Genomic DNA, 72089 nt, shown 5'->3' on the forward strand with positions numbered 1-72089 from the left:
TTAAGAATTTAACGTTCATTAATGCTTTTGATAATATTAGTTTCGCCTAAGGAATTAGGGTGCTATATTAGATAAACGAGATCGATGAGCCAAGGAATTGGACTCGGTCTATTTTGTTAAATTATCGTAATTATAAGAATTTTATTGTTGAGGGCTAGGACCTAGAGTACCAGACAGGGACAAAGAGAAGATTCAAAATAATTCCTAATCGCCGTTCTCTATTAACAAGTTCACGTTCCGATATCTTGCACTTTTAATTATTGTCATTGTTACTACTTCAATCTGAAAATCCCCCCCTTTCGCATACTTTCTATTAATCCTAAATTAATTTAATTGTTTTGTCGAGATCGAAACAATCCCTGTGGATATGAATCTTATAAATTTTATTACTTGACGACAATTTAGTTCACTTGCTAAATTATTCATCACTTTCCTTTCATCAACTTCTGCCTCACTAGTTCCACAAACCTTTAGATGTTTATATCCATTTTCCATGTAAGGTAAAGGTAATGAATACATACAACTTAAACATCAAAAACTAACTAGTGGTTTTAACTTTTAAGGATGAAAGACAAACTTTGAAAACAGTAACACTGTAAGAGAATAGTTAGGTTGGTTCAAGCCAAACACATGCCTTTTTTGTAGCGCCCTTCTATGTTTTCAAATTCATCATGAATCATGATCATTTTCACCATAAAAGGAGCCCAAACACAATAACTGGTTTGTTGAGAATAATGCAAAGAAAAACAAGAGCATGAGAGTAACGGTTGCGGTTGCGGTAACGATTGTGGTTGTTGCAAATGCGGTCATTGTGGTTGCTGCAACGCGTAATGCGGCGTGAAATCATTTTGAAATTTCACAAACTATATAAAATGAAACTACTATGTAACTACGCTATTTATCCACCATTTCATAGTCATAGCTTATTTCATAAACACTAATTTGAATGTGCTTAAAATACACGGTCGAGAAATCGTTAAAAGTAAGATTTTTCATTAGATTTGACACAAATTAGGATTTGAAGTTCATAAATTTTATTTTTTGGTGAGAAAATTTGAACGAACATCATCGAAAACATCTGATACGGCTTCTAATGCGATTATGATGCGGTTACGATGTGGTCGTACACGTGAATTAAAATCACACCCCAATTATTGTGCGATGCAGCTGCAATTGCGTATGCGGACCGCAATTTAAAACATTCTCCATGTAAAAAATATATTTTTCTTCTCTATATAAACACATAAATATATCACAACAAATTCCGCAATACAAAAACACAAAAAACCATATCATGATTAACATAGGATAGGGTAGAGAATCGATCACCGTTCCTTCAGTAAAAACTTGTTGAGTATGGTTCATATACGCCGGTGATATGGATGACAGGAGGTCTACTACAGGTTATGTGTTTACTCTTGCAGGAGGACCTATTTGTTGGAAATCGTCAGTTCAATCTATAGTGGCTATGTCAACAACTGAAGCAGAGTACATGGCAGTAGCTGAAGCTGCCAAAGAGGCCTTATGGCTTACAGGATTAGTGAAGGAATTGGGTGTTGAGCAAGGTGGAGTTCAACTGCATTGTGATAGTCAGAGTGCCATTTACTTGGCCAAGAATCAAGTGTATCATGCCAGAACTAAGCATATTGATGTGAGGTTTCACAAGATCAGAGAGCTACTTACAACTGGACAGATATTACTTGAGAAGGTTCATACTTCAGAGAATGCAGCTGACATGTTGACCAAGCCAGTCACCAGTGACAAGTTCAAGCATTGCTTGGACTTGTTACATGTTTCTCAGTGTTAAGAAGGAAACGACCCCCCCTAGCGCTAAGGATGCGGATGTCATACAGAGGTTCTTCATATGGGTTTGATATTCACCAAGGTGGAGATTGTTGAGTATGGTTCATATATGCATCAGGAAGAGGCTGGGGGCGGCCCGGAGCTGAGCTAGCGGAGCGAAGCGAAGCTCCGGCCGCCCCCTGCCCATATGGGCTTTGACCAGATGTTTTGGGGGGCGCTAGGGGGGTGCGGGGGGCGATAGCCCCCCGCGGTATGGTACAAGGGTATTTTCGACATTCTCTTATTATTATATATACCGCTTGTAACACTGAAACCCTAATTCATTCCTTCATCTAATAGAAACGAGCTGTAGCGAATTCTGCAGCCGGAGACGTACCTAAGGGGAACTCCGTTATCAAACTTCTTGTGTTCTTATTGTTTGCAATTTCGTTATTATTACCTTCTGTTACTATTAGTGCACAACAAAACTGCAAGATCAATCATCTAGACTTGACCTTATATCATCCCCTAAACCAGCACCAACGCTTACAGCACAAACCTACACTTAAAAAATAGTGGAAAACATACAATCAAACTCCAAGTAACTTACAGTAAAAAAAAAAAACTCCAAGTAACTTAAGATTGAGAATAAAATCAAGTTCCAATTTCCATGTAGCTTGGAAATACATACATAGGGAAAACATGGCAAATTATCCGCTCAACATTCCTAATCCAAATCGCATTTCAACTCTTACAAATAAAAATGAACAAATTTAAACTCAAATCATACTAACGTCCATTGACAAACCCATAGGGTGCAATTTGCAACAAGCATGTGTAAGAACCCCTATTTTTGTTGGTTTGTGGGGACTTTTTATCCGCTACAAACCCCTATTTTCTTGTAGTGTCTAAGAGAAGTATTAGAATCTGTGAGGCCTATACTCAACCATAAAAGCTAACTTGAGAGTTGAGGTTTGCACTACCCTTATAAAGGCTATCTATGTCATATCTCTAATCAATGTGGGACTTCTAACACACCCTCTCACGTCCAGAACTGAAAAAACTGGAGCGTGGAATCAACAACAACGAGGTGGCCCAAATATGGGAGGTCTCCACGACAAACAACAAATGGATCTAGGATAAGATCTGATACTATATTAGAATTTGTGAGGCATATACTCAACCACAAAAGCTAGCTTAGTGTTGAAATTTGCACTAGCCTTATAAAAGTTATCTATGTCATATCTCTCACAAAATCAACGACCGAAATCGACTACTGCATGTAGCTGCTACAAAGAAAGAATTGTTTTAGAGTCGGATCCACAAATAGTTACGTTACCAAGACTCCAAGTGAAGTACAAACAGTGAGCAATCACTGTAACTCTATATTAGTGTACACCAATAATATAAAACTCAACTCTTTGTACTTTTAAATGACGGTACATGAAATCTAAGAAAATTGTTTGGAACTATAGGTATCACAACTTTTGTTTTGTCAAGTAATGATTAGAATTTAACCTTTTTAAAATGAAAAAATAATGTATCTCGACTCTACATGCAAATATTTTTGCCTATTAAGTTACACTCACGAAAACTAAGTAGGATGACTTTACTCTTTAAAAATTTACAATATAATTTTTCAATGCGATGAATTTTACACTAAGACAGTGCATCAAGCTTATATAATACGGCAAAGTCTATGGTGCACAAGTGTCTCAAGTTGTGCACCATGCACAAGTCTTGAAAATACTAATGACGAATACGAATTTTACAAAATTCACCGTTGGATAGAAAATTTATATCGTATAGATCATCCATAATTTTTTTTAAAAAAATTGAAAATCATTTGATATGTTATTGAGACACGTCAAAATTAACGGTTTATGGATTTTTATTCAATACCGTTAATTTTGATGGGTCTAACATATCAAATGATTTTCAAAAAAATTAAAAAATTTATGGATGATCTAAACGATATAAATTTTCTATCCAACAGTGAATTTTGTAAAAATATCGAAGACTTGTGCACCATACACCATTTAATCAAGTGGCTCATGTTAGACAAAGCCATATAATACTATATAGTATATAAAAATAGTCATGACTTAGTTTTTTATACCGTCACTTTGTTTAAATTTTTTTAGGGCATACCCTCATGTTATGTATTCTTTGTTGATAATAAATTACTACCCAGAGATCTTTGCAGTTTGATCTTGGTTCGTTGTCTCTGGCTTCACAATTAACACGGATAATCGGATTCTAGTGACCTACTAGTATGCCCCTTATGTACTACTGACAAGTTACATGTTCATAAAATTTCGGTGATTAGCTAGCTAGCTTAGATCAAATAAATAATTATTGAAGAATATAATCATATCAAATTGTCCTATCATAAGGGGCATGTGGAACCTTTTAACACCACTCGGCGTTTGCATGTGGAAATAACATGTATTATGTTTAACTAGGTAGGAGTAGAGGTGGGAACAGGCCAGACCGGCTTATATGGCCTTAAGGCCTAGCCTACATACAGGGACGGATCCAGAAGCTTATCATACCGGGGGCCGAAAAATAGAAAAATAATAAAATTAACGAATTTATTTATATAAATTATTTTTATTTACATCTTCGATGTGATTTTTTTGTTACCATAGTATAAGTATGAATTTTCCACCGCCATTTAACGGCGATTAATCTCTGTCAGAAAATATTTGAAGTATACAAAGTTAATTTTTTCCTCTCGGCCGAATTTTTTAATTTATAATATACTAATACCAAATATTTGTAGTATTAGAGTTGAGATTCAATTGAATATATATAACATATATATGTATGTAAGAAAGGATGAGGGGGGGGCCTTGGCCACTGCTTGCCACCCCCCAGATCCGTCCCTGCCTACATAGGCTCAGGCCAGGCCAGCCTATTTCTTTAAATAGAGCAGGCCAATGCTTTTTTATAAGCCTATTTAGCTAAAAAGGTCAGGCCGCAGGCCATTAAAAAAGTCTTTAAGGCCTACTAGGCCGGCCTATTTAAGTTAACATGAATAATATTTTTATTACGATTATTATTTATATATTAAAATTTATACTTTGATTAAATTATAAATCTATTAACTTTTTAAGTAATTTAAGTTTATTAATCTACATTAGTTTTTAACATATATAAATGTATTATTATAAACTAGAATTGAAATATGATGACATATATAGTCAAATTCTCTAAAATATCAAATGGAACATTATTTTATTAGTTCATAAGTATATTTCAAAATAAACATAATTATTTATTTAAATATGTTCATATGAAATAGGCTTTTAAACAGGCTAACAGGCCACATCAGACTTTCAAAAGGCCAGGCTCAGGCCTAGAATTTAAGCCTATGATAGGCCACAGGCCAGGCTCAGACCTTCGATTTTTTGACAGGCCAGGCTCAGGCTTGGCAAAACCTAGCTCGGCCTAGCCTATTCCCACCTCTAGGTAGGAGGCACATCATATTCTTGACTAACAATTATCATCATAACTCATAAGAGTAATGAACTGGATCAGGTTTTATGCTTGGTGTGATTGTGTTTTGTTTCGTTGTCAATAATTAGATGAATTATGAAACATTATTGTAGATGCGGTGGGGTGGTGAACCTTACCAGCCACATAGTTTAGAACACGTCATTTATAATTTGGTGTAATAATGTAGTATAATAAAAACATGTGATAGATGAATATTTGGTATATATAAAAATAAATAAAAATGCCACGGCAATGTGTGTTGGCGTTGGCAATTTGCATTATTAATTTAATTTAATTATTATTATGAATGATTATGAATATGAATGTGACAGGTGGTGAAATGAGAGGAGTGTCTGAGTCAGCATGTTACATACATTTGTCATCAAATAGTTGGACAAAAGTACAATCAAACGGAAATTGATTGCATAGTAAATGGAAGGATGTCTGAATTAGACCCTCGTGCGTATATGGACCATTGCTATTTGCTAATTATATTTAGCAACAATAATGTACATTTAGTAAATAAAAAATAAAAAATAATGTACATTATTATTAGGGAATTAGGGAAAATTGTAGCTCATCTTGAGCTAGTGTTTGATCTTCTACAAAATTGAATAAGACAACTTCAGCCATACTTTATTTAATCTTAAAACTATTCATAGTACTGAACAAACTGGAGATAATGGGGTCAGACAAAAACTGAAATTTTTGTCTCTCATTGGACCACGAGATAGATTTTTTATCCTCCGTACAAATTGTCTAAATCTTTTGTCCAACAAATATCGTAGGACACAAAATTTGTTCAATACCTTAAATGTTTTTGTCGTGTGTTGTTCTGTCTTATAATATTGTGTACTATTCTGTTCAATACTTATATTTTGCAGATCAAACATACCCATTATGAATGTTTAAAAATTTAGTAACAAAACCAGTGATAATTTTGTAGACTCCACATAAGAAACTTTTGAAACTCCTATGATAGATATTTTTGGAGCTTGTATGTCTAAATTATATTATGAGTATAGTTTTGGGTTTTCCTTGAGGTTATGCCCTCTTTTGTCCACAAGAAAGAAAAGAAAAAACAAAACTCTTCAACACTAGAACAACCCTATAGGTGGATGTGTTTGGTTGGAGGAGTATTTTCGAATATTAACTATTCAATTATTAAGAGAGTAAGGGTGGCAAACTTCCTCCAAAAGGTTATTTGTATGTAGATCCCTTTCAAAATGAAAGGACTTGGAGGGAAGAATATTTTTTCACTTTAAACTTAAATAACTTCTTATTTAATTTCAACTTAAATATTACAATTGTAAAAAAAAAAGTAATCTTACATTTTTTATCGACTAAAACATAACGATATTCATTCATTCAAATTTGTAAAGTACATCAATCGAAATCATTATATATTCAAGTTCGCTATAAACTAAAAAGGATGAATCTGCGAACAAGCTCACATCATCCGAGTTAATAGCATAGAACGACCTAATTACACAGCCTACAATTGATATGACAGAATTCAAATATCCGAAATAGTCATGCTCCGGATCTGCAACGTTGAAGACGCTAAAGTCATTGAATCACATACCGTAATGCAAGAAAATACTCTAGAGAAATTAGGGTTTGGGAGTGGGGCAGCTTACATTGTTAAATTCCGCCACGTACCCTAATGCAATATCATTGCCAAAACTGAGTTATTACGGGCCATATTTTTCTCTTTTTTAACTACATAAATACCATACCTAGATAAATTAGGAAATAATGTATTTTCTTGTAAGAATTAGGAAACAATCTCAATATTGGAAATATTTGCAATTGAATTTGTTGTATTTAATTAAGTGAATGTATTTACGATTTGTATTCATTGCATATAAATTAAATTCATAAAATAAATAAGGTAAAAGTTAAAGAATTCACCGTCTTTTGTTCTACCTAAAAAAAAAATTCTTTTTAATGAACATCAATTAAGCTTAGTTTTTATTCTTTTCTAAATATTTTTAAGGTGAATTCTTCTGTACAATTCTTTAATTATGAATTGTTTACTTTTGTATAAAAATTAATTATTTACTAAAATAATTAACATAATTAGGAGTTATAATAAATGGAATAAATATATTTAGTATATGATAAATATTTACCATATTTAAATTAACTTTTTACTTTTAAAATTCTGAAATTGCAGTTATTTATTTCTGCCCCGATCTAGGGATTAGACAATGTTTTGTGATCCTGTCAGTAAAAAAAAATAGTTTGTGATCCCTGATTACTCATTTAACGGTGGATATTGTCAATTAAAAAAAATGACAATGATTATGAGAACTGATGATTGATGAAAGAGAGTTTGGACAGCAAAAACAAATACTAATAACCAGAGTCAAAAATGATTGCATTAGAAAATTGTAGTTCATTAGAAAATTGTAGAGAAAGAAAAATTATTATCAATAATGGAAAAAGTAATCTCGTAAATAACATAAAGAGAACAAGTGCTGTCAATAAAAAAAAATAAAAAAGAGCCATATTTTAATCAATAGCATGAGTGAGAATGTATAAAAAAAGGATAATGTTAATATATGTTAAGGAAGTAGCAAATGTAAGACACTGGATTTGGTCTAGTGGTGAGGAGTTTGGATAGTATATTATAGGTTCTGGGTTCGATTCTCAGCTCATTGTAAACAAAAAAAATAAAAATTAGAACTTGTAAAAAAAAAAAATAGTACTGTATTTTAAAGACGACGAACATCACGTTAGCTTTAAACTACCATAGCTGGTGGTCTAGTCCATTGTTGTGTTTGGGCCTTGTATGATTTTACTTTGATTGTATCTCTCTGACTCTCTTGTATTCTTGTATTTTTATAGTCTACCTTGGTACGCCTTGTGCTGGGGAGGCTGTTAGTGTTAATATATATCATTTTGGCTTCTTCAAAAAAAAAAATAGTACTGTATTAAAGAGTCTGTATTTATACTAAGAGCTATACTAAATGTTACGATGGATTTTGCCTACGAAATGCAAGAATAATTACGCGTAAATGTTCCATAAAGCCTTCGTTCGGTATGTGTGGAGCGGAAATCATTCTTGCCTTCCTTGTATTTGTTCGTAATGTTAAGCATACTAACTCAAATTTTGAGGCCCTGCCAAGGACTTTGGTTCACCGGCGCGTAAGATCACCCCAATTAATAATCGTGACACTAATGATCAATGTTACAACTTTCTCCTATAAAATTTTGAACTTCTTCCCATGAACTTATTAAGTCAAGTTCTTACTACTCGGGCCACCAAATAAAATGGTCGAGTTGATATAAAATTGACTCATATATCTCATAAAAGCGCGAGTTCAATTTTCGTGCGAACTCATACTCACACAAGCACCACATTAGTAAATAATCTGAAAATACCTCTATTAATCGAAACTCAATCATCCCAAATCTCAATCATGACGAGCTCTCCAGATTTAACGCACGTAAAAATTTAAATACCAAAAAAAATAAATTAAACTGTAGGGTCACCAACTATACAATTATTTGATGTAATGTCTCACAATCTAAATCCTTAGTGGGTCCCATCCATCCCTACCGAGTGGTTCTTCCTCATGCTTCATGTGAAGACGTCCTTGTTTGTTCAATCGATCTATCCAGACTAAGTCATATTCTTAATTTTATTTCCTCACATATATATATAAATACATTGCCAATGTGTCAAAACACCTTACATTTCATTTTTCATTAAACTTTATTACATACACTTTCTCTCTAATTCAACCAATCTAAATTCTCTTTCTCCATATTCTTCTTTGCCTTCTTCTTTTCCTTCAAACATGAGAAACGATTCTCCTTATACACCTCTTCTCAATAATGGGTCCCACCACAATAACCGTAATAAACAGATTCATCTCATCGTTTTTGGATTCTTCTTATTAGCTTCGTTAATCACGTTTAGTGGCTACATAGCCTCTAACAACAACGTAGTATCTGTTGTTCCTCATGCTGACGTGTCATTTTCCGATGAAGTTACGAAACCAAACACGGTTGTTTCTCGAGGTGTTTCCGCTGGTGTGTCGGAGAAGTCAAATATGTTTCTCTCCGCTGCTGGTGGTAATAAGGTTGTTGGAGAATCTGAATCTTTTCCTTGGAATAATACTATGTTGTCGTGGCAAAGAACAGCTTTTCATTTTCAGCCTGAAAAGAATTGGATGAATGGTAATTTTTGATTTTTTATTTTCATTAATTTTCTTAATTAATTTACAATATTTTATTTCCATAACTCTCTGATTCTTCGGGGAAGAACGGTCGGGTGTATTTATATTTGGCAAAACATTATTTGTCTGAGAAATCGAAGTCAGATTTTTAGTTAGGACACTTATTAATCACTTAAAGTCGAATTAATTGTCTGAAGATCACGCGGGAATAATTGATTGATTTAATTTTTGATTTCTGAATAATGTAATGTTTCTACCGATTGAACTATGGTTATCTGACAAGTTGGTTGTTTGTTATTCTAATCTAAAAAGTACAACGCACACGTCCATGAGATTTAATTTTTAATTAAATTAAAAAGTTGGAGTACTTTCTTATTCATATAAATTATATATGTGCTTTTCCAAGCATCGTGGATTGAGAAGTTACATGCTGTGAAAAGGAACAAAAAGGAAAATAGTGAAAAGAGATGAACATGACATTTGTATAATTCACATTGTTTAGAGAAAAGTGATTATTGTTAATTTGGTTTTATTATATTTTATTTATATAGAGTTAGAAAATTCTTGCTGGATTTCGTATAAAAAATAAATGTCTTGCTGGAATGATTATTCTTTGTTGGATTCCGTAGAAAAAAAAATGTCTAGCTGGAAAGATTTCTTTGAATTGAAAATCTGAAATAATATAAAATTTTGTGACTGCTATTGAATTTTCATGACAAGTAGTGGTGTACAAAATGAACACCATTTATCTTTTATCTCAAGCTAATTGTTATTTTCGTTTTTTTTTTTTGTTGGGTGATGGTGGCTTGGACTGATGGTGGAATCTGGTTTTGCTACTTTGCTCTGTTTTAGATCCTAACGGTAAGGGACACTTTTGCTTTTTCTCCTTTAATTTAGCCTAACTGGCTTTAATTCGTTGCTGATTTTTTGTTTAACAGTAATTTGCCTATTTGTGGATTCAATTTTTTTCTTCATAAATTGAATTCACCTATGTAATAAGTAATATTACTCCGGGCCGTTCTTTGATAAAAAAAAAAAAAACTCATGTTTTTTTGACGTATGAGAATTTTTTTACTAAAGAACGATTCGAAATAATATTACTTGTTACATATATAAATTCAATTTAAGAAGAAAAAAAATTGAATCCACAAAATAAGCTACTCTTATGTTTGCTTATGTGCAACAATCCACACCCTTGAATGGTTATTTTTAATTTTTAAGATTTTTCCATTTTAAATTTTAACTAGTCTAAATTCCTCATGACTTTCTAGTCTTTGTTCATGTTATATAAAAAAAATTGTTCAAGAGTCTTGCATATAAAAATAGAGGAATATATGTCAAAACTAACCCTCAAAACAGATTCAACTGATGGTGAAAGCAAAAAAAACAAAATATCAACGATGAATTAATTTAAAAGGTAAATAATTTTGATCTTTAGAAATTTACTAATATCTAATTTTTTTCTAATAAAAATTATTGAAAAAAAAAATTACAAAAAAAATAACACATCTTATGTACCTCATAAATTCTCAAACAAAAATTAATTATATAGGGTAATAAAATTTCGTACTTTTATGATAAAATAATTAGAGATAGTAGCATTTGTTGTGCCAAAAGTAGAAAGAAAATAAATAATGCATTCAAATGGTAGGACCCAAATACAGCTGAAGGGGGGGTATACAAATGGGGTCTTTGATTTTGACACCATGAATTGCGTATTTCGTTTTTAGCAATAAAACACCTTAAATTATGTCAGCCCCACAAAACTAATGAGCACAAGCATAAATCCAACAATTTTGGATTAAAGATATTGGATCAGAATCAATATTTATTTTCACGTGCTTTAATATATTTTTTACACTTATTTTATCCTTTTTATTTTTTGTCTTTATTATCACATCACTGTCTAATTTTCTTAGCATCTTTTTATCACTTGCGAAAAAATTTCTTTTTTATCACACTCCACAATCTTTGTCCAAACAGAACAGTCCAGTTTCATTTTGGTCAAATTGCACACCATCAGATTTTGGAATACATGAAATGAAGTAAAAAAAAAAAAAAAAGTGTTGAGAATAGAACAAAAAATAAGACTAAATTGACTTGTAATACCATGAGAAAGATTAAAAGAGAGAACAAGCTAAAAAGTGAGATGATAAGAAGTACATGTTTAGTATCACGGTGAATATGGTAGAATCACGGTGATCCAATATGATTTTGCATAACTTAGTGTAACTTTTGGAAAATTATGATGGATCTTCGTGATTCTGACATATCCACTATGATATTATAGGCGAAATATATATTTATTATCTATTGTTTCAAGAGAATTGGATTCTTCAGCATTGACACGTTCTCGTGAATCTCAATAGTTGAATGAAGATTAAATCATTCAAATTTTGAATTGTATTTTGAAGTTAATTTAGTTAAGTTAAAATATGAGTAGTATAATCTTCATTCATCAATTGAGATCACTTATCAATAAATTTAAGACTATTATCAAATTGATGATGTCTCATTTAGTGTCTAATATTTAGCAACATAAAGAGTAATCTAGCAATCAACGATTTATTGACATATATGGGAAACTTTATGCATTTCAGGTCCTATGTACTACAAGGGATGGTACCATTTTTTCTACCAATACAATCCAAACGGCGCAGTTTGGGGCGACATAGTTTGGGGGCACGCTGTATCAAGGGACATGATCCATTGGCTTCACCTTCCGCTAGCAATGGTGGCGGATCAATGGTATGATAGTAACGGTGTTTGGACAGGCTCTGCTACCCTCTTACCTGACGGTCAAGTCATCATGTTATATACTGGTTCGACCAACGAATCAGTGCAAGTTCAAAACCTTGCATACCCTGCTGATCTCAATGACCCTCTTCTCGTTGATTGGATCAAATACCCTTCCAATCCGGTTCTCGTCCCTCCACCAGGCATTCTTCCAAAGGACTTTCGTGACCCAACAACTGCGTGGCTCACCTCCGAAGGAAAATGGCGCATCACCATAGGCTCCAAGCTTAACAAAACTGGCATTGCTTTGGTTTATGATACGGTCGATTTCAAAACCTATGAGCGTAAAGAGAATTTGCTTAATGCTGTTCCTGGCACCGGTATGTGGGAGTGTGTGGACTTCTTCCCCGTTTCTAAGAAATCTGAAAATGGTTTGGATACTTCCTTTAAAGGGGATGATGTTAAGCATGTGATGAAGGTGAGTTTGGATGATGATAGACATGATTATTATGCATTAGGGACTTATGATGAGAAGAAGGTTCAGTTTATAGCTGATGATCTTAAAAATGATGTTGGTATTGGATTGAGGTATGATTATGGTATATTCTATGCTTCCAAGACATTTTATGATCAGAAAAAGGATAGGAGAGTGTTGTGGGGTTGGATTGGAGAATCTGATAGCGAATACGCTGATGTCGCCAAAGGTTGGGCTTCAGTTCAGGTATAAGTATAACCAATCTATCAATATGCCATCATCTCATTATAATTTAGTTTCGCGCCTAAAATATTTTATAGTGCGCGTGTTTTAACATGCGCACTAATATTTCACAAATTACATCTATTAGTTATTTGATGCCTAATTCTATAAGCTGATAATGATATTGTTAAATTTTAAATTGTATAGAGCATTCCAAGAATCGTGAAGCTTGATAAGAAGACTGGTAGCAACTTACTTCAATGGCCTGTTGCAGAAGTCGAAAGTTTGAGATTAAAAAGCGACGAATTTAAAAACTTGAAGGTCAAGCCCGGAGCAGTAGTGTCACTAGATATTGAAACTGCCACACAGGTTTGTATTCATTTTGCGAATATTTTTTTGTCGTAATTCTCTAGGAAAAGGGCTCATAATAATTTGAAATTCAACAACCACGAAGTAAATAAAATCTGGCCAAAAATTGTTTTTGCCAGAGATCGTCTTTAACTGAAACTCATAAACCACTTAAGTTAAATCATTTGGTTATTCATATTATCAACCTAGGTAGACATGTCTAAATTGAAACTTCAATTACAAGACATTTGACAATTTATACATTATTGAAACAGTTGGACATTATAGCTGAGTTTGAGATAGACAAGGAAGCTCTAGAGAAAACAGGTGAATCCAATGTAGAGTATGAGTGCAGCACTAGTGGAGGAGCTTCTAAACGTGGTGCCTTAGGACCTTTTGGTCTTTATGTTTTGGCAGATGGTGATCTTTCTGAGTACACTCCTGTGTACTTTTATGTTGTTAAAGGAAGCAATGGAAAACTTAAGACTTCTATCTGCTCTGATCAATCAAGGTATTTTTTCAATCAAATACATTTGAGTTTTTGTGCTTATACTTCATCCGGAGAGACAGATCACCTTTTTAGATTCATTGATAATTATTGTATCTGTATACATTAATTATTCAATGAATCTAAAAAAGTGATCTGTCTCTTATAAAAAAGACCAGAGGGAAGCCAATTCTTGGTCAGAGTTTTACTTACCTCGTAGTTGAGCTCTGGATTACCGGGGGTCTTGGTCTTCCCTTGAGAACCAGAGAGTTAATACAAAAATAAAAAATAAAAAAAATCAAAGAAAGTATTTAAGATCATGATAATGATATATTTTGATTGTTATAAACTCAAGATTGATTTAGTCAACCTAATTTTGCAGATCTTCTCTTGCAAATGATGTTCATAAACAAATCTATGGAAGTGTAGTTCCAGTACTTGAAGGAGAAAAATTGTCCTTAAGAATACTTGTAAGTTAAGCCTTGTTCAAATGAGTACATATATATCTTATGCACATTATCCACATTAGTTAATTGACTTAATTAAATTTATGTGCAATATGTATTTTTGTTACCATAATTTAGGTGGACCATTCTATAGTTGAAAGCTTTGCTCAAGGTGGAAGGACATGTATAACATCAAGAGTTTATCCAACAAGAGCAATTTATGGAGCTGCTAAATTGTTCATATTCAACAATGCTATTGAGACTAATGTCACTGCCTCTCTCAAAGTTTGGCAGATGAATTCTGCATTTATAAGACCATACCATCCTGACCAAAAGAGATGAACAAATTAAAATTGGAGACACAAAATCACAAGGATAAATTAAGGGGGAGATATTTTTGGTTGGCAAGTTGTGCTCAACAACTGTAGTGATCCAAACATCAACCCATATTCAATGTTGTGGGCTTTTTGTACAATGGTTGTTCCCCAATTTTTGTCCAATTATTTTTTAGAATATTTTCATTGTAATTTTGATCTCCCTGCATGTGATTATATTTGCAAGAGATTGATCTGTTTATTGAAGAAATATGATGTTAATGTTCTGCATTTCTTGAGTAAAAATAAGTTTTTTTTTTTGTAGTTATATTAATTTTCTTATATATATATTTAAAAATTTAGGTTATTTAAAATCAAATAAAAGATAAAGACGTGTAGGTGGTTTATTTTAATTTTTTTTACGCAAACAAACTCTAGACATTTCATTTATAATAATAATGGTAATACAACTTGGAATAACATCGAAAGTAGTGCGAGAAACACGGGAAAGAGATGCTCGTGCGAGAGCAGGAGCACTTTCGTTTGCTTGATGCCTAATAAAAGCAACTATAAAATCACTATGATTTGCTACAATCATCAATAAGTGAACCATACTCTGAATTATTTTGTTTTTTATTGTGTAGATCCAGGGCCGGTTCCGACAATTCGGATGCCCGTGTCGAAAAATAAAAATGAATTCCTAATAAATAAAAACGCAAAAAATTTACAATGAATAACTATCTATTTAATTTATAAATAACATCAATAACATAAAAAATAGTCAATAATCTTTATAACAAACCTAAAATAGTCATTCATCAATTTAATTTGGATCTTTTTATTTTTCTTTTAATTTTTTGTGATTGTTTAGATTGGACTATACCTCTACTTAAAATATAAACTTTGAGGATGTTTTCTCTCCCCACCCCCGTGATTCTTTTATACCCCCCAATATTCCGATTTTGCCCTTGCAAAAAACTTCGGTTCGCAGAAACCGAATTTTTTCTAGTACAAATTCATAATAAATTTCGGTTTTCAAGGCAAAAAAAACTTCGATTTCTATAAACCGAAGTTTTTTGCAAGGGTAAAATTGGAAATTCAGGGGTATAAAAGAATCACGGGGGGTGGGGAGAGAAAACATCAACTTTGAGGCCCTAATTTTTGGAGGCCCAAGGCCATAGCCCTCTTTGCCCACCCTCAAAATCGGCATAGTGTACATCATCAACTACCATCTCACAATCCATCTCAAATATCACTTTGTAAATCCTAGTATTTCCATCCACATCATTGTAATTTGTTGAAGTCCTCATGCTTCTCCTTCAACATGAGTCATCATAGCACCCATATACCTTGTTGTTTGCTACCACAAATTGTCCTTTTTCATCTCTAATGCAAGCTCCCATGCCAACTTGGTTAACTTGGTTACTAATGGTGAACAAGGCTGCATCTATGTTGCACTTCAGGTACCCTGTTTGTGGTGGTTTCCATCTGCTTTGATGTTCTTGTTGTTGCGGGTTCATGGCAGGTTGAGCATGCCCATGAGTACGGGCACGCTGCCATGCGTGGAGCTTGTTGTAGGCGCGGCACACCACCTTGTCGACATTCTCATATTGGTTGTCCCATAGCATTGTATTGCGTTTCTTCCACATGCTCCAAGATACCAACGCAAAGAGAAACTGTCAACTTGTCACATAAATGCTTCAAGTTTTCCCCAAGTTTTTACTTTTCTCCAACAAGCAACACTATCTGCACAATTTAAGAAAACATGCCAATTATACTCGGTGTAAGTTTGACAGATTACACAATTTTCATTAAAGTTCCACTCCCTTTCTAGCAATGCATTGCCTATTTGGAAGGCAGTCTCTCTCAAGCCTCCACATAAAATGTTTTACCTTAGGAGGGATTGGTAGAGTCCACGACTTATTCCACTCTCCTTGAACTTGCCATTCTTCTCTATTTATCAACACATCAACACAAACATGATAAGCACTCTTAACGGAGATACTCTTAACTCGTCATTCTATATTTTAAAATATTTTGAAAATTTTTTTAAAAAAAAAAACAAGATAATAAATGATCATATAATACTTTTCAATCACATTTGATTAATATTTTAAAAAGAAAAATAAATCTCCTCCTCCATCAAAAAACCCCCACCATACCCTATGAGAAACTCTAATTTTTCAAGTTCCATTTGGAAAAGCATTGATAAAAATTGGTTTTTTCTAATTAACCCTCAGATAAATTGAGGGTAGGTAACCTATGCTGACATGACACCAATTAAATTAAGTCATATGTGTTAAAGTCAAACATAAATAATTTTTTACCAAAAATTAATTTTGACTATTTTAGGTTACTACTTTTCATTAATTATATTTTAGGTTAAACATATTTTTATCATTTACTAAAAAACACTTTTCACAAATCATATTCATCTTTTCTTACGGATTCATCTTTTATTTCTTCGTAAGATCAAATTTTTTCGCCGTCACTGCTTCACTTGTGATCCTTGAAGATCGCCGCTTCCTTAGGCTTCGGGAATCACTTCTTCATCATCATCGGCCTCTTCACAATTGTCTTCAAGAATTGATTCATAACATTGATTTTATTTTTTATTTTCTTGTATGTTTTAATCACTATTTGTCGATTTAACAATTCAAATAGCAATTACAAATCTCTCAAGGAATTAAATCCACAGAGAGTGATTAAAACATACAAGAGAATAAAAAATAAAATCAATGTTACCTAGATGAACCAATTCTGGAACAAACGTGAAGCGGCGACAGTCACAAGTGAAGCAGCGACGGCGACAAGCGAACCGAAAAAATTTGATACTTTGTAATAGTTATTAATTAATACTTTGTAATTTGTTACTAATATTTTCTTATCACTATGTGTAAAAATTATTGTTTTTGTAAAAAAAAATTAAAAAAATATATTTAATTTTGATTATTTCGAAAACAGTAATATTTTTTTAAAAAAAGATTTTTTTTTTCAAAAAAACAGTATATTTATATTCTTTTTTTTAAAACCGAAATTTTTTAAAAATTCTTTTTAAAAAAGAAAAATCTTAACAGTTTGTGTATTTCTAAAAAAGTAATGTAATTTTCATATCTCTATCCAAAAAGTGGTAAGTGTTTGTGTTTTACTTTTACAAAGTTAAAATTTTTGCTTTGTTATTTAAATGTATATGTTCTAATATTTGTTGTTTACCATTTTTATTAAAAAAAATAATTTAATTATTTAAAAATCAATATTAATAATATTGATTTTTAAATAATTAAATTATTTTTTTTAAAGCGTCGTACATTACCGACGGCTGCAGTCCGCCAGGAATTCACCCTCGAATTCCGTTATTGGCGGCTGCAGGCCGTCACAAATGCTTGTCCTTTTTGAAATTGACCATTGTGTTTTATTGGCGGCTCCAGGCCGTCAGTAACGTTAGTGACGGTCCTGGGCCGCCAGTATTCGTTACCGTCGAGGTATTTGCAGAGGGCCCTTGGCCGTCAGTAATGCATGCAATTTTGACGAAAATTGTGCATTATTGAGGGCTTTTGGCCGCCAGTAAATCCTTGTTTTCTTGTAGTGGGAGAAAGAAAAGATGAATAAGATTTGTGAAAAGTATTTTTTAGTAAATGATAAAAATATGTGTAACATAAAATCTAATTAATGAAAAGTTGTAACCTAAAATATAATTATTTGAATCAAAATTACTTTTTGGTAAAAAATTATTTATGTTTGACTTTGACACATATATGACTGAATTTAATCGGTGTCATAGCAAAGGACATATACTGTCGATTTATTAGCTAGGATAGAGAATTAGTGAACATAAAAATTATGTCCACACGCTATCTTTTCAGTACACTCCAATTATGGCCACAACGCTTAATTTGTGGAGGAAAAAAATATTTGTAACCAAATAATTATCCTATAGCATGTGCATGAAATGATAATTTATTAATTATGCATTGTTCATGTAGCTGGTTTTTATCATAGAGGTCCAAAGTCTTTTGTCTGACCTACAAACCAAAGTATAAAAATACCAGTTGCACGAATTCTTGAATACTACTTGTATCTGATTATTTCGTCACGAAATATTTTGCTTTTGCTACTAAGAAAACATGTATCACCATCTAGAGAAGAGAAAAGAAGCTTTGTTGTGAGTTAGTTGACATATCGATTTATTCTAAAATTAGTTGAGAAAATTACTACTCACATGGGGGAGGTGCATGATTGTTTTTGGAAAATAATTAATTAATTTTTTTGAGCTAATTCATGTTTTGATGTGGGCCGGGTGGTGGGCCAAAAAATGTCTAACACTGTGACACGTTGCAAGAGAAAAAGACATGACCATTTCAGGAGAATAATGGTGTTGGTTGCATGAGGGTCCTAGACACTAAAATAGTAAAATGTACCTTAGTTTCTTTTCACTTATTAGCTAGCTAATGACAATTTAAAAGCTACGTAGCTAAAAATATATAGACAAATTAATCTTTAAATTTTAAGAATCAGTGAAAATAGGCATTGATAATTTGCTGTCTTAAAAAAAAAAGGCATTGATAATTTGCAAATTGACAAATATATTTATGTACTTGTAATTAATTTATGTTGCTGCAGAGATTCTAGGAGTGTATATTTAGCTTAGTTAGAGATAATTCTAGGTCTAAGTCTTAGAGTATGTGGAAATATAGGTTTAAGAAGAATGGTCTGAGGCGAGGTACCTTCGCCACGACGTGGAGATGACCGTTCCTTCTTCTTGGAAACATATATCTCGTATGGGCTATAATTTTAGTCATCAACCCCATGTAGTTTGGCGAGTCCATCCTTATACCTTTCATATCCACTAACTGATCATCATGAGAGGCATGCTTGATGCTTGAGATGAATTTGCAGATCAACAATGAATGCAATTTATTTGTCATAAATAAGAGCATATCAAATGGTTTTTTCTATGAAACCTACTTCGAGTTTCATACTTTACTAATAAGTTGTTCATCATTCTATATGTTACATCATGCTATTTTTGCAATTTATACATATTTTGCTTCAACGATAAAAAAAAAGTTACAGTATATTAACGATGATAGAATACTTTATTGCAACTACAAATTAATGATAATATCATACCTTATTTAAAGTACTTTATGGCAGAACCAGAATGATAAAATCTGGAATGATAATGTTAGAACTCCAAGTCAAGTTGGACGAGCTGCTTTTGATCATTGGAGTGAGTGGATTGCTATTCATAAGATGCGAAGTACCGATGATCATTATGTTCCGCTTTTAAGCACAGCCCGATGGGAAAAGCCTCATATAGATTGGTTAACATGCAATGTAGATGCCGCTTTCTTTGTTGACTTGGGAAGGACAACAACGAGTGCTTGTTTTCGTAATAGCTCCGGTGAGTTTACTGTTAGATTCACACAGTGGCAACAAATGATTTTATCAACGGATGAGAGTGAAGCATGAACATTATTGCAAGTCATGAATGAAGCTAAGTATATGGGCTTTGAACGAGTCCAATTCGAAAGTGACTCTCAAGTGCTAGTTGAGGCAATTCGTACGAAGAGGCGAGACAACTCAGTGTTCCTTTCAATCATTAATTAAATTATCCTTGTTATGTTATCTTGTGCAAACTTTGAAGTTAAGTTTATTAAGAGACAATTGAATTTGGTTGCTCATACGCTAGCTAGAGCGACCAATTCTTTGACTAGTTTCCATAGATTTGAGATTGTTCCTTCATGTATTGAACTTTTGGTGATTAATGAAATGCATTAAGTTTGTTTCGTTAAAAAAAGTACTTTTGTAAATTTTTTGATACTCCATTTATCATGTCATGTTCCTCCAATGAAGACAAAAAAAAAAAGAAATAGGTTCATTATTCTATAAAATTCACTAAAATACCCTTATTGGAGACTCTCTAATCACACTATTGATTTTGATCCTCTAAATTTTTTATAAATAACATTTTTAAGGACATATCATTATTAAAACTTAAAATATAATTCGTTTAATAATTTAACTATTTAATTTTTAATGTTATTTTGTCCATGCACATGTACCATACTCCACCTATTATGCTAATTTAATTAAATGTTATGTTAAATAGTTGTTCCAGAATAATGATTAAAGGAGAAAATAGAAATAAAAACAAATATTTTAAATAGAAAATATGTTTTTTTAGTATTGAATATATAAATTTTAAGATTATATTACTAGTACTATTTTTATTTTATTTTTAATGACAAATTATTAGTTGTTAGAATATTACAAAGTTATGTTAGCTCTATGATATACTTATACCCTTATGGCTTTGAACCTTTGTCAGGACTTGAATCCTTGACCTACAACTTTTAATCCTTTGGTCAACTATTTTAACCAATTGAACTATTTATCTCACCCCTATTACTAGTACTAGTACTATTTTGTTTGTTAATAGTTGTCCCAAAGTCAACATTTAACATTTCCTTTTAATTAATTATACAATTATTTTTTTATTTTTTGCATAAATATTTAATTACTACTATTACTAATGCTGCTTTGCAGCTAACCGTTTTCTGATTTAACCGATTAACCGCAGACAAGAATTCAAGTTCTCTTTGCATTTGCAAAAATACTGCAGAGCAGAGTATTTTGTTTCAAAATCAAATATTTCCAAAAATGAAAAACAAATTGAAAATATTCCTTAAAATTTAAATATTGAGGCTGTAATTAATTGCCATATAAACCTTTAAATACTTGGGTGGAGTGACGTGGCATGAATAATCAGGAACCGTTAAGATAAGTCAAAACCAGAAAGTCAGGATCAGACGGTAATTACGCAGAGAGTCCAGCCAACATAGACAGCCTCGATTAGTGGACCCCACTTGCGGAATGGTTCCTGGCTGGAAAGCATGTGGCGCTTTTTGCAGGATCCGACCGTTGTAACGCTAATTACGCTTTTGCCACTCTCCAAACCAAAAGGGTAAGGAAAATGGCCCAATCATCAACCACCAAATTCATTTAACTATTATTAATCAAATACTATTTTTTTATTGAACAAGCACCAAATACTATTATTAATCTAGTACTATTAATATTATACTATAGTACCAGCAAATTAGCAACGATCATGTTCAAGTAAACCAGTGCTACAGTGCCAAGTGCCAACAACTACAACCCTTCAAACCTTTCAAAAAGGTATAATGGTTAATGTAAAATTGTAATGTAGTGAAATGATAGTAAGTTATACTAGGACTTTGATGTAATAATATACTTAACCTTTTAATTAGCAACACACGTTAAGTTTGTGGTGGCAATATCAAAATTTGACCCAACAAATCATATATTTAGGGACATAAAAAATGTTGAGTGTGAATAAGCTTGCTATGGAGGATTGGTTCATTCAGATACCCAAAATCTCATTTGGACTAAAAAAAATTTCTAATTACACTAAATTATCAACAAAACTTATACTATAGTCCAAGTCAACAATAACATCAAGCATATATTAGTCTTGTACAACACTCAAAAGCGCATATTTATAATGATAGTTTGATAAAATCACAATGATAGTAAATTGATAGTAAATTAGTATAACATTTGTAAAATCACGATATATATGACATCATACACGAGATCACAACTAGGACGTTAAACCAAATAAACAATTATGTTAGCCAAACAATTTTATTTACTCATAATTATGTCTCTCCTAAATACACTAAAGTTACCAAATCTCAAAGTTAAAGAATTCATTACATCTAAAAATAGATTTTGCAGAAATACTAAAATCATGTACACATAATACATTGTAATTCTGTCAAACTAACCGAAAATGGTAACATACACAAAACTAGCATGTTAAGTTTCAAACCTAACATACATAAAAAAGGGCAAAATTCTATATTGATTATCATTGAGGATAAACAATAGTCAAATGCAAATAGGTAAGGTATGAACTGTCCTCAAGCTGTCACCCTTTGTAGGCATTCATTCATTCATTCACATTCACATTCACATTCAGCTCCATCCATCCATCCATTGTACACTCTAGAAAACTAGAATACACCTTTTTTTCACAGCACAGCTAAAAAGTAGTGAATAGAGACATAACATAACCCTTCCGCACACTACCTCTCTCTCTCTCTCTCTCTCTCTCTCAAGACCATCTTCTTTCACACAGTCCTTTCAAAATTTGATAATGTAAATCAAAATCACACAAAAGGAAAAAGTCTACTCAAAACATATCTTAAAAAATTAATCTTTTGAGTCACCAAAAAAGTTCTACATTCCATGGCTTCATTTGGAAGTTTCTTCTTCTTTCTCATCAACATTTTCTTCCTTCTCACAATCTCTTCTGCAGAAGATGCATTTGTTCCTTATGAGTTTGAGGTTTCCTACATCACTGCCTCTCCTCTTGGAGTACCCCAACAGGTTTTTTTCTTTCCTAAATCTTTGTCTTACTATTTTAGGATATGGGTATGTTCACTTTTTCACTAACTCACTTTCAATTTAACAAAGTTTCAACCTTTACTTTCAGATCTACATCTAAATAGTAATGTTAATGTTATAGTTAGTTTAAATTTTAAAGGGTTGTGTAAATGTAACTAATTTATATTTATATGGAATTAGGTAAAGGGTTTTTTGGTAATATTTCTCATTGTTTGTTTAGGTTATTGCTATCAATGGTGAGTTTCCAGGTCCTACTATTAATGTAACCACAAACAACAATGTTGCTGTTAATGTCCGAAACAAATTGGATGAGAATCTTCTTATTCATTGGTAAGTTCTTTTGTTGCTGATTTTGTTTAAGAAGTTTAAAATTTGGGTTTTGTTAATTAAGCTAAAAATTTTGGATTTTTTTTTCTTAGGTCTGGGGTTCAGCAAAGGAGGAGTTCATGGACAGATGGTGTTCTTGGAACAAATTGTCCTATTCCTCCTAAATGGAACTGGACTTATAATTTTCAAGTGAAGGATCAGATTGGAAGTTTTTTCTACTTTCCTTCACTTAATTTTCAAAGAGCAGCTGGTGGATTTGGTGGTTTCATCATAAACAATCGACCGGTCATTTCTGTTCCTTTTGATACTCCACAAGGAGACATTGTTGTTTTTATCGGTGATTGGTATACGCGCAATCACACGGTTAGTTTGTGTTGGTTAGTTTATGTTACATGTTGATGTTGATTGGATTAATTAATGTTTTTGTAATTAATGTTTCTGTTTATGTGTAGGATTTGAGAAAGGATCTGGATGATGGAAAAGATCTTGGCATGCCAAATGGTGTTCTCATCAATGGAAAAGGACCTTATAGATATAATGACACACTTGTTCCTGAGGGCATTGATTTTGAACAAATTGATGTTAAACCTGGTAACTTCTTGGAAGAAACTTAACTTGAGTTCTATGATTTTTTATTTTATTTATTTGATTATTTCAAATGCTGATATGGATGGTCTTTGTTTGGCTTTATGATACATAATTACAAAACAAGTTACATGTGACAAAGTGATGAACTTTAATGTCTCTTGTGTAGTTTTTTTTTTTTGACAAAATGTCTTGTATAGTTAATTTCTATAATGTTGGGCTTTTTTCGGCATGGAAACACAGTATCACTCATTTATGTATATTGGTTGTTTTGCTTTTAGTAACTTAAGATTAGGCACATAGAGCATAACATAACCATGTTGTATTGTTAGAAAAAGCAATAAACTAAGAGAGATACATAAGCAATCAAAGTTTTCATGTATTGTCCTCATATACTTGTTTATAATGATTTACCTGTTAAATGCTTATAATGTCTATTTGATGATGTTTAACAGGAAAAACTTACCGACTTCGTGTACATAATGTTGGAATATCAACAAGTCTGAATTTCAGGATTCAGAACCATAACTTACTTTTAGCAGAAACCGAGGGGTCATATACAGTGCAACAGAACTACACTAGCTTAGATATTCATGTTGGACAATCTTATTCTTTTCTGATAACCATGGATCAGAATGCAAGTTCAGATTACTACATTGTAGCAAGTGCCAGGTTTGTGAATGAATCCCGTTGGCAGAGAGTTACCGGAGTTGGTATCTTGCACTATACAAATTCCAAGGGGAAAGCTAAAGGTCATTTACCACCAGGTCCAGATGATCAATTTGACAAAACTTACTCGATGAACCAAGCAAGATCCATCAGGTATCTTTATGCTACAATCTAGAGCTTTATATATATTATCTTGTCTCATTTACTCATGCTTCGGTTGTGAGCAACTGTCCGAAATGTACTCATTTTTGCAACTTTGTGTTTAATTGTGTAGATGGAACGTATCAGCAAGTGGTGCTCGTCCAAATCCACAAGGATCTTTCAGATACGGTTCAATCAATGTGACAGAGATTTATGTATTAAAAAATAAGCCACTAGTGAAAATTGGTGGAAAGCGGCGAGCAACACTTAGTGGAATCTCTTATACCAATCCTGCCACTCCACTCAGACTTGCTGACAAATACAAAGTAAAGGGAGTATACAAGCTTGATTTTCCTACAGAGCCTATAACTGGACCTCCTCGGGTAGAAACATCAGTAATCAATGGAAGTTTTAGAGGATTTATGGAAATTATACTGCAGAACAATGACACCAAGATGCATACCTATCACTTGAATGGATATGCATTTTTCGTAGTAGGGTATGGAAAACTTCATTCCCTTTTAAATTCCATTCTTTACTTACAAGATGTTTACACTTTGATACATTTTAGCTTCCATTAACACTTACGACTTGATTCATTGCTGCAGGATGGACTTCGGTGATTGGTCTGAGAACAGCAGGGGCACATATAACAAGTGGGATGGAATAGCTCGTAGTACAGCACAGGTATATTTCCCGTCTTAGAATACACGTGGCTCATCGCAAACACTGAGGAGTTTTTGTAGTGAAGCTTTCACATTTTCCGGAACTTTCTCATGCATTGCATGTTCCTTATTAGTCTTTGTTTCAACACATTTGAAAAGTTGGAACTTTGTGCTGCAAAAGCAAACTTTGTGCTACTGTATCTTGGTTCGTATAAGTTTTAAGCACACAACTGTTTTTTTTTTTTCCCCTTGGCGCCTCTTTAGGTTTATCCTGGTGCATGGACAGCAGTTTTGGTCTCCCTCGACAACGTTGGAATTTGGAATCTAAGAACTGAAAACCTTGATTCATGGTATCTTGGTCAAGAAACATACATCAGGGTTGTCAATCCAGAGCCTACAAACAAGACCGAGCTTCCAATGCCAGATAATGCTCTTTTCTGCGGCGCCCTTCAACATATGCAAAAGTATATTACATTATACTTCTCTATCAAAATTACCCTAAGCTAAATAAGTGTACACCGTTGTTAAATTTTGACGTCCATTTTCTTTTTTCAGGCCTCAAAAAATTACCTCGGACGCGTCAATCAATGGAAATGGGCTGAAACTGTTATTCACTCTGGTGATGTTTGTTTGTGCCATAATCAACATTTTTCAGTAAAAGCACATTCTAAGTTCACCCTCTATTAATTAGTTGCTTAAAAGAGTTTGGCTTGTTGGTGAGTTATTCTTAATTTTTTTTAGTCTTGTTTATATCTTGCACTGATTTTGAGTTGTATTCTTGTTATTAGCTTAATGTTCTGAGGCTCCCAGTTTAATTATTTGGGACACTTGTAATTCTTTTAATGCCTATAATTGTTGTAGTAATTACCAATCACATTCTTGATACATGAAACTTGCCAACATGGTTTCCACTTCATACTTTATTTCATCTTAGATTCTTTAAACTTGTATAATTTGTAGTCTATGCAAGGTTAATGATGTGTGGATTTTCCATATTGAGGTTGGAAATTGATACTGTTATGTCTTTTTAGGACTATTACATTCAATTCAGTCTTTTCTTAAATGTTTGGTAATACATTTTATGACCGTCTTTTTAGAGGAAATAATGCAACCATTTTTTCCTGCCCTTAAATTATGTTTGAAATGAAGAGTTGCTCCCTAAATTTTCAACCACAATTTCAATTAAAATTAAAAATTTACAATTTTTCTAGATAAAGTGTATTTGCTTTTGTTGCAAATTATTATAAATTTAGACAGTAACTTTTATTGGTAAACCAAATACATCTTCCGCTCGCAATTGTGAAGATTAATCTTGAAGATAATTAAGTGGTTAATGAGCTGCACCAAAAAGGATGGATTTCGGGAGAACCCGAGTTCGATTTCTGGGTGGAACAATTTTTTGGCCAGATTTTACTTACCTCGCGGCCGAACTCTGGACTACTAGGGTCCCTTTCCCCTAGGAACCAGAGGGTTATAAAAAAAAAACTACACTATGTTATTGGTAGACACAATAATTTTCATTTTCAATGGTAATTAATACTTTTTATATAAAGTATAATTATTTTATTTGTAATTATTTTACATATTTAAAAAAAGTAAAAAAAAAAAGAGGAATATATTGATGATATTAGTGAAAGTAGACTAATAATGTTTTGCTGTATATATTTTTAGTTTTTTTTTTTTAATTGGTTAAAGTTAGTAAAAACTAGTTGTCAGTGTTAACTTTTTTTTTTACCTCATCAGAACTTGAATTTTGGGGATTTACTCCTTTCACTAGCTCAAACAGCATTATTCTGTTCTTATTTGACAAAATAAAGGAGTTAATGTATACTATACAAGGCTTTGTCTAACATTAATATACAATCCTTCAGCCTATAATGATCATTAATATTTTTAATTAAATAATAATAGTAAAAATTATAATAAATTGATCTTTTGAAAATATTAATAAAAATAAATCTAATAATAAAATTATTACTTATTTTTAAAAATTGAAAAAGAGTAATAGATATCTATAACAGAAAAATAAAAGAGATTATAATTAATTCACTCTTGTTTGTAATTAAGGTTTGGAGTATATAAAATAAGAATTTAATTGATATGCACCGACGGTGTAAAATAATTTTACACAGTAAACCAATACCAACCATGTTTTTCGCCACATCACCCCACTTCACCCCACTTTTTTGACATGACATAGCAAAATGATGGTTATTTATTGGACGATCGTGTAAAACTATTTTACACCGTCAGTGCATATCAATTAAACTCATAAAATAATATATTTTTTGTCCTAAAATTATTTTATATTTTAAAGCTGACGGAGTAAAAAAATGGTCTACAGTCTCCAGCATGGACGGATCTTGTCGGTAGTTGGCTAGTAGCACGCTGCTATGCATAACAGCTTTTTTTACATACAGATTACGGTACAATTTAAAATTAATGGAACTGATTTTGAATAATTTTTTTGTTAATAGTCTACTTTTTATTAGAAAAACCAAATTAAATTTTATTAGAGAGTTAGTACACAATATGCCAATTGCCAAATACAACAAACCGTCCAAACCCCATACACAAACATTACAACTATCCCACCCCACCTGATACATCAAAATTGCAAAACAGAGAAAGCTTTAGATCCAGGAATTATTTTGAAGATTAACCTTGTAAAAATCTGGTCTGCACAGTTCATCTAGAAAGTATATTAGGACATCTTGGGATCTCGTTTCATGTCACTAACGGCTAGTGTACAATTGAAGAAAATGTGAGAAGAACGTTTTCTAAAACCGAGGCTAAACGAACATGAATTTTGAGATATGGCTGATATATCACGAATTAAGTGATAACATCCTTAAGAAAGATGCTAGTGATGAGGAACATCGGCAGTCGGCACATAATATCATGCAAAATGAGGCAGCAAACTGATCACATAGTTCAACTCAAAGAAATTTGGTGAGGGTATTTGCACGATGTTTTGAGAATTTCTGAGAATTTGAGAATTTTGAGTTTAGAAGGAGATTGAAGAGAATATAAAATAAAAATTCATGTTATTGTAGGTGTATTTCAATAAAAATTGATTTTGGTTTATGGAAAAAAGATGAAGATATGAATATCATCATACATTTTTTGGTTTTTTTTTTTTAATTTCAATAAAAAAATATTCAAAAAAATAAGAGTATCCTACGGGGATTACAATCTCAACATTTTTTTAATAAAAAATAAGTTAAAATACATATAGTGTAATTTTACCTCAAAATATATTATCTTAATGTCCTATAAATATATTATGACTTTCATATTTTTTAACACTTCATCCAACATAATTCGGCGTAGTGCTTCTAAATTCGGTGTTGGCGGAGATTTCTATTTTTTATCTCTCTTTATATAAAATACCGGTGAGAGTGTCGAAGAAGATTGTTAGGTTGCAAAGGAGGTTTCTTTGGGATGGGGCGGCCAATGGCTCAAAACATTAGTTCAGTTAAGTGGCTTGATGTTTGTAGGCCGAAAAAGGAGGGTGGTGGTGGTCTTGGGGTTAAGGATTTGCGGATCATGAATATTTCTCTATTAGCCAAGTGGAAATGGAGCCTATTATCAGAGGGTCATTATATTTGGAAGAATGTCCTTCGAGTCAGGTATGGTGGGGGGAGAGTGGAGTTAGTTGGATGCCTTGAGCCTTGCCGTCGTATCGTGCTTCACCATGGTGGAATGACTTAATGGCGGTGGGTGTTGTAGCCGGTTTGGATCGTCTTCAAGGAATGTATTATATATACATAGACTTTTGCCGTTAAAGAAAAAACAACAACACTTCATCCAACATATATTAAGCACATTATTATGAATGAAATGTTATAAAAATCTTTTATTAAAAACAAAGGCACTTCATATAACATTATATAACAAGTACGTTGCATAGTATATAGTTGAAAATGCCTGCTGGAACTTTAGCTGAAAATAGTTGATTTGTGGTCTCTTCTTTTTATATGCACACGCTTTTCCTCAAAAAAGTCTTGGTGCATGCGCAAAGACCCCAACTAGCATGGTACCATGTTGGAGCCAAGGAATTAATGAAGCATTATTGCTTTCTTTCTCAACATAATACCCCATGCTTTTGGTGGTGAATGAAAGAGAAAAGTAAAGTACTTTGAGGCACCAAAATGCTGTTGGAAGTGTGTGATTAGTTTATACTTTAACTAACTATCGAACCTTATAAAAATTTCGCCACGGTCCAATACCATATTTTAATTGGCCCTTGAAGCGGTTATGACAATATCGATCAATCACAGGCGCGCGCGCACACACACCGTATAATTCTGTAAATTGAACTTTTTTTATTTATTTTTTAATCACTGGCTCATACACTGTTCGATTCAAAATATTTTCTTGGGGATGAATGAAATGTTCACACTTTAACTTGCAAACTGTGTTTCAATCAAAATTATTTCATGGAAAATGAATGAGGGGTGAAGAGGACAAAAAAATTTGATTTTTATAAGTTTCGCATCCTAGAATGCAAACTCAGTTTGCAGTTTGCATCCTAGAATGATAATTGTTTTCCCTAACTTTTATTATTTACACACTCGCATTATCGATGAAGTAAATTTGGAATGTTAGAAGACGCGTGTGAGATTGGGGGTGCAAAAAGTAAAACTCTTCTCTTATTTTGGCATGGGCTCCTCTTGTGTGTGACCCAATATACTATTGAACACTTTGAAAATCAATGAACCATATGTTGTTTACTTCACCAACATTCCTCAAGATTTTGATAAACAAACATAGGAGAGTAAGTAGTTAGATTCACGTTTTTCATATCATCCCTCCAGCGAAGATAATCATTTTATTCGAGAGATATTATCGAATAACTAATTGTTTCGACCTAAATTAAAGTGTTGGGTTTTTGTATGTTGGCTACATTTTGCAAAAATATCTTTTAGCCAAATGTTGGGACAACATCCCTTGACAAGTTATTTCCCGCCAGCTAGCGCTATATTTTTGTATGCAATCTTTCGAAGATTTGCTTGAAGAATTATTCTACCCTAGCTTGTGTGCCAAGACACACATGGTTTATTAATCTTCAGAAGGCAGTTTTACAAGTTTACTTGGTTCTCAAGACTGTTATAAAATTATAATGAATCAAAAGATTTAATTTTATAATATAACCTCTGAAGGTTTTCCTGGAGTAGAAGTTTATTGATTCAGAGCCCACGAAGGTTCTGCTATATAAAGGGTGATGCTAAACCCTATTTTACTCACCGAAACCGTGTCTTATTACAAAGAGTGTGTTTAGGGTTTTAGTGCGTCGATTGTTAATTGTGAGTCTTTCTTGTGTCTCATCGATGCAAACTTAGGACTGGATTTATTGAGTTGTAATTGTGAACTGCTCCTAAGCTTTGTAGTACGGAGTTAGTTTGTGTGTGATTCACTCGAAAGCTTTTAAGCGAGAGTGGAATCTAGTTTCATAGGAGGGTGTCTCCATCATTAGTTCTTATTGTGTTGATAACAACGTTGTCTGTGTTGTTAGAGGGAATTGAGACGGAGTCTCATATCTAGGAGTTCCTATGTAGGATTATCACGGGTAGTGTCTACCTGATAAGTCGTAAACCGGTGTGTTTGCTGAGGGCTTTGAACTAGAGCTATTATAGTGGATTCATTCCTGGATTGGTATCCCCAGAGTAGGTGACGTTGCACTGAACTGGGTTAACAACTCTTCTGTGTTATTTATCTTACTTCAATTTACTGCTTTATTGTTCCTTCTGTTTGTTGCGTGTTATGACAAGTTGTGCACATCGTAAACGACACTTGTCTATTGTGTGCCAGAATTTCAATAAGTTTAACCATGGTTAAACTTTATGGTTAAACTTATAAAAACTCAACACTTTTAAATGACAATACTACACTTATTATACACTCATTAATCATTGTTGGTTTAACTTATAAAGACTTAAATTACACTCTATTTCCATTAGAGAAGCTTAAATTACACTATACTTCCATTTAATGTTAAAATATGACTCTCCTCCCTTAAAAAATTAATAAAATAAATAATACTCATATTTTGTAAAAGGTGCTTGAATTTCACTCTGTTCTCTTATTGGATTGTCCAAAAATAAAATTATTTTTTCTTGTATTAGTGCATACATATAGTTATATCATTATCTTCTTCACTTATCCTCGCAAAGAACAATTTTCATGCGAGACAAATAATTCTTTTCCTAAACAACCGTTGCGACTAACCGTTGTGATAATAAATCAACCATTGCTATGGATAAAAGTTCAGTCTTCAATGGAAGAACAAAGCATATATTAGCCATCAAACATCATTCTATGGTGGCGCGCGAGCTCGCTTGATCGTCTAGAGGTGTGTTTTAAGTATTTACAATCTTTACTTGAAAAAGTGAAAAGGAAATAATTATGGAAAACACACAAAATTAAGGAACAAATTACATAATTATAACTAGAAAGCAAGACTAATTAATTATTGATTAGATAAGTAATCAGCTGCAGTAGTACTTCTAAGGAAATTAAAAAACATATGAAAGTTCATAATTAAAAAAGAAAAAAACAAACTACATGCATGCAAAATCCCAAAAGACTAGTCCTTAGTTATCAACATAACATTACATTAATTCTTCAACCATATAGAGATTAATTGATGCATTAGTAAGGAGAAACACCAAGATTAGCTGAAGCATAAAACCCTCCATCTTTCATCAGAACCTGATCATCTCCTTCCTAGACAAAAAAAAAAACAGAAATAATCAGAAAAAATAAAAAAGTGAGGGGATATATGTGCATTATTAATATTTGTCTGAAACATAATATATATTTTCAGCGAGGAATAGGGTGCATGATATGATGATAATTTTACCTGCTGGCACACATTTGTCTTCTTTATAGTCTGATCAGGCATGAGACCAAAGTGAATGTGTGGAAAGTGGGCCCACTGTCACACATATCAAAAAGTTAGTCCCAAATGAACTAGAGAAAAGAAAACCATATCATTCATTTTGATTTGTGGAAATACTATCCATCATGGACTTCAAAATATTGGATTCTTGTGGATTTGATAAATAAACTCACATGATCACTTTCCTTTTACTTTGGGAAAAATGTCAACAATAGAGTACTAGTACTAGTACTATATACTAGTATAATACAAATAAGAAGAAGAAATGTGCATGCAATATTTTGAAAAATACAAAATTGAATAGTCATTTTCTATAAATCATATTATATAGATAGCAACTTTTTATTTATAAAAATTAAGATTTTAGAAGAGACATACTTCGTTAATAGAGTAAAGAGAACCCTCAATATCAACGAAAATTTTCAATTTCAAACTTAAGTCGTGACTCGCAACTAATGCTAGCAAAAGATCCGACTATTTGTACTTGAACAATGCTTTTATTATATATGGTTGTGTGACAACCCTCGACTAAGATTAGGGTGCTCTCAAAAAACTCATATAGTCAAATGTACTAAGATCGAATGGTTTTGATTGAATGCAGTATTTGTAAATTATTAAAAAAAGATTATACTTATTTATTTTCATTATTGGATCTTAATCAGACGACCACAAAATCAATGAATAGATTACTGCATCAAATTAACGATGAAATCCATTTCCCACTACCCTCTAGCAAGAAATATTTATTTAATATATTATTATTATTATTGATTTATTTAAAGTTAAGGAGGATCATACATTCTTGGCAGCAGCGCTGAAGGCTTCCCTGTGGGTTATATCAGGATTGACAGACTTGATGCGTTGGATCTCGTCCCTGCAGCAGATGTACCATTCAGATTTATTTCACTTTATTAATAACATTAACACATAAGAAAATTAATACTACATATTTGAAATTGAATATGAAATTAAATAACCATAGAGACATAGAAAATGGTTTTAAATGATGAGTACTCACTTGATGAAGCGATTGTACGCTGAAGGAACTCTCTGCCTTTTCTCTGGAGCTAGACATTAACACACAAAATCAATTTCATTTACAGTACATACTATATTTTTAATTTACTAAGATATATTAAAAAAAAATTACAAACAAGATGAAAAAAAAAAAACAGAAAAACATAACACTGGTAGGGCAACCAAACCACCTACCAGACAAACTCCCTAGCCAACCAGAACAATAAAATCACTTTCATTTTAGTTGGAAATTTTCATTTTATTTAATCATTTTATTTGATTATTTTTCCATCTCACATTCTTATGATTTTAATAAAAGCCAAAATAATTATTTTCATATATCCATATGTCGGTGGTCTTGTAACCAGAAATTAACAAAAATGATATTGAAGTAAAATTTTTAAAAAAGAAAAACAGATATAGCTTCATGGATAAGGTCTTTGCCCTAAAATAATGAAATAATTTTGGGTATTTTTATTTTTTCTTTTACAAACAATATTATTGAAGATATCCTATTTCAATCTCAATACTTATAGAAATGTTATAACTTTTAGGGTTGTAGACTTTAAAACAAGTTTTTAAGGTAATGTTGGGATAATGCTATAAAAGAGCTTCTTCCTTTTACCAAAAACAAGAGTACCTTTGTTCCAGAAAAAACCAACAACAAGAGTACCTTAACATTAATGTCAAATCAATATCAACCATATATAAAGCAACCATTTTTTTTCTTTGAAAAATCTGAAGAATATTCTTCTAATTATCATATTTCTTATAAATTATAATTTATACTAAAAAAAAAAAAAGATAATGAATCTCACGTCTGTTGATGATTGGTGGCCTTGGAAGCTCATCAGCTACAACCCTAGGAGGCATAGAGAACTCATTTGGTGCATTTGTATGGTTCATCAGAAAATTTGGAGCTGGGTTTGGCATCTCCTCCTGCTACAAAAAAAAAGAAATCATTCATCAAAGTTTTTTTCTGGAACAAAGGGGCCCCGGTAATTCAGAGTTTGGTCTTGATAATTCATCAAAAGTTTTTGAAAGATGTAATTAATTTAAAATTTTAAGTAAGAGTGGTAAAGAAAGTACAAGAAGGTTATGAGTTGGGGAGAAGAAAGAATGTCCCAAATGAAACTGATTTGGAGAAGGAAGAAGCAATGCACGCATGTTGACTGGTAAAAGATTGGTGCAATGACCACATCTCACAGTCACAGTCTTGAACAAGCTTGTGCAAGGAACACTCACCTGAAAATTAAATTAAGAAATATATAAGAAAAAAATGAGGAAGAAAAAAAAAAAAACCCTAGAGATGGAAATTAAGAAAGTGAGGAAAGAATGAGTAAATTTATATATATACAGCAAGGATGGTGTCACAAATGTTGCAGTGGACATAACAAAGTTGCTCGGAAGAAGGGAGGTGGTCCAAGGAAGATAATGAAGAAGAGGATGATGACATGATGATATGAATGATAATGATAATAATATATATTCGGTTTGATGATTGGTCTCTTGATTGACTGATTGATTGATAGACAGGTTAACAACCACACCTTGGATATGCTTTTTTTGATTATGTGTTGTGAAAGAGAGGTGCAGAGAGACAATTCATAGATACAAAGAAAGTAAAGAGTGAATGAGTGAGTGAGTGTGTGTGTGTGAGATTTTTATATATATATATATAAAGAGGTAATATATTCTGTTTTGTTTTATTTACTGTCTTAATATAATACTCCATAAACAGTGAGAAAAATAACCTTTCTCTTATAAAGAGGTAATATATTTTGTTAAAAGTAAAGAAGTTGTTTTTTTACATTCATACACCCATTAAGCAATTAACATATTTGGACCATTCAATCAAAATTTAAGTTCATATAATTTAGTTAATTTAAAAGTTAATTTGATATCTGAATTGTCTAATAATTTTGATTGAACATATAGATGTTACTGAATGCAGTGCTGTTAGAGGCTATCCACTACGATCAAATTTGGTCTTATTAAACACCTTGATAGAGAAAAAATAGGTAGAATGGTGTGAAATAAATGAGATAGGTTAGTAATATGATAGAAAGAGAAAGATAAAGAGAAAATGATTGATATGCTCACCAAAGGGTTATGATGTTTAAATATCATCTTTTTTTTATTCTTAGATCAACCTGCTTAATCGAGGTCTAGTTATCATCAATTGAGTTCAATTTCATGTTTGCTTATGGTCCTATAGGATCTAATCGAACTTGATTGAACCGGATTGAACCACAACTTAACTAGGTTTTGGTTCAACAGATTCGTGTTTTGCTTATTACAAAAAAGATATTTTAATTCTTATTTATTTATATTATTTGCCAAATTTAATCACAATTGAACTGTGTTTCTGTAAATACAACTCAATTAGTAGTTGTAGGGGCGTTTAATGTAGCCGCTTTGATGTATTAGAGGAAAACAAATTTCTTGTATTTTATTTTTCCACTGTTTTCTTATTGTTTTACATTACGGCCGTCCGAATCCAAATGTACGATCTAGATTATTTTAAGTCATTTTATAATTGTGTTGATTTGGACCGTTTGATCTACAATTAACGGCTAGAATTCAAAATTGTGTGAAAAATTACTGCAACAAATCTCGTTGATTCAAATTTATGATTTCTAGGTTATTCACGCCATGTATAATTTTAGCCACTAAACATTTTTTTACCAAAAATTAAAGTTGAACTTACCGAAGAGTTAAGTCATAATTCAAAAATCTCACCTGCATTTTGGACAAAATCCTCTCTATTTCCTTTAAGTGAATTTTGATATCATTATTAAAAAAAAATTAACTTTATTTTTCAAAGTTCTTTGTTTCCATCTCTCTATAGTGAAATGAAGAGAATACTATCCCTGTTTGAACTAATGCAGATATATCCATCTATGACCATCATAACATCATCATCATCATCATCATCATTATCAACACATATATAGATAAATACTTATGAACAAAGCATGCAAAGGAGTTTATTATGTACATATGATATGAACATATCGAAGTTATATATTAATTATTATTATATGATTATACACAGGCATTATACATAGATAGGAACATATATATGTGGTTAGAATTCCAATGTAAGTATGGGAGAGAGAGAGAGAGAGAGATGAAAGAGAGAGAGAGGCGGCAGATGTGGGGGAGAGGAACTAGAAAGGGACGTGTGCATGGGGTGATAGCTTTCACACACTCACCTGTTGTTTTCAATAGTTAAAGAGGGTCTTGTCTTGTGGTGTGTTTGTTGAACTCAAAACAACTTTTTCAAATAAGTTTTCCTAAATTTCCGAACAAAGGAACAACCAAAACCCCACTAGGCACCAGTAAAACCCTAAATATATACACAGTACTCTCTCTTTTCCGTTTCCTTAGGGCTCCTTGCTCATTCAACAGTCAGTGTAACTATAGAAACTCCATAATAGCTAGCTTCTCCATAACTTATAATATTATTATTTATGAAAAAGAGATAAACATGCAAGTTTTACTTTTCTTGATTTGACAACTCCCTCTCGCTGAACCCTAACACAGTTCTGATACGCATTTAAGTCAGTAAAAAACATCTCAGTGTGCAGACTTTCCTCTTCCTCTCACCACCATTGTCCTTTACTATATTTATATTTTATACGGTAAAATATATTTTTAGTTTTTATTTTTATATTGAATTTTGATTTTCGTTCCTATACTTTAAAATAACTCTTTTTAGTTCTCAATTAATTTTCAGTTTTGATTTTAGTCTCAAATGTTAAGTGAATTAACAATTGACTAATGAAAATTCACGTGTCATTGTCACGTTGAATTTTGTTGAAACGTGGCATCCTATGTGAACTGTCACGTCAGTTTTTTTTTTGTTTTTTTTTTAAGATTTAAAACAACATTGCTTAGTTTTTTCTAAAAAAAAAATAGATTTAATAAAAAAAATTGAAAACCAAAACTAAAAAATAATTGAGGACTAAAAATAGTGATTTTAAATTATAGGGTTCAAAACCAAAACTCAGTATAAAAGTATGAACTGAAAACATATTTTACCCTATTTTATATTTTCACTTAATTATAATTTTTTACCTAATTATTTAGAGTATATATTTTAGATTTTTTTTCCGCATTATCCCTTTGATTCTCATAGGAAGGGACCCCGATAATTCATAGGAAAGTTTGATCATGATTTTATTTTTGTTTTTGTTTTCACCACCAGTATCTGTCCACTGGACTATCTAATCTATTTTGGTGTCAGTTATGGCCGTGATTTCAACCCCTTTTGATTGCAGATGTGCGGGATCGAACCGTGGTCCTCTCTATCAAGTTCATTGTCAATCTTCACTGAACTAACTAATGATTGGTAGTCTGACCAAGAATTGTTTCTACCAAAAATTAAACTCTGGTTATTCCAAATAATTTGTCCTAGAGTAAGTTCATTAATCATACAAGTCCAATGTTTTAGTTTATTTCAGGTAAGAATATTTTATTTTGGAATCTTTTAAAATATTCTTACATTTTAAATTTTTGGTGAAATTGATGGTTTTGATCTTTTTAGGATCCATATATTCATGATTTGAGGGGAGATCCGATCAGAAACGACTCCATCATCTCTATGCTCATGTAAGCTAGCTTGTGTGAGATTCCCTTATCCCAAAAAAATTAAAAAACAATAGTGTCATCATTCATTTGTAATAAATAGTATAGTATAGGTCAAGTTGCTTCAATTAATATGCAAAGATAATTAATGCATACCTAATAGGGGAACTTGTAAGCTTTGTTGGCTTTCTTTTTTTTTCTCTGATTCTTAGGGGAAGAGAGTCCTAATAGTCCAGAGAGTTCTGTCATCAAGTGGTTACAGTCTCATCCTAAATGCAGTTGCGAGGAATCGAACCGTGGTCCTCCCTACCAAACTCAGCGCCAATCACCAATGAACCAACTAAAATTTGGTAGCTTTGTTGGCTTTTAATTACATATATATACCATCCAAGATATTGTTGTCCAAAATTGGAACCCTTTCACTCACAATAATATGAGTACTTATTTAATTTGTAATTTCATAAAAGAAAAATTATTTTATTGTAAATCTTATTCCTTAGACCAAAAGAAAAATAATTTTTTAATCATATTATATATCGTCCTACCTCCAAATTTTAAAGCATATATCCAAATGCAAATGGAAGATGTGTGTGGCCAAAATCTACATTAAACATGAAGTACAAGGGGACACAACCATATGCATGCTTGTCTTAGTTGTCTACAAATACTATTTTTTACAGAAACAAATATATGGTGTACCTTTGAGTAAATGAATATTAACCATATTAATTCATTAAAAATATTTCATGGTTGTTGGGATGAAAGTAGTATTGAACTCTTCCAAGGTGTTAGGTTATATGTACAGTATAGTAGCAGACAAGCAGTAATTGAAACTAGAAAATATGAAGCATCTTTGGCACTTCTTCTACTATGTGTCATCCCTCTTTTGATAGATTTGTTGCTTATGAAATAAAATATATAATTGACCTGGTTGAGATATAGAGCTTGAGAATTTTTATTTTTTATTTTTTGGAAAAATTCTATGTTTTGTTTGTTGCAAATTTTAAAACAATGAGGATGTAATTAAAAAATTTGTAAAAAATAGTTAAAATAAAAAACTATTTTTCAACATATTTTCTTGTATAAATTAGTATGAATTTAGTTTTAATAAAAATCAATAAGATAAACAAATACAAAATAGCTTTTGTTACAACTTACAAGTACTCTTCGAGAGAGTTTGTCGAGTTTGAAGATGCAACAAAAATTTTAAACATTTTAATCTAATAAGATTTGACAGATCAATCTCCGTAATTGAGCACAAATGATACTTTTAGTGGTATATTAATTAGTTCTGTGGTGAGAAATATTAATTTTGATTAAAATCGAGTTGAAGATAAAACAATTTATGTTTGGATACCTTGATGAAAAATGAGTTGAACATTTTAAGTGTAAAAATGAAATCCATAACTAAAACTACAATTTTTAACTTTAAGTAAAATTAATTAAGAGACAAAATTAATTCTATATTAAGAAAACAAAATATGTAAAAATCAATTTTACACAAGTTGATTTTTTACTCCTCCAAACTTGCACTTAAAAAAAATACAAAATCATTTTTTGTTTTCACCATCATTATCCAATTCACTAGACCGCCTAATTTAGTTCGGGGATCAGTTCTGGCATTAAGTGATTCCAACCTCCTCCCGATCACAGTTGCAAGAAATCGAACCGTGGTTCTCTTTATTTTTTTTTTGAATCAGCAAATATATTAATTATAACACTCAACCAAAAGTATGAGAAATACAAATGGAGAAAAATAGTACAAAACTACTACAACAATGCAATAGTAACATCAATTACAAACACCAACACCTATTGAGATTCTTAAAAATCTGAAACCCGTATAATACCACAGCACCGAACACTAATCCTTACAACATTAACACATCATCCAAAACCAAAACAAAATCCAGCAACCTACTTGTTGTGAATTCGAGCCGAAAACCACACCAATAACCAATAGTAGAACCAACTATCTATAGTGTGTGGGACAAATGGATTGAAGCAACCAAATCAACAATGAATGAGCAATTTAAACAAACAAGCTAAAACTACCGAAAGCGATAAAGCACACGAAGAAATTGTTTACCCAGTTCGGTCCAATAATGACCTAGTCTGGGGGAGAGAGAGCTCTCCGTTCCACTATGAATGATTCAACTTGATTACAAAGATTCAACCACAAAGAGTTACAAGATTTAGAGTTTTCCTAAATCTACCCTTTTCCCGAATCTCTTCCCGTGACCAAGAGATTCAATCAATAAGTGTTTCTAAGGTGTTACAATCACTTCCCCAACCCTAGAGATTACCCAAGAGAAACCCTCTAACACTCTAGCCTTCATGTTGGAAGCAAAACCCTAAAAATCACATTTTTCTCCCTCTTCTCTCTCACGGCGGCTGCAGCAGTAAAACAGAGCATATAAATACCTGCGGTCACGCCGCGCGTGAAGGACACCACGCCGCGCGTGACCGGCACCAGAGACAGCTCCAACACCATCCAACAATTACGCCCCGCGTGATCCAACCCACGCCCCGCGTAGTACTCTGTTCCTGCATCAGTTTTCTGTTCAATTTCAAGGCAAATCTCAACAATCTCCACCTTGCCTTCAAATTGATGGCGGTGCCAACTTCCCACCAACCACCGTGCTTACACCAACTTGAACTACCGTCCAAAACACCAGATCAAATCCAAGTCCCACTCGAATCTTGACCTTGACACCAACCTTCACTTGATTCCAACAACCATTGCTAGACTCACAAGTTTCCCGGTTTGAACCTCCTTCCTCCATCCCTCGGAATGCCTTCCGCCCTCATGAAGTTCTTGTCTCCCACTACCATAGGATTTTTAGGTAGCTCAACAAGTTTACACCGTACCCTCTTCGAACCCCGGAATGTTCCTTTCCGTACTCCCGAAGAACCACTTGCTTCCGACTATCCATGGAATTTTAGAATAATCCTACAAGTCTCACCACACCTTCTCAATCCCCGGAATGCCTTCCGTACTCTTGAAGATTTGCTTGCCTCCAAACCAACCTTGGAATTTTAGGTGGTTCCACAAGCCGCAACCTCAAACTCTCCTTGCATCCAACTACCTCCAGCAGTCATACAAGTTACCAAGTCCGATCACCGTTGCTTTCGATTGCCTCCCCGAAGATATTCCAAGTTTTACACTTCTTCGGCCACAATCGAAACATAACCCACAAGGTCTCCATAGCCATACCACTTTGGTGCAACAATACCACTCTCCTCCCTATCTCCCATTAGATAGCCAAGAGCTAATGTCGACCGTCTTCTTTTAGTCCCACTAGTAAAAGACTCCACCTCAAACCGAGTTTCTTTCACCAAAGTCTCAACCGGTATATCCACTATGTCTTCCACCTTGTAACGCAAAAACTTTTCAACTACTCTGAAACGCACTCCAAGTCATTGTTAGTCTCCAACACTTCTCGGTTTAGTTTCACCACCTAGTAAACTTTGTTTCACTAGTCCAACTAAAACCAATGTCACTAACAACTACCAACCCGAAGTTCAGCAACTTGTCCACATCATGAGAATAACCACTAGTAACCGATGCATTACCAATAATAGTAGAACCATCTAACCAGTATCTACCTACTATCTATGCATTATAGTTTAAGAATATACCTCACATCATGTAACAAAGAAATTCACCCATACCTTGAACCTTGCAAGCTTTCCCGTTTCCAAGATGAACAAATTCCACCTTCAACTAGCTCTAGGATTCAAAATATTCCTTCTTCAAACACTTGTGATAGGAGCATCCAAAGTCCACGACTTAAACTCCACCGATTCCCAACTTCACCACACTAGCATCTCCGCATTCTCACAATAAAGAGTTGTTGTTTCAAAACGTAACACCGAGTATTATTCCACCGCCTCTCCAGGCCGATGCCGAGTATTATTTCACCGCCTCTCCAGGCCGATGCCGAGTATTATTTCACCGCCTCTCCAGGCCGACCTTCATCGCAATTTCCATTAGTTGTTTTACCTTCGAGGTACCGGATAATAACACGCCATGTTTTATCCATCATCCTGAACCTTAAAATTGCTCTTGCTCCCATCTTCACTTTCCACAATTCCCAATTGTTTCCGGAAAGTCCCTCGATAACCCATTTTGAATCCATGGTGCTTAATCCGTTTAACCCTTTGCCCCACGGTGGGCGCCAATTGTTGTGAATTCGAGCCGAAAACCACACCAATAACCAATAGTAGAACCAACTATCTATAGTGTGTGGGACAAATGGATTGAAGCAACCAAATCAACAATGAATGAGCAATTTAAACAAACAAGCTAAAACTACCGAAAGCGATAAAGCACACGAAGAAATTGTTTACCCAGTTCGGTCCAATAATGACCTAGTCTGGGGGAGAGAGAGCTCTCCGTTCCACTATGAATGATTCAACTTGATTACAAAGATTCAACCACAAAGAGTTACAAGATTTAGAGTTTTCCTAAATCTACCCTTTTCCCGAATCTCTTCCCGTGACCAAGAGATTCAATCAATAAGTGTTTCTAAGGTGTTACAATCACTTCCCCAACCCTAGAGATTACCCAAGAGAAACCCTCTAACACTCTAGCCTTCATGTTGGAAGCAAAACCCTAAAAATCACATTTTTCTCCCTCTTCTCTCTCACGGCGGCTGCAGCAGTAAAACAGAGCATATAAATACCTGCGGTCACGCCGCGCGTGAAGGACACCACGCCGCGCGTGACCGGCACCAGAGACAGCTCCAACACCATCCAACAATTACGCCCCGCGTGATCCAACCCACGCCCCGCGTAGTACTCTGTTCCTGCATCAGTTTTCTGTTCAATTTCAAGGCAAATCTCAACACTACTTAAACAAAAACTAGAACCATACACCGGCACCACGCGATGTGACACCACGTCTCAATCGCCAAGCGTCCCAAAAACAAACACCCTCATAACATAAAAACAGTCTAGTGCAATGTTGAATTAATGCAGATCAGAGACATCACCTGCCGCTAGAACCCTTGCCAGACCAGCCGTGGTTCTCTTTACTAAGTTCAGCGTCGTCAATCGTCATTGAACCAAACGAGATAATATTTTTAAATAGTATACTAGTAACCAGTAACATGTAAGTACGGAATGAAACTGATAATAATTCAAATGAGAACAGTAGTAAATCTTTAAAGTGTTTTTGGTGCAGTGAGTTAATTAATTCTTGTCTCTAATTTTATCTTCCCATCCCATTTACTGCATACTTACTCATATCTTTGGAATCTATGATGTGACTGTTGTTAGTACTCGCGATGATAACTAATAACTGTTGGCAATAACATATAGCTTTGGTAGTCTATTTCAAAATTGTACTAGCTAACATGTTTTGTCAACATTCGGGGCTGTTTCCATTAATTAATAATAACAAGTCATTCTTGTTGCCTCTTCATCATACGACATTAAAGCATGCCAGGGGCAGATGAGAAGAGGAGCATAAAACATGCGACCAATATTTTTTTTATGTGCAAATATTGATATTATGGACAATGATGGTTTGTTTAGATGATTTATTCAAGTACTCACAAATAAGTTTTCTGGTGACTAACTTGAAGGAGGTAATTTTAGTATTAAGAGATTATTGTAGGTTTGGTTAGTTATGAGAGTGAATGCACTCTATTTTGTGATGAAATTGTTAAATTTTGTTGGGGTGTTCAGATTAGTTTTGTGGGTTCTGGTTGGTTGGTGGTCTCTTTGATGTTTATCTTGTCATATAGTCCTCAAGGAGAGTCGAGTCTTCTTGTGGTTGAAAATCGCAAGTTTGTAAAAGTTAAAAGGTTAAAGTGCTATTTTAAAATTTAAGGGGTCAAAATCATAAGTTTGTAAGAATTAGAGGGTCAAATGTATAATAATTAGCCTGTATATTAAGTATTTTTGACAACATTTTTATATTTGACGTTTTTCTAAAAAGAAAAAATAAACATGGCTTTTCTTTTTTAGTGCACAATGGAACATTGAAATTTCGACCTAGGACCTCATGCATGCTACTAAAATCTCAATCCATTACCAATTAGCTAATTTTAATGGCTCAATTAAACCAATTTTAAAAATGGAGAAGATCCCAACTCTAATTTTAGTGCCTCAACAGAGACCACAAAAGAGAGATACACCGTATCTCAATTCAAAACATTGTAAACATATAACTAATCTCTAATACATATATTAAATATTTAATTAATTTATAGTCCGTATGACATAACAAATTTGTAATGAACTCAATAATATTATATACTGTATTTCTTTTTGTGTGTTAGTCCACCAATTTATAAAGTTTAGTCAGAAGGTAAATAAAATCTTGGCTTAAATATAATTTTATCAAGGATAATTAATTTCTCTCTGTAATTCTAAATTTAGTGCAGTTTAACTTTGTGGAAAACTAACTCGATTGCGGTCATTTCGGTACCAGTTTGGTGAATTATTGATCCAAATTGAATTATGTGCGAAGTTTTGAACTTGAGGCTCAAAAGCAGATTTTGTGCAGAATTTTGGTGGGGGGCAAAATCCAATAAATTATAAAATAGGGGGATAAAATTCCGAATTTTAAAATAGTGAGGGTAATATTCCAATTTATTCAAAATAGAGGGGGTAAAACTACAGCCTAAAATCTTTCAAACAATTACAGTACTATACATCTAAGAAATCAAACTCCAATTTTCGGAAACAAATATTTATCCTTCGAAGAGCTCGTTTACAAACAATATTTAAAAAAGTTGTAGTTGAATCTTGATTTTCATTCTCAATTTAGAGCAGTATATTACTTTTTACGGTTTGAATTTAAAGTATTTTCTCTTCTTTTTCGTTGTCAAAATCTATGTTTTTGCCAAAAATGGTAAGGTCTATCAGTAGACCTTTTCTTAGGATACATATTAGCTGCATATTAAGTGACTCCATAATAATATATAGAACAAAAAAAATTGAAAATTAAAAAACTCATCTATCTTTTTTTTAGTATGTTATATATATATATATATATATATATATATATATATACAAAGTTTTCACTATCCTTTACCGGTGATTAATCTTTATCGAAAAATCTGGAAAACACAAAATGTATTATTCTCACAATCAGATGTTTTGGGAGCTTCTATAGTACATTCGAATAATTTGAATGTACCGATACATCAAGTCAGTAAATTGATAAATTAGAACCTAATAATCTTTAAAATAATGATAAATAGAGACTGTAACGTTGGATAGCAATTACACAATTGGTAAAGCAGCAATGCCTATAGTTTGTGTAGACCAACATAATTAGGATGTTGTGACTAATTAATTAAACCTATAGAGGCACACACACCACCACACAGTGGACACATATGCCAGAAGTGTTATTATGCAGAACCTACCCTAACTCTTCACTCCTAACTCCTAACCTATGTGTACTTTGCTTGGAACAAAAAAAACAAAAACAACATATTCAACTTAAAATCACAACTTTGTCACCAAGGTCACGAGCGATATTGCCAACTAGTGCTTCTTTTTTTTACTTCATCTTTAGTTCCTTAATTACTCTCTACCTTTACTGCCTTTGGCCACTACTACTGCATCACTAGACTTTGTTTGACTTTGATATTTAATTTCAATTTTTTTGTTAATTCATTTTTTAGAATAATTTTTAAATGATTTTTTTGTTTGCAAGTTTGGAGGAGGGGGAAGAGTTTTGAAAAAAAGAAAAGGAAGGAGCAATGAAAAGAATAGAGGATTTTGAGAGGGGAGATTTTTGGAAGATTTTATTTTATTTCATAATACAAAATCTTCTTAATCTTAAGGAAGATGAAAATTGTATTGGATGATTTTTTTAGAGAGTACTTTTGTAGAAAATTATGAATGAGTATTTTTTTTATTAAAATATTTTTTTATTTTGAGAATATTATAAAATCATAGTTTAAATATGCAGAATACTATCATAACCTCCTCTTCATTAGATTCACTAAACTGCCATGATTAGCCAAACTACCTTGCCAGCCTCGCGAATTTTGCTTTTCAAAGACTTCAAAACCTTTTGAATTGGCTTGCGAGGTGAGGTGTTGCTCGTCTTGCAAACTAACTTGCCCTAATTTTCTCGAATCTTTTGACTTTGATTCGGCAGGCCAATTATGAGCTCGCCTAGCAAATTGAAGCAGACCCGTAATTTTGATCTTTTGATCATCAATCCTTCCTCGTGTATTTGACCTGCATAATAAATCTGGGGTTTTATGATTTCTTGCAATATTATCCCCAATGTTATTTACCTTTTTTTAATAAAGACATTATACTTTTTATTTACTGTATTAAGATTTTTTTTTCTTCCTCAAACGCTATTCTAACTTATCAAAATAATTTTTAAATAATATTTGTTTAAAAAATTATACATCTCATTATGAAATTATGAATTCAATAAAAGAAAGCCCATAAATGAACAATCAAAAGCTAAGGGCCTATCTTATTGTCAAAAGCCAAAATCTGAAAAAAGCTACTTGAGAAATTAATCATGTTGCTTTTGCCTTTACATTCTCCCTTTTTTTTTTCCATTTCTTCTTGAGACATCAATAATAAACATAGTATTACTTGTCTCCTTTGTGTTCTTTTCCCAAACATGGCATACAAGGAATGTACCCTCTTTGTATTACATTAATGCCCCCTTTTTTTTAAAATAAAAAAGTCAAATGATAATTATATTAAAAATGTCAAATTAAACACAAAAACAAGGAATAGTAAAAAAAGACACAAAAACACCAACATTACCTAAGTCTCATTCCTAAGCAAGTTAATGGATGATGCCACCACAAATTCAAAGCATAATTAAAACTCTTCTTCCAAGACTTTAACCACCGCCGAGCAAGAGTTTTAGCTTTATCAAGTAACACATCAAATGTTACTCTTTATTGTTTCTTTTCTTGCAAATATGTCTAAATATATCATTTGGCAGTTTCATAGATAGAATTGTCTTTTAGATTTAGAGGATATATATACTTTTGATGTAGCATATATACGTATAGGCCCTGTTATTGGTCAATGATTTGAGAAATTGTTTTTTCTCTCTTGACTAGAACACTGATCAATATGAACTTTTGTCTATGTGATTCTTCAAGATTCATGTATTTGGTTGGGACTATTGCCATGTCATAAATCAATGCTTTCTTTGATAAAAAAAAGGACTAAGTTGGAACAATAAACAATACAAAGCTTTTAACACTACTAGATGAAATTGGTCTTTACACCATAATTAAAATCATGTATCCAAAAAAAAATAAAAATTGGTCAAACAGAATGAGTTAGACTTCTATAATACGACGAATTAATGTTCAAATTTCAATTAAGAGATGTATCCCGTATTTATATTTAATGAATGACACGTCACAATCCTAGTGGTTTGACTATTCCTTTTAATTAATCCATCTTCTTGCTTTTAATTAAACAGAGGCCCTTTTAATTCCCTGGTTGCCCTGGCCGAAAACCGGGTCTGACTATTGTTGGATATGCCTTGAAATCTCGGTAACAAGAAGTCAGAAAATCATGGTTTTTAGGGAGATTCTGCATGCTCACGCCCAGGCGTGGGAGCTGGCGCCCAGGCGTGCAGAATTGGGATCAATTCTGCCTTCTCACGCCCAGGCGTGGGAGCTCACGCCCAAGCGCAACGCGTTTTGACAGCATGTGTTGTTTTGCTGTTTTTGTTGGGAAAAATCTTTTCTTGGAGGCTCTGACTTGGATTTGTTTTATTTTAAAATAGATTTGTTACTATTTTTTGGCATATATTTTTCTATATATAGGGATCAATAAGGATTTGCCACCATCAAAGGCTAGGGTTTTAGAGAGAGAACAAAAGGGTTTTCTTTTGGTATAATTCTAGGGCAAAGGTTTATTGTTTGCTTTGTTCACCTTGGGTAGACTAGGTCAAATTGAGTTTCTTCATCACGGGAAGGAATTCGGGATTTGGGTAGAGTTAGGGTTTGCTAATTCTTGTAACCCAAATTTGGGAATTGCTTGTAAGTGACTTATTTGATTCTAATGGAACGGAGGGCTGCTCTCTCCCCCAGACTAGGTTATTTTAACTGAACTGGGTAAACAAAGATTTGTGTCTCTTCTCTTTTTTATTTGTTTACTTGCTTTTGGATTATTATTATCATCATCTCTATCTACTCTTTGATATTGGTTGCTTGACTCAATTGCTCCACACATCAAGTTTCGTATTGGTGTGATTTTTTATTAACGAATTCACAACAACTATTGTACTAATCTCTTAGTCATGTTTCAAATGGAGCTGCAAAACACTATTAACATAAACCCCACTTAATTATTCAGTAACACATGCATATATATAAATACGCATGCATATTGCTTGTTTTAGCTTTCATTTCAAGCTATGAAAGTCAAAGATAGCATGTGCAAGAAAGTTTTTTTGTCTTCTCATTTCGTGATCCATATCAAAATCCAACTCTGTTTCTGTCAACTTGCAAGCTCTTTCACATTCATCCTCTCTTTCAGTGCAAGTGATGAGATAAGCCTGCTTCACTGAATATGAGTTTGAAACATTCATCATCATGGTTGTTTATATTCTGAGCCACCACGCCCAATCATTGTGTCGTGCCATTACTTGAAACAAATAAAGGAACAATATTTTCATCTATCCTTAATGTTGAATATTGACTGACACCAGATAGACACATTATATGATTTTGTCATCTATGATTGGTCGTTTAAGGTTTTCCTTTCTATATATAAACCATTAAACTTGTGAAAACACACGTCACTCGTTGACCCTTATTTGATGAATATGCATATAAATAGTTTACAAAGAGGAAGCAAAATATGTGCTAGACAGAGGAATGTTTTAGAGCAGGGTATATATATCTCAGAAGCCATCTTCATACCACAGGTATGCCTTAATACAGAATGGAATAATCTTTTATTTATCATGTTGCAATTCAATTTCAAGCAGGAATTTTAGAAATCACAGTTGTGAAATTACATATCTCTTCTCGCTATTATAAACAAAAATTCACTTTTTACATCCCCATTTTTGTACCACAGTACAAGTATTTTTTCAAACTGCGGGTATGAGATGAATATTATAATACCCTACCCATATTCTACCCATTGTCATTCCTACTTTTATGTCTAATGTGGATGATTTTCGGCTGCTTCTCATGATCTAACAATGATATCAAAGTCGATTGTTCGAGGAAGGATTTGACTGGCTACTTGTATCGAAAGTCTTCATAACAAAATATATCGTCGAGGGAAATTTGCACACACTTAGAACCTTAGATGAAACATACACACACCACAAAGAAATCAGTAAGAACGCCCAAGAATAATGTTGTGGTTCGACACAATATAGATTATATCAATATTGAAAAGTTCACACTAAATAGATTCAATTGTTAGAATTTTCTGATAATTTTTAATTCTTCTAAATATATTTTAAAATTTATTTATATTAATTATACAATTTATTTATTGTAATATGCACGCACGCACATGCGCGAATTTACACATACACTAAGTAAAATTATTGGTGCATATAAAATTTTAGTGCTCTGTACGGTCACTCCTCCCAAACATACTCCGGAACCCCTGCCTCAGCCTTCTTATAGGTAAAATGTAGATTGTATCTCTAATTTAAATCAACTGGTTCATTAGCATGGACAATACAAAGATGAGATTTCAAGGAAATGGTAGCAAGATGTGGCTTAAATGATGGGAGAAGATTTTTGGAAGTACATGTAAAATTCTTCAACACTATTATTAGTGTATTGGGTCTAAGAGAATTAGGAGAGAGTTGTGGAGGACATTGTTGTTGGCATGAGTTTTGGGTTGGTGTGTAGTGTCTTTGTGGATCTTTTTTTTTATGAACTTACACAGGCCACTTAGAAAAGAGGAAAGGGACTTTAGCTAGCATGTGTGATGAAAGAGCTAGAATGTTACAAGATCAGTTTAATGTTAGTATGAATCATGTTCAAGCAATGTCTATTATGATCTCAACTTTCCATCATGCCAAAAGGCAAAAAATCCCTACCATTGATCAAGTACATAATTGGAAATTGGGATTAAGGGATTAATTCAATTGTGTTTGTGTACTATTTTTTTCTGTCTTGACCATCCTGAAAACTTAAAAGGACCTCGATAATTTAGAGTTCGAGCAAGGAGAAAGTAAAATATAGCCATATATTGTTCTGATCAAAATTCGAACTCAGATTCTCTTAAAGGGCCGTCTCTAAATTTTTTTTTTAGCAAAAATAAGAAACTATTGTAGCTATCAAACTTAAACTAGTTAACACATATAAGAAAAACAAATTAAATGATTTAGAGGAAGAGGCAAGCTAGACCCACGAAATCAAACTTGAAATAGAAGACAAAAATAAGAAAAATCAAGATCCTACTCTATTCAATTGTTAGAATCTCTCTGACAACTTTTAATTTTTTAAATAAATTTCATATAAAGATCATAAGAGTTTAAAATTTATTTATATTAATTATATGATTTATTTATTTTAACTTGCACGCACGCATGTAAGCACATACACACATACTAAAAAATTGGTCCCCTATAATGTTGAGAATTTGCCTTAAAATTGATGTAGAAAGGCAGGAAACTGGTTTTGCCACGCCAATGGCGCATGGGGTGCCAATTCTGGCGTGGCGCATGGGGTGCCAATTCTGGCGCATGAGGCGCAGGTTGCAGCAAGTGCTGCTGGCATTGGCGCATGGTGACCCATTCTGGCGCATGAGGCGCAGATCTGCAGTATATACTGCTGTGTGTTTTTCTGCAGACGTGAGGGAGCGGATGAGAGAGAAAATGAGGGTTTTGAAAAGGGGTTTTTCACCAACATCAAGGCTAGGGATAAGAGGGTTTCTCTTGGGTAATCTCTAGGGTTGTGAACTCATTCTTTCATCTTGTAAACACTTATTGATTGAATCTCTTCGTCACGGGAAGAGATTCGAGAAAATTGTAGATTTAGGAGAACTCTAAATCTTGTAACTCTATGAATCTCATTGTAATCAAGTATTCTATTGATAGTGGAACGGAGAGCTCTCTCTCCCCTAGAGTAGGTTGGTTTTAACCAAACTGGGTAAACAATTTTCATCGTGTTCTTTATCGCTTTTACATAGTTTTAGCTTTTGTGTTTAAATTGCTCATTCCATTTTGATTTGGTTATTCAATTCATTTGTCTCACACACTAAAGTATTATTGGTGTGGTTTTCGATTCGAATTCACAACATATACAGTCGCTCCCGAACACCCTCCAGAACCACTTGCCGCAACCTTCATGTAGGTGCAATGTTGATTGTGGGGATGCTCAAATTGATTACCGAATACAAAGAATTTGCAAAACTAATGATATTAATTCGTGGGGAACAATGAACATACATATGAAATGCAATCTTGTTTTAGATTTCTAATCTCAACATCCAATCTTACACTTAAAAAGAGAAAAGTATACAAAGAGTACCAACAATCAAACATGTGAATACCAAGAGTCCAAGACCATATATTCCTGTAATTGGCCTTGAGTACAACTCAAACTTCAATTTTAAAAACAAATTAAACTGTAATAAACATATCCTATAATGTTGACATTGAAGTCCTGATTTATTGTTATATATATATATATAGGCAAATTTCTTGTAACTGATCATAGAATATTGCCTAGTATTATAATAAGAATAATACATTTGGTCTATATACTCCAGACTCCAGGTTCATATATATGAACAGAACTATAAGATATAAAAATATATGTGATGGGATGAGTTTTATTATGTACACCAACAACTTAGGAGCAATATAAGTCCTTTTTTTTCTTCTTCTTCTTCTTCTTCTTCTTCCAAATACTATATATTATGCATCATCATTCATCATCAAAGTAACTATATATATGTAATATAATGTTCACTTCCAAAGTTCCATGTGGCAACTGGATGTAGAAGTTGAAGCATGTTCCTCAGAAACTTCATTCTTTTTGGATCCATTTGCAAGAAGAGTGATTTGTTCAGCCACTTGAAGAATAGTTTCTGAATTAGAGAAAGAACTAGCTTGTTTATTAGAAACATGATCTTGATTATGATTATGATTATTATTATTATCTTCATGACTTAGCTGAGAAGCAACAAATTTATCAAGAACTCTCCAATCAGTAACTTGTTCATCATTATTACCAGTAATACTTCCACCACCACCGCCGCCGCCGCCGTATATCGAGTGAAGATTTTGTTGATGGTATTGCAAATATTGCATCTGTTGTGAATTAATGTTATTGTTGTTTGCATGAGCATGATTATAAGGGATAATCGATGATTGAGTGATTTTGGAGGTTTCAAGATGTGGAAGTTGGATAAAATTAGCATGATTATGGTGTTGGTATTGCATTAATTCTAGCTCTGGTTTGCAGGAATGGTATGATGAAGTGTAATTTTGGTGAGGATTGGTTGAAGTTGGAGATTCAAGATCAGGCATGAAGGAAACTTGATCATCATACCAATTACATGGTGATTGATCATACTCACTCATTTTCTGTACTGTTGTCATTCTTTTCTTGAATACTCTGCATACAACCCACCCTTCTTCCTGCAGTCCAAGTTAAAGTTATCAATTAATTAATTAAACATGAACTCATTATTATTATTGGAACTAGCTAGCTTTTTTGTTTTGTTTTTTGAACTAGCTTATTTATTTCCCACCTAGAAGTAAAATGTATATAGTCATTAAGATTGTCTATGTATACATATCATATATCTCTCCATCCAATACTATGGTATTTGGATCGTGCTCAAGACTTCAGGTAGTCTGAACTCTGGACTCTCTGATCAAAATTAGACAATTTAAATTTCCAAGATTTTCTAGAATTAAAAACTCAAATTCTATATTAAAATTTAGACATTTAAATCTTTGATCAGACAATTTTGACGCAGCATATTGCTTTTGTCGCATTACATGCAATTTATTTTACAAGCAAACCTAGTATGCAGTTGTAATAACCTTAAGGCTCTATATTTCTCAATGGTAATTGTATTAGTGTATCATACTATTTAAAAATTTAGAGCTATAAGGTTTAGAAGTGAACATAAGAGGGTAGACTTGAAAAATCATGCAAAAATTTAATTTATTTGCAGTCATTTGATTTTTTTTCTTCTTCTAATGTATGCAAACCCCTATCAACAATTAGGTCAACCTTTCCAAAAAAAAAAAACACTCAGTTCAACTCAAAATCTAATTCGAATCAATTAAATTGCTTACATTTTTATGTTTTAATCTAATTCAAAACAATTAGTTTATAATTACTTTATTTTTTTATTTCTATTTTACATGTCTATTTGTGTTTAAATTGTTTATAAAAAAAATTGTTTAAATTTTTATATTCTACTCTAATTTGTATTTATAATTACTTTATTTTTTTCATTCTATTTTACGTGTCTATTTGGATAGTATATCAAATTTATAGTGTGTGGAATTTTTTTAAAACTTTCCATATTTTAAAAAATAAATTTCTGAATTTTTATTTTTTGATAGAGAGTTTCTTAATTTTTAAATATAGCTTTTCCAACTAAATTTAATAAAAAAAAAACTTGTCCATCATTTTATTGATTTATTTTTTACTAAAATCATTTTATTGATTTAGTTCAGTTTTATGTGGAAAATATACATTACATAATCATCTAATTTGATATTTTCAATTTTATTGTTATTTTTTCTCCATAAAAACAAACTAAACCGATCATTGCCTTTCAAAAAAAAAAAAACTAAACCTATCATATAAGACTTAACGACTTATAGCGAAGCGCTTGAGAATCATAAAAATAAAAAGTGTTGGTGAAACAAGTTTCTTAATTTAGAAAAATAGTTAATCTAACTAAATTAAATGAAACAACTCACTCTTATTGATTATTTTATTTTTGTGAAAAAAGTAAATATTGCAAAATCCTTTAATTTTATTTTTTTTATTAATTATGATTTTCTTTCTCATTCCAAAAATCTAACTCAATCAGTCGGATAAAACTTAACTTACATCGAAGCACTTGAAAATGGTAAAAATAAATAAAAAATTAGTGTTGAAAATGGTAAAAATAAAAAGTTTTTGGTGAAATTGTCCTATTTTTTTTCATATTTTTTAAAACAAGTTTCTAAATTTTTAAAAGAACTCGTTCTTCATCGGATTATTTTAGGTTAATTTTTTGTGGAAAATATATTACAAAAATGGTCCAAAAACTGATAATATATTTATCTCTATTTGGTTTTATTGACTATAGTTTGGTCCATAAACTTCATATATGTGTATCAGGTAGGAGTATATTTTTTTTTTAGTCAAACTCCGACCCCCTGCAAATATAATATAATGTCTTGCTAATTAAGGTAAACTCACGGGACAGGTTGGAGTATCCATTCGCTGTACATTGCAATTTCCAAAAAAATAATGGATTGACAAGAAGTGTTAATTTACCTGAGAAGTTCCATTTTGATTAGTTTCTAGGCGATACTCATGCATGATCCAATCAGATTTTTGTCCATTAGGGGCACGTCCTTTATAAAACACTAGAGTCTTTCTCATTCCAACTAGGAATTGTTTTGAGTATATTGCCTTATCTCTTCCAGTTGCTTTCCAGAATCCTGCTTTTGTTGCTCTATTCGTTCGAGTTCCTGTTGGATACTTCTTATCCTTATGACTAAAAAAATACCAGTCATTTTGTTCATCACTTCCTATTTTGCATAATTCTGTTCAGATCAGCAGAAAAAAATTTATATCGCGTGATTTATATAATCAAATGCTATTGATTTCCCCTAGGAACCAGAGGGTTATAAACCAAAAATACTATTGATTTTTAATTTAGAAAAGTCGCATACCTTGAAGATCCCATGGTTCAATTTTGTAGAGATCAACGTCTTTGATGACATCTAGATCAATCTTTTTAGACAATACCTTCTTCCTAAGGTAGTAATCAACAAGTTCTTCATCAGTTGGATGAAAACGAAACCCGGGAGGTACGTGTGAAAATGTGTTCATGTTCCTCCTCAGAATAATAAAACCTATAATCACAAAAAGGAAATAATTAACCAAGAACAAGAACATTAATCAATGATACTATTAAGCACTTTTGAAATTAATCACATAATTATTTTCCAACATTAGGGACTCTTCAATTAATTGCTTTAAAAATAAGAAAACACTCCCTCAATAAAAATAGGAAGAGAGGGATGACCACGGTTCGATTCCCGCAACTACGATCGGGAGGAGGCTGGAACCACTTGATGTCAGAACTGACCGCCGAACCAGATTAAACTGGTGGTGAAAGCCAAAAAAAATAAAATTGGAAGAGATGGAGGGTTGAAGTTATTGCATATAACACATCCATAACTTTACCTTGTGAAAGATTGAGTCATATATTTCCTTAAAGGAATAGAACTAAACTAGGTTTTGACAAACAATAGAGGGGGCACACTTTTTACAATGTAATTATGGGAAGGGAGGGTTATGATCAAGTGAATGATGCTCTGCAGGTATAGCACCAAACTTTTAGCTTTTCAAGCCTACAAAAGAAGTTGATCATAAAGCACTTCTAGTAAATCACGTTTAAACATAAACAAAAAAAATTATTAAATATGGAAAGGCAAACATGACTTAGAAGTTACTTGTTCAAACAATTTGAGAAAGAAAAAAAAAATCATCAATTCTAAAAACAGTACTGAAATGAAAAACCTAAAAGAAAAGGGTAAAAAGAAGACCGCTGGAAAAGGTTAAAACATGATGTTGATCTAGATCATTAGAAACAAACACCAACCGAACATAGATCAAAGTCTTGTCAAAGATTTTGTGAACATACATGAGAAGTGACATTTAATTATCTAGTTGTTGACATTAAGGTTTATATCTTTGTCTTTTAGTTGTCTTTAATTTATTTAACTCATGGTTGTTGAATTATATCAATTAATTGATTATCCACCATTAGAAATATTCATATATGATATGATATATTTACAGTAAACAAGAGAAGCTATATATCTAGCAAATTAGAGATAAAGCTCGCCACATAAATACTATCTCTGGTCTTATATATAAACAAAAATTAGTTTTTTAGATTTATCGAAAAAATGCTTGATCAGATACATTATTTTTTTAATGAATATGAAAAATCAATTTTTCTTGATTTATGAGACTGGAGAGAGTATAATAATTTAACTAGCTAGCTATAACAGAAAAATAACAACCTTGATATTTATCTTTGATGAAGCAAGATCTCCAAGTAGAATTCAAGTGTGGATCTGATGATGAAAACCTTGTTTGCAACACTATTGTTGAAGCTATCTTTGATCCACAATCTTTCTTTTGTATAGTTTGTAGTAGTTTGGTCAAATCCAACAGAAACAGACAAAAAAACAGAAGTACTAAAAAGAACAAGGGGACAAAACAGACAAGAAAAAGTGGAAAGTGAAAATGTTATTTCCTTGGGAATTGAACTAAAACCTCTCCTTGCTCAAACTACTGAGAGAGAGAGAGAGAGAGAGAGAGAGAGAGAGAGAGATCAGATCCCAAGGAGATTACTAGTGAAAATGAGAAGAGAGGAAAGTGAAGAAAAGAAAAAGAGAGTTTGAGGAGTGTGGATGAAATGAAACTATAGCCCTAATAAATCATTTTCTTCTGTTCTCTATAGTTAGTTTCTCTCTCCATTATCTGTTGGAGCTAGATTTCAGGAAAAGCTTAGCTCATGAAATGGTGGCGCTAAAAAGGCTTGAGAGAGAGAGAGAGAGAGAGAGAGAGAGAGAGAGAGAGGTGTCAAGTTCTAACTTCACCCACCAGCAAGTGATGGAGATGGAGAGGAAAAAGAATGATGTGGTGTTAAGGTTTGGGGCCAAAGAAAGAGAAGAATGAAACAAAAAGATATCAAGCCGTGAGAAAGAAAGGGTGGAGAGGAATTCTTAAAAAAAAATATAAGAAAAGGGTAAATATATGAATGAACAAAAATAATGATAATGATAGGCAATCGATGGGTACCCTTAATGGTTATAAAGTTATAATATCACCCCTCCCGCCATAACTTGCACCATCATCATATCCCTAATCCTATCATTCATTATTTTCTCTCTTTTTACTCTCATACTCAGAATCAGAAATATGACATAATGTATTTGTTCTGGACTAGACTAGAACTAGTCCACTTCATACCCTCTAAGTTTATAATGGTTTGCCCCACCACATCCATGTCAGCAGAACATGGTGGAACCTCTCCATCAAAATAAGAGCATATCACTGCTTCACCCACTATCTAAGGGTAATATCTTGGCAGTTCATCTTATTGGGCCTAATCTGATCCAACCCAATAAGAAGACCTTTGGCCCAGAGTTGGGGGCTATATAAGCTCTCCTATACAGGAGAGCTAGGTAACACTATTCATTCACTCAATTACTTTCTCTCTCTTGTATCTCTCTTGCTCTCATTCCCTCTCTAACTTTGGCATCGAAGCACCTGCAGGTACAACACCCCTCCGTGGATCAGCTGCTCGACTCGCCGTCAACCACCTGCTCAACGGACTGCTAGCTGGCCATCAACCTGTTTTGATCAACAGTTAAGATCAACATTAATACACATTATTAATATATATTCATTTTAGTCCTGTCAGCTTAGCTCAATTGATAGGACGTTGCATTATATATACAGATAATCGGGGTTCGAATCCCGATCATCGCACTTATACATCTTTAGGGTGGAATTTCTAACCGTTAGACTATTTGATAAAAAAAATAGAAAATTGTTTTGTAGAGATACCCAGAGAGAAAGAGACAAAGTGAGCTATGTGATATGTTGATAATGTTATATTTGTCATTAAAAAAAATGCACGGATAAAATGAATTGTTGAAGAACAAACACTTACTTGTGTTGGGTTATAATAACAACTACGTAAGTACGTTCGACATCATATCACCCAAAACTTTAAGGAAGTTGAGTTTACGGGTCCTATCGCTTATATTATTTAACTTTCATTTTTTCAGATAATGTGTGACTTTCAACTTCACATTTGCGTGCTACACAACAATCTCTCCTTCAAGTGTAAGTCAATCTCAATGGGACACATTGTTTGACTATCTTTGTCGAAAAGATTTTTGACAAAGAGTGGGTCGAACCCTCCATCGAAAAGATTCTAATACCATGTTTGGATCATTAGGGGGGCCAAGGAGATCAATACATTTGACTAGAGCAACCACATAAGTGAGTTGGATCCTTACATCTTTTTATAAATATCAAACTTTTACTTATTTTTGGAAACACAATCAATCAATCAAACCATTTACATAGTTTTACCTCTTTACTTATATTTTTCTATACATGATCTTAGGTCAATAGTGAAATATGATCCTAACGCACCTACTAAATGCTCTTTGACGTAATTAAGAAACCCAGAACACAACAGATGGACCTAGTTCCTCCCTCAACATAATTTGAAGAAAAGAGAATCATTGTTATTGCAACTTGACTAAGGAACTATTAGTAGTTTCACAAATAATTTTCAAGTTCAACAACACTATATTAATATTGGCATCAAGTTAACGGCGCATAGCTTGGATTGTGAGAGAAATTTTGGTATTGAACGAATTTGTCACAAAGAGTTAGTTAACATAGTAATAATATCCAAGTCAAGAGCTATGTTATTTTGAGATTATTTTTTTTGTCACAGCTATTTTATTAAGGATTTTGAAAAATAATAATTCTTTTAAGTTGCAGCAATGGCACGCAAGCTCTTGTTGATTGGTCAGCATTATAATTTTTTTATTATTATCTGACGCAATATATTTATTTAAACTTTAAACATTTTTTATAGGAAATATATTTTATTAATAAATAATTAAAAAAATGAAATCTGGTGTTAAAGGTTGCACAAGGTGGGCCCACAAACCGACCTCAAGCAATACGATAGAGACACCTCTCCAAATACACCTCCTGGTGAGTCAAGATAAAAATAAAATATCACATAATTTTCTTCTGTGAGTATTATTTTAGTGTTCTTTTTTAGTGTACTCCAACAAAACTTATTTGATTATGTCTGTTGTGAATTCGTCTTAAAATCACACCAATGAATAACTTGATGTGTGGAGCAATAGAACGACAATCAATAATTAAGCGGAATAAGCAATAATAATAACAACTGATAAAAGATAAAGGAGAAGAAAGAACATGATAATTTGTTTACCCAGTTCGGTCCAATAATGACCTAGTCTGGGGGAGAGAGCAGCCCCTCCGTTCCACTATATCAAAGAGTAACGCTACAAAGAAATTCTCAATTGGGTTACAAGAATTAATCCTAATTCTACCCAAAACCCGAATCTCTTCCCGTGGCCAAGAGACTCAATTTGATAAGTGTTTTCCAAGGTGTAATCAATCCCCTTTGCCCAACCCTAGAGTTATACCAAGAGACAACCCCTATTGTTTCTCTCTAAAACCCTAGCCTTGTGTCGGCGGCAAATCCTAATTGAAAACTCTACGTTGTTGCTCTCTTTCTCTCTCTCTCTCAATTTTTTTATGAATAAAGCACTCCCTATTTATAGAAAAATATATGCCAAAAAATTAGTAACAAATCTGTTTTAAAATAAAACAAATCAAAGTCAGAGTATCTTCCAAGAAAATATATTTTTTCCCAAAAAATCTTCAAAACCTCAAAGATGCAAAAATATTCAACAAAGATTTTTCTGACTTCTTGTAACTGAGATTTCAAGGCATATCCAACAATTCTCCACCTTGCCTTTAAATCGATGGTGATCCCATATCAACCACCGTGCTGCTCTCTCCATCTTGAATCTTCTATTCAAGATCACCGGATTGTACCTCCCTCTTCATCCACGGAATGCCTTCCGCTCTCATGAAGATCTTGCATCCCACTACCATAGGATTTTAGGTAGCCCCACAAGATTCACCGCACCCTCTTCAGACTCCGAACTGGTCAAGTCCGTATCTCCCTGAAGAAACGCTTGCTCCCAACTATCATCGGAATTTTAGATAGCTCAACAAGCTCCACCATCCCTCTTCAGTCCCCGGATTGTGCCTTTTCCGTCCTCCTGAAGAATCGCTTGCCTCCGACTATCCATGGATTTTTTGCGATAGCCCTACAAGCCTTCACCACTCTTCGACCGCGGAATGCCTTCCGTACTCTCGAAGTTTTGCTTGGCTCCAAACCAACCTTGGAATTTTAGGCGGTTCCACAAGCTGCAACATCAAACTCTCCTTGTATCCAACTACCTCCAGCAGTCTCACAAGTTACCAAGTCTGATCACTGTTGCTTTCAATTGCCTCCCTGAAGATCTTCTCAAGGTCTTGCACTTCTTCAGCCACAATTGAAACATAACCCACAAGGTCTCCATGGTCATCCTCTTTGGTTCAACAATACCACTCTCCTCCCTATCTCCGATTAGATAGCCAAGAGCTAATGTTGACTGTCTACCACTATGGAAGACTCCACCTCAAACTGAGTTTCCACCAAAGTATACCCACCATGATCTCCACCTTGTAACACGCAAGACCTCTTCAACTCCTTTGAAACATACTTCAAGCTATTGTTAGTCTCCAACAATTCCAGTTCAGTTCAACACCTAGTAAACCTTGTTCACTAGTCCAACTAAACTCATGTCACTAACAGGTCCACCCGAAGTCCCACAACTCAACCACATTATGAGAGTCACCACTAGTTATAGATGCATGACCAACTATCTTTGCATCTAAGTTCAGAAACATACCTCACATCGTGTAAAGAAACTCACGATTGTCAAACTTCGTAAGACAAACTGAACCCATACCTTGAACCTTCAAGCTTTCCCGTTTTCAAGATGAACGGCTCCACCTTTAACTAGCTCTAGAGTCTCAAAGTATTCATTCTTTGACCACATGTGATAAGAGCATCAAAAGCCCATGACCCAAATACTCCACCGGTTCCCAACTTCCCACTAGCACTTCTACATAATAATAAAGTTGTTGTTTCAGAAGTAACCCGAGTATTCTTAGCACCGCCTCTCCAGACTGATGTCGAGTATTATTACCACCGCCTCTCCAGGCCGACCTTCTTCGCCATCTCCATTAACGTTTTATCTTCGAGGCACCAGGTAACAACACTCCATGTTTTACCCATCATCCCGAACATTAAAATTGCTTCCATCTTCACTTTCCACAATTCCAAATTGCTTTCGGAAAGTCCCTCGATATCCCACTTAAAAACCATGGTGCTCACTTCAAATTGTTCCGATTGCCCCACGGTGGGCGCCAATTGTTGTGAATTCGTCTTAAAATCACACCAATGAATAACTTGATGTGTGGAGCAATAGAACGACAACCAATAATTAAGCGGAATAAGCAATAATAATAACAACTGATAAAAGATAAAGGAGAAGAAAGAACATGATAATTTGTTTACCCAGTTCGGTCCAATAATGACCTAGTCTGGGGGAGAGAGCAGCCCCTCCGTTCCACTATATCAAAGAGTAACGCTACAAAGAAATTCTCAATTGGGTTACAAGAATTAATCCTAATTCTACCCAAAACCCGAATCTCTTCCCGTGGCCAAGAGACTCAATTTGATAAGTGTTTTCCAAGGTGTAATCAATCCCCTTTGCCCAACCCTAGAGTTATACCAAGAGACAACCCCTATTGTTTCTCTCTAAAACCCTAGCCTTGTGTCGGCGGCAAATCCTAATTGAAAACCCTACATTGTTGCTCTCTTTCTCTCTCTCTCTCAATTTTTTTATGAATAAAGCACTCCCTATTTATAGAAAAATATATGCCAAAAAATTAGTAACAAATCTGTTTTAAAATAAAACAAATCAAAGTCAGAGTATCTTCCAAGAAAATATATTTTTTCCCAAAAAATCTTCAAAACCTCAAAGATGCAAAAATATTCAACAAAGATTTTTCTGACTTCTTGTAACTGAGATTTCAAGGCATATCCAACAATGTCATTTAAGCTACATACACGTGACGGCTGTTGGTCCGGCGTGGGCTAGCCCGTGGTCTCATTTAAGCTTAGTAGCTCACCATTCTTGATAGGATTAGTCATTAAGATGACAATTGAACTAGGACTCATTGATAATAAAAAATGATTGATGAATACTTATACTTTATAGTTGCAATATGTAGGATAAAGCCATGTTTAAGAAATTTGAAGCTAAGGCTCTATTTGGTAAAAAATAGCGAATAGTCGATAAGTTAGTTTATAGCGGATGAGGTTATAGCGAATAAGCTATCTGATTGAATTTGTAGTGTTTGGTAAAATTAGCGGTTGAGCTAGCTTATAAGTATGAAATGACATAAAAAAGATATGTTTAATTAATATTTAATTTTTTCAAGTAAGATGATAGAGGTAAAATTGGAAGAAAATATGATAAGCTATATGTTATAATGCTCATAAGCTACTTGAAATAGCGTTTGAAAAATAAGCTATAAACTAGTAAAATAAGCTATAAGATCTTTTTTTAAAACTGTTACCAAACAGAGCTTATAGCACCTATAAACTATAAGCTCAATATTTGATCTTACAGAGCCTAAGTTAATATAAATAGGAGAGTAATATTATACACTTTATAGTTTATATAGTCTTAAAATGAGTGACTTATTCAAGCAACATTAGTGGTGTTGCTTTGGATTTTATAGTGTGTTATTAATTCGATTCTTCTTACTGTTAATTTTGTTAATTTTGGTGGACAAAGTCTATACAAAGTAAAAAAACCTAACTTTAAATGGACCGAGTTTTTTTTAAAAATAAATTATTATTATTGTAATTATTATATATTTAAAAGGGTATAAATGAGAGAAAAAAGAAATTTTACTAAAGTAACATTAATAAGTGTTGGTGTATTAATATTGAATTATGGTAAGTAGAGTAGTAATTAAAGGATATACTATTGAGAAAAGATTTAATGTTGCATTGAAAATTTAAAATGTTAATTATTCTAGAACAAATTCTTTTTGTAAAAAATCCGTTATTTTTCTCTATCGTTAAGGAAAACTCGAGTTTAATTTTTAGTAGAAATAATTTGTAGTCAGACTTTATTATCGATTGAATTCTGAATTATTGAAATCTCCTTCTACTAAGAATCAAACGATTAATACAAAAAGAAATCCGTTATTTTGGGACATAAGGAGTAAATTATTAGGGGCTAGATGTTTACTTTATTTTTAAAAAATAGTTTTACTTTATACTTTTAAATTATTAGAGGCTAGGTTGGGATGATATTTGGTAAAAAAAATAATCGTATTAAATTATTGACAATGAGAAGAAATAAGCTAACATAATGTTTTTCAAACTTAGAGCTCAATCCATCGATGGAGATTCGAAGATCTTGTGGAGTTGAAAAGACTCTCATAGAATTCAAAACTTTTATGTGAATGGCGGCTCATGAGATGTTGCTCACTATTTATCGTAGGAGCAAATCGGGTATTGGAACTTCTCCCACGTGCTCTGGATCCAATAGAAACATTGAAACTATTGTTCATGTTTTGCGAGATTGCCCCATAGCCATCAATTGTATGACCCTCAGAGTAAAAAGTGGAGAACAATTTTTTCTGGTGGCATGTTGGTACATGTGGATGTGGAGGAACAAAACAATTTTTGAGGAGGATTTCTAATGTCCAACAAATGCAACTTTTACTATTTTGAAGATGTCTAAAGACATAGACAACTACACGAATCATCCTTTGAATCATCGCCAATGCAACACTATTTTTATTGGCCGGAAAAGACCTCATGAGGGGTGGGTTAAACTTAAATGTGATGAATAATACAATGATTCTTTGGGTCTGACTGGTTTTGGTGGTCTCTTTCGAAACTCATATGGCAGATGGTTTAAAGGATATACTCACAAAATTGGAACTTGTGACGCTATGTACACTAAAATGTGAAAAATGTATTTGAAAATGCAACTAAGTTTAGAGACAATTTTCACGTTTCCACCATCTTCAAGTTGAAGTTGACTCAAAAACTCTATGGTAATGAAGAATTTTTCATAATATTTTTGTCTTTCCGATGTTAGAAAAGTCTAACCATACAGAGAACGACACGTGTAATGAAATGTTTGGTAGTTGTTCATGCCCGTACGCCAAGCCATTGTTCCACAGAAAACAGGGCAAAATATAAAGAGCAAAAGAAAAGGTTATGATAAAAGCTAAAGTAAAATGAGTTTACAGTGCAAAATCGTTTGATTGAAAGTTGAAACAAGCAAACAAGTAGTGAAACAAAAGTCTCACACGTTATCCAATTGTCATCTTATCCCCCACCATCATATTCATACCATATCTGCCACCATGGATACCACTATAATAAGCTCATTAATCCAAAATATTCAGTATATATATATTACCTTGGCTGTGCTAGAAAATCTTATAGTACGTAGTGTATTCTAGCTGGAGTAGTTAGGTTCAAAAAATCAGAAAAACAAAGTGATTGAGTATTTGAGTTTAGTCAAGTAGTGAAGAATTCGAGCACTATGAATGAGGTTTTGGATTCAATTATCGGCTTTATTGTAAACAAAAAAAAAGAAGGAAAACACATTCAAAATTAATCACTTACAATATCTTGTTATTCATTTTTCTAAAATTTCTTTTTGCTAAAAGCCTCACTAAGAAAAAACTTATTCTAGAATTATACTCCATCCATTCCTTTTTAAGTATCTTTTGACGTCAAATTTAGCGTTCATATTTAACTGTCTTTTTAGTGTTTTAAGGGTAAGATTTGTCATACCCTTTGTCAATTGCTTGTATTTTTTTCAATAAAACCAATTAATGTATATATTTGAAAAACTAAAGTTTGTCTTATTTTTTTGTACATAACATATTTAATTTTTTTTTTTTACACAATATATCAAATTTATTTGAAAGAGAAAGTGTGTGCAAAAAAAAGAATTTATTTGTGAATTAAAATAAAATGATAAAGTGCAAAAAGATCGATACATATAAGGAGTACTCCCTTCGTCCCTTAATATAAGCACTCATTGGAGTTTTTCACTCATATTAAGAAAAATTGGTAGTGTAATAAATGTGTACTTTTTAGGTATTACAATTACTAAATTGCCCTTTGTGAAAAGATGTATTTGTAGTTGATTTTTCGTATTTCAATGCAAAGTAGGGTTATGTTTGGAAAAGTAATAATAAATGTGTATAGGAATTGAAAATAAACTTATATTTAGCGACAAATTTTATCTTTGAAAGTGTGCTTATAATTACGGACGGAGGGAGTATTATATAACAAATTATGGTATTATTTATTTATTTATTTTTATTTTTGAAACGATTTATATATTTATTTTGCCGTAGATGAAATGAGATTTACCCGAAAGTAATGGTGAGAAGAAGAAATTAAGTGGAAAGGCACCTGAGGTGAAGAGTAGGGGTGATCGCGGTGCGGTTTGGTTCGGTTTTGAGCATAAAAGTCATCCTATGCGGTTCGGTTTGGTTCGGTTGATTTTTAAAAAGTCATCCAAACCAAACCAAACCAAACCAATGCGGTTTGGATCGGTTCGGTTGGTGCGGTTTAAAACATAACGATTGTACCGAACAATTTTAAGCATAAAATAAAAATAAAAAATTGATGTTCCAAAATAACATTGTAGTACCAACAAAAATTATTTATCCAAAATAACATTATAGTAACTTACAATTTTAAATATATAAAAAAATTGAATTTTCAAAATAACATCACGGTACCGATAAAATTTGTTTATTTAAAATAACATTACAACACCAAAATAAAATTTCAGTACAAAAAATAAAAACAACTTGAAGTTCGATTAATTTGGTCGACTGACTTGGTAATTGGGCATGTATATTGGAATATAAATATATTTTCTTTTACGATATTGGAATATAAATATATTTTCTTTTACGATATTGGAATATAAATATATAATAGTAACTTAATGTGGTTTTTGCGGTTATCCGCGGTTTTTGCGGTTTTTGCGGTTTGCGGTTTCGCGGTTTGCGGTTCAGTAAGAAAGCCATCCAAATACATCCAAACCAAATGCGGTTTTTGCGGTTTTCGGTTTGGTTTGGTTCGATTTGCGGTTTTACTTTTGGATTGGTTCGGATACGATCACCCTAGTGAAGAGTGTGGGTTGATAGATAATGATTGCTGATATAGACACATTATTGTTTCGGTTCCCCACGTTCAACTCATCAAGATTCAAGAATGGGCAATTCCTCATAAAGTGCTCTATAAAAAATTGGTTAAGAGCTAATTATTCATTTGTTTGTTTCATCTTAGGACATGGAAAGTATATTATATAAATGTCCAAAGCCATTGTTGCACCGTGTAAAGTGTTGCAGAAAATCCATTGTTTATCCTATTTTTGTATTTAGTTTAATTAAAGGATTTCGATTCTTTAACTTCAAAATTTTACATTCAACTATTTTCTGCAACACTTTTTTTTTTTTACAATGAACCGATGATCTAACTCATGACATTTAGTATAGTACTCAAATCCTCACCACTAAATCAAATTTAATGGCTTATTTTCTGCAACACTTTAGAATAAACAATGGATTTTCTGTAAAGTATTTAAATTAATTAATGTGATTATTTTATTTTTATTATTTTAATTTATGTGTGTGTCTAAATTTGGTGTCTAAATACTTGTCATTTTAACATAAATTTCAGTGAGAATATGAGAGAACAAAATCACTCCAAAAAAAATGAAAAACAAAACTCCCATATCATGATACTTGAAAAACAAAATGCAAAAAAGAGGGATGACCGACTATGAAAAAAAGAGGAATACTTGCAGAAAATACTTTGACGTCCAAATCATTATAAATTTGAGGTAGAGGCGAAAGTTAAATAATATATGCATTGTGAGGTTGTGAAAAGTTGATTTTATGGACCAACAAATGTGACATTAGTCTAATAGATCAAACGTAAAATTAGACTTGCTCTAGTACAAAAATTCAATCCAAAACAACAAATAAACTTATTTTTAAGAGTTGATTGTTAGAAATGAAGAGAGTTAACAATAACGTGTGTTTCGGAGATTTGGACCTCTCATGCTTTTCTCATTCAGTCATCTTTCCTTTTTCTCATCTAAAAGTGATGGATTCATAAAGGAAAAAAATTAATTTAGAAGAGAGAAAAAAATGAATAATTGAGATTGGTGCCGAATAAAAAACATGAAATATAAAGTATGAGAGAATCCAAATATGAGCGATCAAATATATAAATGGCACCACAAACTAAAACTTTGTGCATAGATGATGATATTTGTTTTATATGTCCCCTTGAAAATATTCTGTATGTTCCAAATTGAGTGTCACAGTTGACTGTTGTGCACTATTCACACATATTATTTTGACTATATTTTTCTACTAATAAACAAAAATAAATATTAGCTTATAAGATATTGGTGGATTCGTCTCGATGAGTATTTTCAAAATATCAAATTTTTATAATTTTAACTATTACAGAATTAAAAATATTAATCGTCAAAATTATACATCGACATGCGTGAAAATGTCAACTGTGTCACTCAATTTGAGAAGAAGAGAGTAGTATTTTTAATTAAGTCAATAATTATAGGATAAAAAATGAGAACACCAAACAGAGGTTTGGAAGAGTGCAATTAAGAATGATTACCATCTCACTCCGTTTTATCCTTGCACAGTAGTAAAATTTACAATCACATGCCAACCACCATCTCCAGAAAATGTAACTTGAGTCTCGAAATCTAACAGGGATCATTTGAGTGGTCCTGCACCGGAAAATAGGAATTTTTCTCATCTCACTCACTCACTTTCTCGCCTACTCCTCTAGCGTGCAAAAAAAATCGGAAAAGACGTTCCGAACTGTTTTTATAGTGTAAAATTTACACTATAAAAAATTCGAAAAACGTTTTCCGAATTGCTAGGGGTAGGGGAGAAAGTGAGTGGGTGGGATGAGAAAATTTCGAAAATAGAGCTAACCAAAGTATAATGATACTTAGAGCTCACTATATGGGCCAAGTTCTCCGGACCAATCGATCAGTTTAAGAAAATTGCTTTTTTCCCCTCATTGTTCCTCCAAGGCCCCCCAAAGTGACCATTTTGACCCTATAAATGCGTTTGGACTCTAGAATCCGAAATTTGTTTGTTATGGTCCATATAATCCGAAATCAGTTTAAACAAGCAATTGGCTGGTTATGCCTGCCTTGTACGTGATGTTTTGCCCAGGAAAACCTGGGTTTGGACTGTACAATCCGAATGTCCTTATTTTTAACGGTTTTGGAGTATGGAAGCCGAAACTTGTTTGATATGAACCATACAATCCGAAACCAGTTTAAACAAGCCATTGGCTGGCTATGCCTGACTTGTACATCGTTGATGATTTGCCCAGGAAAACTTGATTTTGGACTGTACAATCCGAAATGCTTTGATTTTTAAAATTTTGCATCATTTCGGACTCTACCAACCGGAAACGCTCATATTCGGTGTGTAGGATCCGAATAGAGTCTATATAGCCTATATTTCAGAAGTTGCACTTTCATAACCACTTGGACACTCAATTGGGAGCTTTGGAGCTAGGGCGATTTTCTTGGCGTATCAGAGACTTGAAAGCAACGTTTATTCACTCAAAGAGGGGTGCAATACTCAATCGGAGTCATACAAGAGGTAATAAGCACTTTAAACCGTTAATTTTTTCAATTTTCATAGTTTTATGATCGCAGTCGCGTTTGGCTCATACAATCCGAACCCATTTCGGATCCCACATGCCAAACTGGACAGCTTTTTAAAATTTTGATATTTATTGTGATAGGTAGGGTTTGTGATGGCCGAACCTCCGTTTGAAATGAAACCGAACATCGATGAACCCGACATTGCACAACCTAATGTAGTTGAACCCGTAAATATTTTGGTTAACACTGCCAATTATTTTTTTTAAGTGTGAAAAGTATAAGGTCCGAGATGAGATGATCGAATGGTGCAAAAAAGAGGCTATAAAAGCTGGATTTACTATGGTGATTGTGAAATCAGATATGGGGCATATCCTTGCAACAGCCTACAACCGCGTTGTAGTTTTATTAACTAAACATGAGATTGGTTATTGTGAAACCTATTTTCCACTGCGCGGTCGTCCACCGTTGGATCCATCTGCACGCATTATGTGTGTTGGTATGGTTCCAAACCATTTTGTGTATGTTAAATTGAAGGTTGGGTGTCCACTGCCTCCAACTTGTAAGGAATGGAAAAATCATAGGGTGTCAGAAGCTGAGACTTGGGAGGATACATTTATGGACCGGATGGTTGAGTTTGACGAACTCATGAAGAATGAAAAATGTGACATGAAGATGATCCTGTAGTTGTGAGAGACAAATGAAGATGGAGTCAAATGAAGACGAACTCATTTTGCTTGAATTGTTTTTAAGTTTGAAGTTGTAATTTACGTTTTAGAGTTTGAAGTTGTGATTTATTTGATTATGTTTGAAGTTATCGTATGTAATGACAATAGTTATTTTTAACTTTTAATTTAGTGCAAAAGAGCAAATTCCGAACATGCATAATGTTGGCCTGTAAAACTGTAAAAAAATTCTGCAGAAAACTTGATTTTGGACTGTACACTCTAAACCTGTAATTTTAGTGACCATTTCGGTTCGCAGGATCCTGTGATTTTCGTGACCATTTCGGTTCGCATGATCCAAACCTGTGATTTTCGTGACCATTTGGGTTCGCAGAATCCGAACATAATTGGTTTTGGATTGTAGACTCCAAACCAACGTATAAGCACAATTTCCCCCCCCCCCCCCCCCCCAAAACTTGTTCCCATCTATAATTGGCTTGTTTCGGATCCCACGAACCACACATAATATATTTCGGATCCTAGGATCCATAGCTTCCTAAACCCCCCCCCCCCCCCCCCCCCCCCCAAATTCAAGGTTATTTTGGGATTTTTAGGGGGTTTAAGAGGAACATGGGGGGGGCGAAAAAAGCAATTTTCTCAGTTTATTTAGCAGTGACTTTGCGCAAATTTAATTTTTAATATTAAGTTTTTTCAATCCGTTTATATTATTGTCCGTTTAAATTTTAATAAACTGTTAATCTTGATGTATCTCAATAACATATAAATCATTTTTAATTTTTCTATAGATGATCTATACGATATAAACTTTCAATTCAACGGTGAATTTTATAAAATTTATATTTGTTATAATGTTATTCATGACTGGTCCACCATGAACCACTTGATGAAGTGATCCATATTAGAGTTTACCTGTACATTAACAGTAATAAAGAAAATAATACTCCTCAAAGTAGGAAATGAGAGAAATGAAAAGTATTTTTAATGATAAAGAAGAGAGTGGAAATAAATTTCCCGCACAATCCCCATGTTAACATCTCTAATCATAGATAGGACAACTATATGTGGAAATTATATTCTAAAGGTATGTCTTCCATTTTGTTATGGCAATGTCCCTCTCCAATCCTCATAAATATTTATCAGTAGTTTTTAAACATAAAAGGTTTGAAAGATCCTCTTCAATTGTAACTATTTTTTTGGAATTAATAACTTAAAAATCAAGTTATCTTTTTTTCTTAATTAACCCTTCATTTTTTCAGAGAAGGAGACGATGGTAAACCAAAATATAAATTCATTTATTTTTTCTAGGCAAAATTCGTTTATTCTACTTCACACTAATAAACAATCAACAATATGAATTAGAGAATTTCCCCAAGATAAAAATCAGAGGGAAGCAACATGTAGGCTAATATCCTAAGTAGGAAAAAATATATTAAGCAGTTAAAAAGTCACGGTAGATACGCCACAATCATGTGATTTTACGGAAATTCCAGAGTATAGCTTTTAAAAAGTCACGGTAGATTAGTGTCAACTATGAAGTGATTCTCAGGTTGATATCAAACATAAGCTGAATGAGCATATCCTAATTAATGTCTTATTTTATTGAAAAGTATCACACACTAATATATTTACACTACCAAATACAAAAACACTCATCATCACTAGACACTAACCACTCTCTCAAATGCAAATAACATTATCCACATGTCTTTGGGCTGCTGGATTGAGTGGACTGTGCTTGCTTTTCCCCTCAATTCCCACCCAATAGTTTCTACCTTACCTTACTTAGGCACCCCAGCTTACTCTTTCATATTATGGAAAGAAACTGTTGCACACAAAAATCAAGCACTATAACCTCTGTTTGATGGATGCAATAGCCCTACATTATACCCACCACATGATGCCATACATGCCTCCTCCATTGATTCCTCAGAAATACCATTGTTGCAAATGTTTGCAAATGCCCTCATGTGTTTCATGCCATATTGAGTTAATGATCCACAATGACTTTCAAACACACGAACCTACAAACCAAGTTCAACATTAAAAGTTATGAAGCATCGACACAGACACAAACACATGACACAGGTTGACAATGATAATAATTTGAAAAAATGACTACATCATGTAGGTGCCAGACAGTGACACGTATGAAAAAATGAATACATGTAGCTCTCAGACACTGACACATGTCAGAAACCAAACAGCTTTTCATCAAAAGTTTCGTGCCATATAAGTATAACAAGAAGAGTGTTCAGTTATTTATGTTTACCCTTGATTTCAAGCATTGCCAATCATCAACAAGAGGAAGACCAGGTTTTCTCGCGGATTGTAGAATTGAAGGACCTTTTGTTGGACCAAACAATAAAACTCCAATCAATTCCACACTACCATCTAAATGTTTCCTATGTTTCACCGTCTCCGCAATCTTCTCGAGGACCTCTTTCTTCTTTTCTGTTTGATGACTTAATCTCTCATACTGAAAGAAAAATGAACAGTTTATAAATCTAGTACCACATAGTTGTTTGAACAATTAAGGATTTAGTTGATAATAAGTTTAATGTTGAGGACAATACCATTTTCCACATGAAGAGAATCTCTGCATCTCTTTGGTTTACAACTTCCATTTTAGTTTCTAGGTTGCCATTGAGTGGAGGAAGATTCACCGTTGCAGGATTAAAACCTTGGTATAAATAAAGCTTTTCATCTGTAATGTTGGTATCACCATATTGCATCACATGAGAGCCTAATGCATAGTTGTTGAAATTTGACGTCCTTTCCTTCACCTACACAAGAAATTAAAACATTAATTGTTTGTTCATTTTCATGTTCTTCGCCACCAAAGCTTATACTGAAACACAACATTGCTATAACATTTTGAAAACACATATCTTACCGAGTTGTATTGTTGTTTCACCGTTTCCCTTTTTAGATTGTGTGTCTCACTGCACAAGG

The 72089-nt window shown here is 33.0% G+C and overlaps 5 protein-coding genes across 10 annotated transcripts in view; 2 read left to right on the forward strand and 3 right to left on the reverse strand.

Annotated features, from left to right (window-relative positions):
• The first annotated feature begins 8985 nt into the window (after window positions 1–8985).
• On the forward strand, window positions 8986–14792 carry LOC123884506 (acid beta-fructofuranosidase). Its single transcript, XM_045933613.1, has 7 exons — window positions 8986–9474; window positions 10326–10334; window positions 12074–12930; window positions 13114–13275; window positions 13530–13765; window positions 14124–14211; window positions 14326–14792. The coding sequence occupies exons 1-7, from the start codon at window positions 9093–9095 to the stop codon at window positions 14527–14529; spliced, it is 1938 nt and encodes a 645-aa protein (XP_045789569.1). The 5' UTR covers window positions 8986–9092; the 3' UTR covers window positions 14530–14792.
• A 7533-nt stretch (window positions 14793–22325) lies between these two features.
• On the forward strand, window positions 22326–26247 carry LOC123884507 (monocopper oxidase-like protein SKU5). Its single transcript, XM_045933614.1, has 9 exons — window positions 22326–22919; window positions 23158–23267; window positions 23357–23627; window positions 23717–23855; window positions 24305–24671; window positions 24793–25158; window positions 25268–25346; window positions 25589–25788; window positions 25880–26247. The coding sequence occupies exons 1-9, from the start codon at window positions 22779–22781 to the stop codon at window positions 25980–25982; spliced, it is 1776 nt and encodes a 591-aa protein (XP_045789570.1). The 5' UTR covers window positions 22326–22778; the 3' UTR covers window positions 25983–26247.
• Window positions 26248–31757: 5510 nt separating this feature from the next.
• Window positions 31758–34894, reverse strand: LOC123884785 (axial regulator YABBY 1-like). 3 transcript variants are annotated; one of them, XM_045934001.1, is made up of 7 exons: window positions 34603–34876; window positions 34335–34490; window positions 34064–34184; window positions 33247–33295; window positions 33027–33102; window positions 32190–32264; window positions 31758–32053 (listed from the first exon to the last, which is right to left on the reverse strand). In XM_045934001.1, exons 1-7 carry the CDS (start codon window positions 34699–34701, stop codon window positions 31979–31981), a joined length of 651 nt encoding a protein of 216 aa, XP_045789957.1. In that variant the 5' UTR covers window positions 34702–34876; the 3' UTR covers window positions 31758–31978. The 3 variants fall into 3 exon arrangements, with proteins under 3 accessions (XP_045789957.1, XP_045789956.1, XP_045789958.1); XM_045934000.1 differs by having other exon boundaries at window positions 31759–32053; window positions 34064–34187; window positions 34603–34894; XM_045934002.1 differs by having other exon boundaries at window positions 31760–32053; window positions 33247–33289; window positions 34064–34187; window positions 34603–34888.
• Window positions 34895–51217: 16323 nt separating this feature from the next.
• On the reverse strand, window positions 51218–56771 carry LOC123887138 (NAC domain-containing protein 7-like). 3 transcript variants are annotated; one of them, XR_006801364.1, is made up of 5 exons: window positions 56059–56771; window positions 54697–54879; window positions 54296–54567; window positions 51697–52425; window positions 51218–51645 (listed from the first exon to the last, which is right to left on the reverse strand). XR_006801364.1 is itself a non-coding variant. In XM_045936428.1 (5 exons), exons 3-5 carry the CDS (start codon window positions 54854–54856, stop codon window positions 51751–51753), a joined length of 1107 nt encoding a protein of 368 aa, XP_045792384.1. In that variant the 5' UTR covers window positions 54857–54879; window positions 55214–55380; window positions 56059–56771; the 3' UTR covers window positions 51218–51750. The 3 variants fall into 3 exon arrangements, 2 of the variants coding, with proteins under 2 accessions (XP_045792384.1, XP_045792383.1); XM_045936428.1 differs by adding an exon at window positions 55214–55380 and having other exon boundaries at window positions 51218–52425; XM_045936427.1 differs by having other exon boundaries at window positions 51218–52425.
• Window positions 56772–70684: 13913 nt separating this feature from the next.
• The window catches only part of LOC123883594 (legumain), a 5261-nt gene continuing 3856 nt past the window's right edge, over window positions 70685–72089 (reverse strand). For both annotated transcript variants that reach the window (XM_045932442.1, XM_045932441.1), the window contains 4 exons: window positions 72031–72079; window positions 71711–71920; window positions 71407–71613; window positions 70685–71158 (listed from right to left, as the gene is read on the reverse strand). In XM_045932442.1, coding sequence (XP_045788398.1) covers window positions 70976–71158; window positions 71407–71613; window positions 71711–71920; window positions 72031–72079 — 649 coding nt within the window. In that variant the 3' untranslated portion in view covers window positions 70685–70975. The remainder of the gene's footprint in view (window positions 71159–71406; window positions 71614–71710; window positions 71921–72030; window positions 72080–72089) is intronic.

The sequence above is a fragment of the Trifolium pratense genome, linkage group LG5, assembly GCF_020283565.1.
Source record: "Trifolium pratense cultivar HEN17-A07 linkage group LG5, ARS_RC_1.1, whole genome shotgun sequence".
NCBI classification, from domain to species: Eukaryota; Viridiplantae; Streptophyta; class Magnoliopsida; order Fabales; family Fabaceae; genus Trifolium; species Trifolium pratense.

What these genes read in the sequence shown, in the direction of transcription:
- LOC123884785 (XM_045934000.1), bottom strand. Translation starts at nt 34,701, where the DNA reads ATGTCATCATCCTCTTCTTCATTATCTTCCTTGGACCACCTCCCTTCT. An exon ending in GCCACCAATCATCAACAGAC is followed by an intron (nt 33,296 to 34,063) that starts GTGAGATTCATT and finishes GTTAATGTCTAG; the next exon opens with CTCCAGAGAAAAGGCAGAGA. An exon ending in GCGTACAATCGCTTCATCAA is followed by an intron (nt 33,103 to 33,246) that starts GTGAGTACTCAT and finishes CATCTGCTGCAG; the next exon opens with GGACGAGATCCAACGCATCA.
- LOC123887138 (XM_045936427.1), bottom strand. Translation starts at nt 54,856, where the DNA reads ATGAACACATTTTCACACGTACCTCCCGGGTTTCGTTTTCATCCAACT. An exon ending in TGAACCATGGGATCTTCAAG is followed by an intron (nt 54,568 to 54,696) that starts GTATGCGACTTT and finishes TGATCTGAACAG; the next exon opens with AATTATGCAAAATAGGAAGT. An exon ending in ATCAAAATGGAACTTCTCAG is followed by an intron (nt 52,426 to 54,295) that starts GTAAATTAACAC and finishes CTTGGACTGCAG; the next exon opens with GAAGAAGGGTGGGTTGTATG.
- LOC123884507 (XM_045933614.1), top strand. Translation starts at nt 22,779, where the DNA reads ATGGCTTCATTTGGAAGTTTCTTCTTCTTTCTCATCAACATTTTCTTC. An exon ending in GAGAATCTTCTTATTCATTG is followed by an intron (nt 23,268 to 23,356) that starts GTAAGTTCTTTT and finishes TTTTTTTCTTAG; the next exon opens with GTCTGGGGTTCAGCAAAGGA. An exon ending in GCCCTTCAACATATGCAAAA is followed by an intron (nt 25,789 to 25,879) that starts GTATATTACATT and finishes TTCTTTTTTCAG; the next exon opens with GCCTCAAAAAATTACCTCGG.
- LOC123884506 (XM_045933613.1), top strand. Translation starts at nt 9,093, where the DNA reads ATGAGAAACGATTCTCCTTATACACCTCTTCTCAATAATGGGTCCCAC. An exon ending in ATCTGCTCTGATCAATCAAG is followed by an intron (nt 13,766 to 14,123) that starts GTATTTTTTCAA and finishes CTAATTTTGCAG; the next exon opens with ATCTTCTCTTGCAAATGATG. An exon ending in AATTGTCCTTAAGAATACTT is followed by an intron (nt 14,212 to 14,325) that starts GTAAGTTAAGCC and finishes ACCATAATTTAG; the next exon opens with GTGGACCATTCTATAGTTGA.